The sequence below is a fragment of the Salmo trutta genome, chromosome 21, assembly GCF_901001165.1.
Source record: "Salmo trutta chromosome 21, fSalTru1.1, whole genome shotgun sequence".
NCBI lineage: Eukaryota > Metazoa > Chordata > Actinopteri > Salmoniformes > Salmonidae > Salmo > Salmo trutta.
Window position 1 is genome coordinate 39,662,358 of NC_042977.1, and position 71,276 is coordinate 39,733,633.

The following is a 71,276-nucleotide window of genomic DNA, read 5'->3' on the forward strand; positions in this document are numbered from 1 at the left end:
TGGACAGGCCCCTCAATAGTTTACATTGTCAATTTCATCGACACCCAAGGGGTCTGATAGACTGGAATGAGCTATTGATCACGACAGCTGTGGTGATACACACACACACACACACACACACACACACACACACACACACACACACACACAGGGGGATACTAAGACCCCTGCCAAGGAACTGGGACTGCACACTGAGAAGCACTTACTCCATGCTGACAATGGCAGATTAGGTAGAGCAGAGCTACAGCCATCTTTTATGAGCTAGCCTTTATGAAGTGGGGCTGGTGTCTGAATGCTTCAGTTCAGTGCCTTCAGAAAGTATTCACAACCTTTGTTTTTCCACATTTTGTTGTGTTACAGCTTGAATTTAAAATTGATTTAATTGAGATTTTGTGTCACTGGCCTACACATATATCCCATCATGCCAAAGTGGCATTGTAGGGTCGCCTAAATAGGGGACCTTCAATACATTTGTAATTCAATGTCATATAAAATGATAATGGTAGCCCCAATCCATGATTACAGGGTGTGTCCTGAAAGCTGGGGATCTTGGCTTTCCAGCCATACCATACAATCTTTGGTGCGACTTAGTAACATATATGGGCATCAGGCCATAACAGGGCAGGTCACACCCACAAGCCCATTTCAAGATGACTGCTAGTGTGGAGTGTGGAGCTGCTAGTGTGGAGTGTAGAGTGCGGAGAGTGCGGAGAGTGTGGAGTGTGGAGTGTGAATAAGCTAAAACTATATAAATCTTGAACAATGTTGATATGTGGCGATAGTGTAGACTCCACAGAGGATACGGATATGTTATTTGCCGGCCTGTGATCTACCTAACAGAGGTGAAGTAGGTGATTATCTCACTAAAGAACTCTAAAGCCAAAGACGTGTTTGGGTTGGACTCTACCTTTCTTAAAAACTACAGTCACTCGGTGGCCCCATTACTAAGGTCACCAACACATCTATTGGTCAGGGGGTGTTTCCAAGTGTCTGGAAGTCGGCCATAATAACGGCCATCTTTAAATCAGTGAACCTGCTGACATGAGTAACTACAGGCCCATTAGTATACTACCTGTGGTGTTGAAGGTTGTTGAAAAGTGTGTTACAGAACAACTGATTGCCCACCTCAACAACAGCCCCTTCACACTTAAGAGCAAAACACTCCACAGAAACGGCCGACTGCTTTCTTCTAGAAAAGTCCAAGATGGACAAAGGGGGCGTTGTTGGGGCTGTATTTCTAGACCTAAAGAAAGCTTTTGATACTGTTAACCATGAGGTTCTCATCACAAAACTGTCCAAGTTCAACTTTTCCCCTGATGCCTTGAGATGGATGAAATCATACCTTTGAATGCAGAACCCAGTCTGTCAAAGTGAGCAATGAGCTGTCGCCCACTCTCAGCTATGATGTGGGCGTGCCCCAAGGGTCAATACTGGGGCCCCTGAAGTTTAAATGTATGCAGATGATACGGTGATATATGTGCATGCAAAGAGCAAACAACAAGCTGCACAATAACTCACTACTGTAATGGTCCAGGTTACAAAGTGGCTCAGTGACTCATGTTTGAATCTCAATGTGGAAAAAACAGTCTGCATGTTCTTCTGATGCTACTGAGCCAGATGTCTATGTGCCAGGGGAGAAGCTTCATGTGGTATCCGATTTTAACCTCTCTAGGGTACGTGGGACGAAATCGTCCCACACTATTCAACAGCCAGTGACAAATCAGAGCGCCAAATTTAAAACCACAAAATGTCATAATTCAAAGTTCTCAAACATAGGACTATTTTACACCATTTGAAAGATACGTCTCTCGTTAATCTAACCACATTGTCCGATTTCAAAAAGGCTTTACAGCGAAAGCAAACATTAGATTATGTCAGGAGAGTACCATGCCAAAAATAATCACACAGCCATTTTCAAAGCAAGCATATATGTCACAAAAACCAAAACCACAGTTAAATGCAGCACTAACCTTTGATGATCTTCATCAGATGACACTCCTAGGACATTATGTTATACAATACATGCATGTTTTGTTCAATCAAGTTCATATTTATATCAAAAACCAGCTTTTTACATTAGCATGTGATGTTCAGAACTAGCATACCCACCGCAAACTTCCGGTGAATTTACTAAATTACTCACGATTAACGTTCACAAAATACATAACAATTATTTTAAGAATTATAGATACAGAACTCCTTTATGCAATCGCGGTGTCAGATTTTAAAATAGCTTTTCAGCGAAAGCACATTTTGCAATATTCTGAGTACGTAGCCCGGCCATCACGGCTAGCTAATTTGACACCCACCAAGTTTGGCCCTCACCAAACTCAGATTTACTATAAGAAAAATTGGATTACCTTTGCTGTTCTTCGTCAGAATGCACTCCCAGGACTTCTACTTCAACAACAAATGTTGTTTTGGTTCCAAATAATCCATAGTTATATTGAAATAGCTCTGTTTTATTTGTGCGTTCAGGTCAGTATCCGAAGGGTGACGCGCGAGCGCATTTCGTGACAAAAAAAATAAATAAATTCCATTACCGTACTTCGAAGCATGTCAAATGCTGTTTAAAATCAATTTTTATGCTATTTTTGTTGTAAAATAGCGATAATATTCCAACCGGGCGTCGTTGTATTCATTCAAAGGCTGAAAGAAAAAAATGGAGAATTCACATGAACGCGCATCTCCAGTGTCACTGTTCACTGCCGGACCACTCACAAAATCTCCTGCTGTTTTTCGCCCAGAGACAGGAGAGACGTCATTCAACTTTCTGGCGCCTTCTGATAGCCAATGGAAGCCTTAGAAAATGTCACGTTACAGCAGAGATGCTGTATTTTCGATAGAGATGCCACAGAAGAAGAACAAATTGACAAACAGGGCACTTCCTGTATGGAATCTTCTCAGGTTTTGGCCTGCCATATGAGTTCTGTTATACTCACAGACACCATTCAAACAGTTTTAGAAACTTTAGAGTGTTTTCTATCCAAATCTACTAATTATATGCATATTCTCATTTCTGGGCAAGAGTAGTAACCAGTTTAAATCAGGTACGTTTTTTATCTGGCCGTGCAAATACTGCCCCCTAGCCCCAACAGGTTTAAGTACCTTGGCATCATACTTGATTCCAACCTCTCTTTTAAAAAGCAGGTGAAAAAGGTAACTAAAATAACCAAATTCAATCTAGCTATTTTTTTAATCATACAAAATTGTTTGACTACAGAGGTAGCAAAGCTTAACATACTGCTTGACTAGTTGGGCCAAGCTTGCAGTACAACATTAAAACCCATTCAGTCTGTCTACAAACAGGCTCTCGAAGTGCTTGATAGAAAGCCCAATAGCCATCATCACTGTTACATCCTCAGAAAGCATGAGCCTCTGAGTTTGGAAAATGTTGTGCAATACACCGACGCATGTCTTATATTCAAGATCCTAAATGGTCTGGCTCCCCTTCCACTCAGTACTTTTGTTAAACAGAAAACCCAGACATATGGCAGCAGATCCACAAGGTCTGCCATGAAAGGTGACTGTATAGTTCCCTGAAGGGAAAGCACCTTTAGTCAAACTGCTTTCTCTGTGAGAGCTTCCATGTCTGGAATACACTGCCATTAGACACACATAACTGCACCACCTATCACACCTTCACAAAAAACATAAAGAAATGGCTAGAGGCCATTCACACTTGTGAACACAATCCCTAGCTGTGTATTGCAGCTTTCCATGTTATCTGTTGTCTGTAGCTTGTGAGGTGTGGAAACACTTTGTTGTTTTTATATATTTTGTTTTGTTGCTTTTTGTGCTGTTTCTCTGTCTGCATGCTACGTGTTGAATGGCCTATGTTTCTCTGTCTGCATGCTACGTGTCACGTCCTGACCAGTAATAGGGGTTATTTGTTATTATAGTTTGGTCAGGACGTGGCAGGGGGTATTTGTTTTATATGGTTTGGGGGTTATGTGTATGTAGAGGGGTATTGTATTTATGTGTTCCGGGATTTTTGGTATATGTTCTGGTGTTGGTGTTCTAGGTTTTTCTAGTTTGTGTATTTCTTTGTTGGCCTGGTGTGGCTCTCAATCAGGAACAGCTGTACATCGTTGTTCCTGATTGAGAGTCATATTTAGGGAGCTTGTTTTCACCTGTCTGTTTGTGGGTAGTTGTTTTTGCATTGCTTATAGTCTAGCATGCAAAACTGTTTACTGTCGTGGTTCTATGTTTTCTTGTTTTTCTGTGTTCACGTTTATAATAAATATAATGATGAGCACGCAACCCGCTGAGCCTTGGTCTAGTCACTACGACAGCCGTGACACTACGTGTGGCTTGGCCTATGTTTCTCTGTCTGCATGCTACGTGTGGCTTGGCCTATGTTTCTCTGTCTGCATGCTACGTGTGGCTTGGCCTATGTTTCTCTGTCTGCATGCTACGTGTGGCTTGGCCTATGTTTCTCTGTCTGCATGCTACGTGTGGCTTGGCCTATGTTTCTCTGTCTGCATGCTACGTGTGGCTTGGCCTATGTTTCTCTGTCTGCATGCTACGTGTGGCTTGGCCTATGTTCCTCTGTCTGCATGCTACGTGTTGTTTGGACTATGTTGCTCTGCATGTGCTCACTGCTCATTGTTTGTCTGTATTGCTATTGTCATTGTTTTTAATAACCTGCCCAAGGACTGCGGTTGAAAATTAGCCGGCTGGCTAAAACCGGCACTTTTACTGAAACGTTGATTAATGTGCACTGTCCCTGTAAAAACAAAAATAAACTCAAACCGTTATCATTTCACATCCCAGAGAGTCATGATGTTCATTTTAGACTTCATTTTCACTAAACAACAAACATATTACAAGGAAAGCTTCCATTTGGTCTGTGCTTGAGCTAGAACTACATGGGAGGCGCTAAATTAATCGCTTGGTTCTTACGAACAGAAGTGGCCAGTTGTCAATGTTCTCTGATAATGTGTGGCTGAATTTGAACATCAAATGTCCACCCAGTGACTACATCTTTGCGTGAAAAACAAAGCAAACTACCCAATGGTAGGGTGAAAAGATGACAAAATCCAGGTGTACCGAGAAAGAGGCTTTGGAGGAAATTCTTAGTGAGTCAGACACAGATGCTGGGAGCAACCTGGACCAAGATGACTTGGGCTGAGAAATGTTTTCTAGAAGGATTGGATTCCATTTTAGATCTGTAAATACATTATTTTGTATAACTTTCTATAGTCTACTATATGTATTTACATTTTTTTTAGTAGCTCAGTTGGTAGAGCATGGTGTTTGCAACGCCAGGGTTGTGGGTTCGATTCCCACGGGGGGCCAAGTACAAAGAAAAAAAAATGTATGAAATGAAAATGAAATGTATGCATTCACTACTGTAAGTCGCTCTGGATAAGAGCGTCTGCTAAATGACTAAAATGTAAAATGTTTTATATAGTTGTGGTCTACCTCTTTTTGTTCAGTATTTACAGTATAGTGGTGTCCTATGTAGCCTATACCCTGTGTATCATTCCACAGTAGTTACATATTGTATATATTTCACATAAGTTTTGCTAGTAAAAGTTGGATATATTCTGTGTATGTCACGACTTCCACCGAAGGTGGCTCCTCTCCCTGTTCGGGCGGTGCTCAGCAGTCGTTGTCGCCGGCCTACTAGCTGCCACCGATCCCATTTTCCTTTTAGTTTGTGTCTGTCTGGTTTTTCACACCTGTGTTCAGTTTAGTTGATTTCGGTGGGTTTATATACACCCCGCTGCAGGCTAGGCCTTGTGCAGGATTATTTGTTGTGTATTTGCATGTAAGGGGTACGTTCCTGCACCACGGGGTTTCGGTAAATGTTTACCGTGTGCTTGCGAGACTTTGTTTGTGGAGTCGAGGTTTCTCCATGTGCGAAGTTTATTTCCTGTGGGTGGCGACTACGTTTGTGCGTGTTTTTCCATTTGTTTGTATTGTGCCTTCGGGACCGCCTGATTAAACGTTGTGTGCCACTGGAACTTCTCTCCTGCTCCTGATTCCTTGGCTGATTCCTTGGCTTGGAAAGTTTTTTTTGGCTAATTATATACAGCTGATGTCTTGTGCATTGAAGTCCAGAAGGGAAGAGGTGAGAGGAGGAGAGCCCATAGGTGCAAGATGGACTACAATATGGCTGCTATGAAAGTGAACTGTTTACTTGTGATCAGAGGTGTATTCATTCCGCCGATTCTGTTGAAAAACGTTTCTTAAACTGAAGCAAACGGAACAAAACGGGGATATCTGAATACCTGAAATTGTTGTACCTGAATTTGTCCAATAGAAACTCTTGTTTGCAACTGTTGGACGAATGATTACTCCCTATCTGTCACGGTTGTCGTCGGTGAAGGAGGACCAATGCGCAGCAGGTATGTGTATGCTCATCTTAAATGATTATTTATTTTCAAAAAATTGAATACAAAAATAACAAAAACCCGAGAACTAACGAACAACAAACAGTCTGGCAAAGCCTAAAGCTCAACACAGAACAATCACCCACAAATACCAAACACAAACACACCCTACTATATGGGACTCTCAATCAAAGGCAGATAGACAACACCTGCCTTCAACTGAGAGTCCCAACCCCAATTAACCAAACATAGACATACACTTACTAGACTCCACATAGAAATACTTAAACATAAACCAAAACCCGGAATTACTAAATCAACCACCCTTTTAACAAAAACACACCACCCTGAACCACATAAAACAAATACCCTCTGCCACGCCCTGACCAAACTACAAAAACAATTAACCTTATACTGGCCAGGACGTGACACTATCACAGCTAAATGCAGGCAAGAGTGTGCAAGGCGGTATTGAATGTCACTGTCTGTCCATGTGTCACTGTCCATCTGTCTCCTCAAATTTGTCTCTCGACCTGTGTGCACCTACGTTGTAAACTGTCATTCATAGGCTAGGTTGTAGCAACCAAAAAATTTGAGTATCATGTAGTAGCCTAAATCAATTGCTGTTACATTGAACTGGGTGAATGGAATATGAATGACAGTCATCCAATATGCTGTAATAGAAACAAGGCCATATTCATGAAAAAAAAATTGTCCTTCCACATCTTAAACGGCACTGACCGCCACTGGTCTCTACCGCTGTCTCTACTGATGGCTCAAGTTCAACCACTCCACAAAGGCCCCACTCTTCTTCCACTTCCCCACTGCAGGCCCTGGCTCCACTCCCCTCTCTCCCAGTTCATCTAGAGGTGGACACCTAAGCCTCAACAGAGTAGAGGGAGGAGCAGAGGTAGGGGCACTGGAATGGAACCAGCACAACAGAGGGAGATGAACCTGAGGACAGATGGCATTATGTGGAGCCAGTACCGCCCAGGTAGAGACCCAAACGACCTGTAGGACCACAGTTGGACAGTACTCAAACATATACTCCCTTCCAGTTGTTTCAGCTCTACTTCACCAGCTCTGTGCTGGGAACACTAGTTTCCAATAGCAACAAGTATGGGGACAAGAGGCAGAAGGAAGCGGGAGAAGATGCACTGGAAACATGTCACCATGGGCGACATGCTCTCCTACATTTCCCTGGTGATATACATGGGACTGGTGAAGGTATCAAGACTAGTTGACCAGTGGAACAAGTTCCCGCTCTACCGACTCAAGTTCCTTGCCTCCATCATGAGTGAAACCATTTATTGGCAATCAACCATAACTCTTGATGAGTGACCCACAAAAGGATGAGGAGAATGACCAGAAGAAGGGGGCTGCAGGGTAAGATCGTATTTTCTTGCAAATGGTTCTTATTAATGTGGAACTAAAACACTTTAGGCTTATTCAATGTGTAATAGCAGTGGAATTACACCATTTACATACTTAGGAGACTTTGGAGCGGTTGAGGGGATACTTGGAGACATCCCTTACTAAAACATCTGTACTAAAATGTTCTAGCTGTTGTGTCTATTGATCACATTTCTTCCAGATGTTTTTCACTTCTTGTGGAAGTTCTCTGATGTGTTTCCAGGTCATTTCATCAATAATTGACTTATAGCTTGTCCATGAAAGATGACTTTCAAAATAAAAAAATGTAAAAGACAAATTGTGTGTGCTTGATCTTGTGTAATCTGAACTGTGCCATTCCTGTCTATGCTCTGACCCTTTCCTTATCTCCCAGGTATTTTCTTTCCAATGATACCAACATCGCAAAGAAGTGGGTCAATATAAAAAAAGCAGACATTGAATATCCCTTTGAGCATGGTGAAGTTATTAATTACACTTTGGATGGTGGAGCAATACACCTAATCACTACAATGATACAGGCGTCTTTCCTAACTCGGTTGCCGGAAAGGAAGGAAACTGCTCAGGGATTTCACCATGAGGCCAATGGTGACTTTAAAACAGTTAGAGTTTAATTGCTGTGATAGGAGAAAACTGAGGAAGGATCAACAACATTGTAGTTACTCCACAATACTAACCTAATTGACAGAATGAAAAGAAGGAAGCCTGTACAGAATACAAATATTTCAAAACATGCATCATGTTTGCAACAAGGCACTAAAATAATACTTCAAAACAATTTGACAAACCAATTAACGTTTTGTCCTGAATTCAAAGTGTTATGTTTGGGGCAAATCCAATACAACACATTACTGAATACCACTCTCCATATTTTCAAGCATAGTGGTGATTGCATCATGTAATGGGTATGTTTGTAATCATTAAGGACTTGGGAGTTTTTCAGGATAAAAAGTAAACTGAATGGAGCTAAGCACAGAAAAAATCCTAGAGGAAAACCTGGTTCAGTCTGCTTTCCAACAGACACTGTGTCACGGTTGTCGTAGGAAGGAGCGGACCAAAGTGCAGCGTGATTATCGTTCCACATTTTTATTGAACTGTGAAACTATGCAATACATATAAATAAACTAAATAACAAAACAACAAACCGTGACGCAGAGGTGAAACATGCACTAACTCAAAGACAATCTCCCACAAACCCAGGTGGGAAAAACACCTACTTATTATGATCTCCAATTAGAGACAACGAGGACCAGCTGCCTCTAATTGGAGATCATCCCAAACAAAACCCAACATAGAAATACAAAACTAGAACATAACAACATAGAAAAATTAAACTAGAAAACCCCCGTCACACCCTGACCTACTCTACCATAGAAAATAACAGCTTTCTATGGTCAGGACGTGACACACTGGGAGATTAATTCACCTTTCAGCAGGACAATAACCTAAAACACAAGGCCAAATATACACTGGAGCTGCTTACCAAGACGACATTGAACGTTCTTGAGTGGCCTAGTTACAGTTTTGACTTAAATCGGTATGAAAATCTACAGCAAAACTTGAAAATGGCTCTCTAGCAATGATCAAAAACCATCTTGACAGAGCTTGAAGAATTTTAAAAGGAATAATGTGCAAATATTGTACAATCCAGGTGTGTAAAGCTCTTAGAGACTTACCCAGAAAGACTCACAGCTGTAATCACTGCCAAAGGTGATTCTAACATGTATTGACTAAGGGGTGTAAATAGTTATGTAAATTAGATATTTCTGTATTTCATTTTTAATACATTTGCTAACATTTCTAAAAACAAGTTTTCAGTTTGTCATGGGGTATTGTGTGTAGATGGGTGAGGGCAAAATGTATTTAATCCAAACAGAATTCAGGTTGTAACACAACAAAATGTGGAATAAGTCAAGGGGTATGCATAATTTCTAAAGACGCTGTATCAGTCCTTTGCAGTCCTTCTGCAGTGATAGTGTAAAATGACGGTGGCAACTTAAATGTTCACATTGACTGTAATGTATTTTAAGTCTTTACATAATCAATCTATCAGTCAGTATGTGATTTCTTCTGGCTATGTGTTATAACCAGAGTAAAAGTAGGGGAGAAATGTATTATCTTAAAGCCATTTCCAAGGCTTATGTGACGACAAATGCAGCTTGGGAAGGTATGAAAGCAATTCCTGTCAAGGCTGATTTCAAAGCTTTGTCCATAGTCTAAATAGCCTCTTAGACAGTGCTGCACTTGTCTTTGATTAAGTGGGATTAGGCTCTGAGTGCTTCAGTTAGTCAGACACACTGTGTGTGTGTGTGTGTGTGTGTGTGTGTGTGTGTGTGTGTGTGTGTGTGTGTGTGTGTGTGTGTGTGTGTGTGTTCTATCTGTCTTAGTAGTGAAGATGTATGGTTTTGTGTGCGGCGCCTGTGTAATCACGGTTATAAGTACTTCTGAATCACATTCAACTCTGATCACACCCTGGGCAATGCACACACACACACACACACACACACACCAGGCAAGCACAAACACAGACACACACACACCTCTCCCTCCTCCCTCCCCTATTCTTCATTGATGGAGTAATTTGTCCTGAGATTGTACTGTGATCTCTGGGGTGCAGTGTGTATTAATGACCATCTATTCATCTATGGCTGTTCAGCCTCTCAGCTTCCCCACCCCACAGCACGGATGCTCTGCCAATGCTTCAGAGTGTCTGTCGCAGCCCTAATGCCTGTAATAGACTTGGGATCAGTGCTTGGCCTCCGCCAAACCAACGGCCTCGGTGTGTGTGCCTGTGTGTGTGTGTGTGTGTGTTGGTGTGTGTGTGTGTGTGTGTTTTGTGTGTGTCAAACAAGTATCAGCAGCCTAATGCTAATAGGCTTTATATGATAAGGGCTCTGAAGCTGAACCCTGCTCTCTGGGACAAAGAGGGCACTGATCAGAGACTGAGCTTAACATTCACACCACAGTCTCTGAGATAAATCCTAACCAAACACTCTCTGAGAGAAATCCTAACCACACAATCTGAGAGAAATCCTAACGTCATCAATAGCTTCTCACTATGAACAACAACAGCTTTCTTCTGGCAGTGGAACCTCGACCTTCTCTATACTGCCTGTGTGGTCCCCCCACACCAGCCCCCCCCCCCCCCTTTTGTCTCTCTCTTTCATATGGCAGTTGAAGAAGAAAATGTAAAATAAGGTATTCCCGAAGAGAGCCTGGGTAGTTCCACCAATTCCCCCCCAAAAAACTGCCACTTGTGCATAATGCCTCGTCAAAACCACTTGAACAGATGAAACCACAAGCAAAGTAAACAAATCAAATCAAAATCAAATCAAATCAAATTTATTCATATAGCCCTTCGTACATCAGCTGAAATCTCAAAGTGCTGTACAGAAACCCAGCCTAAAACCCCAAACAGCAAGCAATGCATGTGAAAGAAGCACGGTGGCTGGGAAAAACTCCCTAGGAAAAACTCCTGAGAAAGGCCAAAAACCTAGGAAGAAACCTAGAGAGGAACCAGGCTATGAGGGGTGGCCAGTCCTCTTCTGGCTGTGCCGGGTGGATATTATAACAGAACATGGTCAAGATGTTAAAATGTTCGTAAATGACCAGCATGGTCAAATAATAATAATCATAGTAGTTGTCGAGGGTGCAACAAGCACGTCCGGTGAACAGGTCAGGGTTCCGTAACAGCAGGCAGAACAGCGGGCAAAGCTTTTTGTTTTTCCATGCACACTGCCTATGCAAACAGACTCAATTGTGCTTGGACTGGCCAACCGTGGGAGTCACATTAAATCAGGTTACAGAACATGTAGCTAGAACTAAGACCCCTAGACATAATGAGACAGGTTACAGAACATGTAGCTAGGACCCCTAGACATAATGAGTCAGGTTACAGAACATGTAGCTAGGACTAAGACCCCTAGACATAATGAGACAGGTTACAGAACATGTAGCTAGGACCCCTAGACATAATGAGACAGGTTACAGAACATGTAGCTAGAACTAAGACCCCTAGACATAATGAGACAGGTTACAGACCAGGTAGCTAGAACTAAGACCCCTAGACATAATGAGTCAGGTTACAGAACATGTAGCTAGGCCTTAGACCCCTAGACATAATGAGACAGGTTACAGAACATGTAGCTAGAACTAAGACCCCTAGACATAATGAGTCAGGTTACAGGCCCTGGTGCTGTAAAGTCTGGTGCTGTAAACTCTACAGCACCAGACTCCACAGCACCAGGGTCTTCTGCCCCAGACTCTACCGCACCAGACTCTACCGCACCAGACTCTACTGCACCAGACTCTACAGCACCAGACTCTACAGCACTGGGGTATTCAGCACCAGACTCTACAGTACCAGACTCTACAGTACCAGACTCTACAGCACCAGACTCTACAGCACTAGACTCTACAGCACTAGACTCTACAGCACTAGGGTCTTCAGCACAGACTCTACAGCACCAGACTCTACAGCACCAGACTCTACAGCACCAGACTCTACAGCACCAGACTCTACAGTACCAGACTCTACAGCACCAGGGTCTTTCAGCACCAGGGTCTTTCAGCACCAGACTCTTCAGCACCAGACTCTTCAGCACCAGACTCTACAGCATCAGGGTCTTCAGCACCAGACGCTACAGCACCATACTCTACAGCACCAGACTCTACAGCACCGGGGTATTCAGCACCAGACTTTACAGCACCAGACTTTACAGCACCAGACTTTACAGCACCAGGGTCTTCAGCACCAGGGTCTTCAGCACCAGACTCTACAGCACCAGATTCTTCAGCACCAAACTCTACAGCATCAGACTGTACAGCACCAGGGTCTTCAGCACCAGACCCTACAGCACCAGACTCTACAGCACTAGACTCTACAGGACTAGACTCTACAACACCAGACTCTACCGCACCAGACTCTACCGCACCAGACTCTACCGCACCAGACTCTACCGCACCAGGGTCTACCGCACCAGACTCTACAGCACCAGGGTCTTTCAGCACCAGGGTCTTTCAGCACCAGGGTCTTTCAGCACCAAACTCTACAGCACCAGACTCTACAGCACCAGACTCTACAGCACCAGACTCTACAGCACCATGGTCTTCAGCACTAGACGCTACAGCACCAGACTCTACAGCACCAGACTCTACAGCACTGGGGTATTCAGCACCAGACTCTACAGCACCAGACTTTACAGCACCAGACTTTACAGCACCAGGGTCTTCAGCACCAGACTCTACAGCACCAGACTCTACAGCACTGGGGTATTTAGCACCAGACTCTACAGCACCAGACTCTACAGCACCATGGTCTTCAGCACTAGACGCTACAGCACCATACTCTACAGCACTGGGGTATTCAGCACCAGACTCTACAGCACCAGACTCTACAGCACTGGGGTATTTAGCACCAGACTCTACAGCACCAGACTCTACAGCACCAGACTCTACAGCACCATGGTCTTCAGCACTAGACGCTACAGCACCATACTCTACAGCACTGGGGTATTCAGCACCAGACTCTACAGCACCAGACTCTACAGCACCAGGGTCTTCTGCACCAGACTCTACAGCACCAGACTCTACAGCACCAGACTCTACAGCACTGGGGGATTCAGCACCAGACTCTACAGCACCAGACTCTACAGCACCATACTCTACAGCACCATACTCTACAGCACCAGGGTCTTCAGCCAGGGTTTACAGCAGAACCTCCTACTTTCCTCCTCTCTTCTCTCCTTCTCTTATTCATCCTCTCTACTCTCCTTCTCTTGTTCCTCCTCTCTTCTCTCCTTCTCTTATTCATCCTCTCTACTCTCCTTCTCTTGTTCCTCCTCTCTTCTCTCCTTCTCTTGTTCTTCCTCTCTTCTCCTCTCCTGTCACTGCAGATGTCCACTTAGCATGGGGCATATTATGTGGTTTTCAGCCACCCTACTAACACCTGTGTCTGCTACTCCAGTATCAAGTATGCCAGTTCTCATGACTGGGACTGTGATTCCTGAGGGACATCAATTGTCTAGCCAGTGACCCCCACCTCATCATCACCAGAGAGAGAAACATGCATACTGTCACGGCCGTCGTAGTGAGGAGACCAAAATGCAGCGGGTACGTGAATGCTCATAATACTTTTATTAGAACATTTACACAAAACAAGAAAAAAAACGAACGACAGCTAAACAGTATTGCAGGCTAACCCTAGCAGTGCAAAAACAACTTCCCACAAAAGACAGGTGAAAAAAGGGCTACCTAAGTATGACTCCCAATCAGCAACAACGATGTACAGCTGTTCCTGATTGAGAGCCATACCAGGCCAACACAAAGAAATACACAACATAGAAAACCCATAGAAATACAAAACATAGAACAATACCCAAAAACCCTGACAACACAAAACAAACACACCCCTGTCATGCCCTGACCAAACTACAATAACAAATAACCCCTTATACTGGTTTGGACGTGACAGTACCCCCCCAAAGGTGCAAACCCCGGATGCACCTGAAACAAAAACTAACAAAACCATAACCCACAACAAAAAATATATATTTTTTTTTAAATCCCAAAACTACAGGGGAGGGAAGGGAGGGTGGCCACCGTCACCGACGGTTCTTGTGCAACACCCCCCCCTCCCCAATCCTCCTACCGCAGAGGTGGCTCAGGCTCCGGCCTTAGTCCCCAACCTAACCTGTCCACCCCCGCTGAAGGCTCAGGGCTAAGGCGCGTCGCTGGAGACCTCGGGGTAAGGCGCGTCGCTGGAGACCTCGGGCTGATGCGCGTCGCTGGAGACCTCGGGCTGATGCGCGTCGCTGGAGACCTCGGGCTGATGCGTGTCGCTGGAGACCTCGAGCTGAAGCTCGACTCTGGCTGCGGCGGTTCCGGACTGAAGGGCGACTCTGGCTGCGCCGACTCCGGACTGAAGGGCGACTCTGGCTGCGCCGACTCCGGACTGAAGGGCGACTCTGGCTGCGCCGACTCCGGACTGAAGGGCGACTCTGGCTGCGCCGACTCCGGACTGAAGGGCGACTCTGGCTGCGCCGACTCCGGACTGAAGGGCGACTCTGGCTGCGCCGACTCCGGACTGAAGGGCGACTCTGGCTGCGCCGACTCCGGACTGTAGGGCGACTCTGGCTGCGCCGACTCCGGACTGTAGGGCGACTCTGGCTGCGCCGACTCCGGACTGTAGTCCGTCTCTCTCGGTTCCGGACTGTAGTCCGTCTCTCTCGGTTCCGTACTGTAGTCCGTCTCTCTCGGTTCCGGACTGTAGGCCGTCTCTCTCGGTTCCGGACTGTAGGCCGTCTCTCTCGGTTCCGGACTGTAGGACGTCGCCGGCAGCACTGGACGGGGAACTGTCGCCGGAAGCTCTGGACGGGGTACTGTCGCCGGAATCTCTGGACGGGGTACTGTCGCCGGAATCTCTGGACGGGGACTGCGCACTGAAAGCCTGATGCGTGGGGCTGGAGACCTCGAGCTGAAGCACTCGGTTCCGGACTGTAGGCCGTCTCTCTCGGTTCCGGACTGTAGGCCGTCTCTCTCGGTTCCGGACTGTAGGCCGTCTCTCCCGGTTCCGGACTGTAGGCCGTCACTCTCGGTTCCGGACTGTAGGCCGTCTCTCTCGGTTCCGGACTGTAGGACGTCACCGGAAGCACTGGACGTGGAACTGTCGCCGGAAGCTCTGGACGGGGCACTGTCGCCGGAAGCTCTGGACGGGGCACTGTCGCCGGAAGCTCTGGACGGGGACTGCGCACTGAAAGCCTGATGTGTGGGGCTGGCATTGGAGATGCCAGACTATTTACACACACCACAGGGCTAGTGCGAGGAGCAGGAGCAGGACGTACTGGACTGGGCTGACGTACTAGACGCCTGGTGCGTGGGGCTGGTACTGGAGGTACCAGACTCGAGACACGCACCTCAGGGCTAGTGCGGGGAGCGGGAGCAGGATACACTGGGCCGTAGAGGCGCACTGACGGTCTCAAGCGTAGGACTGGCACCACCCGTACTGGCTGGGTGCCCGCTTCCCCCCGGCAAATGCGGGACGCCGGTACCGAGCACTCCGGCCTGTGGATGCTCGGCCTCGACGCCGTGCGCATCATCCCATAGCACGGGCCTGACCAGTACCACGCTGCCTCCGGTAAGCACGGGGAGTTGGCTTCGGGCTCAACCCTGGCCCAGCCAAACTACCCGTGTGCCCCCCCCAAAAAGTTTTTGGGGCTGCCTCTCAGGCTCCCTTAACTCCTCCATAGCCCTGGATATGCTCATCCTCATCTCTGCCCATGTCCATCCTTCTTCACCGTATTCCTTACCCTGCTGCTTGGTCCTTTGTTGGTGTGAAGTTCTGTCACGGCCGTCGTAGTGAGGAGACCAAAATGCAGCGGGTACGTGAATGCTCATAATACTTTTATTAGAACATTTACACAAAACAAGAAAACGAAGAAAAAAAACGAACGACAGCTAAACAGTATTGCAGGCTAACCCTAGCAGTGCAAAAACAACTTCCCACAAAAGACAGGTGAAAAAAGGGCTACCTAAGTATGACTCCCAATCAGCAACAACGATGTACAGCTGTTCCTGATTGAGAGCCATACCAGGCCAACACAAAGAAATACACAACATAGAAAACCCATAGAAATACAAAACATAGAACAATACCCAAAAACCCCGACAACACAAAACAAACACACCCCTGCCACGCCCTGACCAAACTACAATAACAAATTACCTCTTATACTGGTCAGGACGTGACACATACACTGTACACACACACACACCCCTAACTGCCTACTCTATTCAACCTCACATGTACTCCAATAATCACCTTCATCCTCTGCTGACTCCTCCCATCAGGAACTACACCTTCTACCAGAACACAAAACACAGAAAACGACCCAGAAGATCCTTGAAGATTCTAAATGAGGAAACAGGGGCTCCAGAGGCTGTAATAATACAATCAGTGAGAAGCAATGCAGGGCCTGAACTAGATGGAAAACAATGTAGCTTTAGGCTAATGTAACCAGAGAACAGTATGGTAACATAGTATGACTGTGGATGTGTCAGCCCACCTCTAGGACAGTGGCTCATGCCCACCTCTGGGACAGTGGCTCATTACAGGCCACTGCATGCCAAGCGCAGAACTTTCTTTTCTGCCCTTAATTCTCAATTGTCCCTCCTCTGCTTTCCTCTCCTCCAGTGGTAGAATGATGGACAGATCGCCACGGGATGAGACATCTGAACACTCGTCAAAGTGGGAATTGTAGTCTTTTCCCCCATAACTAGGGAGGGAACTACATGCAGTATGGTACATGAAGGCGGTCTATGGGAGAAAAAAGCATGAAAGCATGGGAAGCATGAAAATACAGAGAGAGAGTGTAATGTTTACAGTTTTTATTTATTTATTTATTTCACCTTCATTTAACCAGGTAGGCCAGTTGAGAACAAGTACTGATTTACAACTGCGACCTGGCCAAGATAAAGCAAAGCAGTGCGACAAAAACAACAACACAGAGTTACACATAAACAAACGTACAGTCAATAACACAATAGAAAAATCTATGTATTGTCACACCCAGGCCATAGAGAGGGTTTTATTCTCTATTTTGGTTATGCCAGGGTGTGACTAGGGTGGGCATTCTATGTCCTTTTTTCTATGTTTTGTATTTCTTTGTTTTGGCCGGGTATGGTTCTCAATCAGGGACAGCTGTATATCGTTGTCTCTGATTGGGAGCCATACTTAGGCAGCCTGTTTTCCTTTGGGTTTTGTGGGTGGTTACTTTCTGTTTAGTTGATGTTCCTGACAGAACTGTTTGGCTGTCGTTCGTTTTCTTGTTTTGTTTAAAGTGTTCTATTAAAATTATATGATGAGCACTCAACACGCTACGCCTTGGTCTACTCCTTTCGATGGCCGTTACATGTATAGTGTGTGCAAATGTAGAAGAGTAGGGAGGTAAGGAATTAAATAGGCCATAGAGGCAAAATAATTACAATTAGCATTAACCCTGGAGTGATAGATGTGCAGATGATGATGTGCAAGTAGAGATACTGGGGTGCAAAAGAGCAAGAGGATAAGTAACAATATGGGGATGAGGTAGTTGGGTGTTCTATTTACAGATTGGCTGTGTACAGGTACAGTGATCGGTAAGCTGCTCTGACAGCTGATGCTTAAAGTTAGAGAGGGAGATATAAGACTCCAGCTTCAGTGATTTTTGCAATTCGTTCCAGTCATTGGCAGCAGACACCTGGAAGGAAATGCAGTCAAAAGAAGTGTTGGCTTTGGGGATGACCAGTGAAATATACCTGCTGGAGCGCGTGCTACAGGTGGGTGTTGCTATGGTGACCAGTGAGCTGAGATAAGGCGGGGCTTTACCTAGCATATACTTATTGATGACCTGGAGCCAGTGGGTTTGTCGACGAATATGTAGTGAGGGCCAGCCAACAAGAGCATACAGGTCGCATTGGTGGGTAGTATATGGGGCTTTGGTGACAAAACGGATGGCACTGTGATAGACTACATCCAGTTTGTTGAGTAGAGTGTTGGAGGCTATTTTGTAAATGACATCGCCGAAGTCAAGAATCGGTAGGATAGTCAGTTTTACGAGGGTATGTTTGGCAGCATGAGTGAAGTAGGCTTTGTTGCGAATTCTAGATTTAATTTTGGATTGGAGATGCTTAATGTGAGTCTGGAAGGAGAGTTTCCAGTCTAACCAGACACCTAGGTATTTGAAGTTGTCCACATATTCTAAGTCAGGACCGTTCAGAGAAGTGATGCTAGTCGGGCGGGAGGGTGCGGGCAGCAATCGGTTGAAGAGCATGCGTTTAGTTTTACTTGTATTTAAGAGCAGTTGGAGGCCATGGAAGGGGAGTTGTATGGCATTGAAGCTCGTCTGGAGGGTTGTTAACAGTGTCCAAAGAAGGGCCAGAAGTATACAGAATGGTGTCCTCTGCATAGAGGTGGATCAGAGACTCACCAGCAGCAAGAGCGACATCATTGATGTAAACAGAGAAAAGAGTTGACCCAAGAATTGAACCCTGTGGCACCCCCATAGAGACTGCCAGAGGCCCGAACAACAGGCCATCCGATTTGACACATTGAACTCTATCAGAGAAGTAGTTGGTGAACCAGGTGAGGCAATCATTTGAGAAACCAAGGCTATTGAGTCTGCCGATGAGGATGTGGTGATTGACAGAGTCGAAAGCCAGGTCAATGAATACAGCAGCACAGTGTTGTTTCTTATTGATGGCGGTTACGATATCGTTTAGGACCTTGAGCTTGGCTGAGGTGCACCCATGACCAGCTCTGAAACCAGATTGCATAGCGGAGAAGGTGCGGTGGGATTCGAAATGGTCAGTAATCTGTTTGTTGACTTGGCTTTCGAAGACCTTAGAATGGCAGGGTAGGATAGATATAGGTCTGTAGCAGGTCAAGAGTGTCCCCCCCTTTGAAGAGGGGGATGACCGCAGCTGCTTTCCAATCTTTGGGAATCTCAGACAACACGAAAGAGAGGTTGAACAGGCTAGTAATAGGGGTTGCAACAATTTTGGCAGATCATTTTAGAAAGAAAGGGTCCAGATTGTCTAGCCCGGCTGATTTGTAGGGGTCCAGATTTTGCAGCTCTTTCAGAACATCAGCTGACTGGATTTAGGAGAAGGAAAAATGGGGAAGGCTTGGGCGAGTAGCTGTGTGGGGTGCAGTGCTGTTGACCGCGGTATGGGTAGCCAGGTGGAAAGCAAGGCCAGCCGTAGAAAAATGCTTATTGAAATTCTCAATTATAGTGGATTTATCGGTGGTGACAGAGTTTCCTATCCTCAGTGCAGTGGGCAGCTGTGAGGTGTTCTTATTCTCCTTGGACTTTACAGTGTCCCAGAACTTTTTTGAGTTTGTGTTGCAGGAAGTCATTTTCTGCTTGAAAAAGCTAGCCTTGGCTTTTCTAACTGCCTGTGTATATTGGTTTCTAACTTCCCTGAAAAGTTGCATATCACGGGGGCTGTTCGATGCTAATGCAGAACGCCACAGGATGTTTTTGTGTTGGTTAAGGGCAGTCAGGTCTGGAGAGAACCAAGGGCTATATCTGTTCCTGGTTCTAAATTTCTTGAATGGGGCATGCTTATTTAAGATGGTGAGGAAGGCATTTAAAAAAAAATAACCAGGCATCGTCTACTGACGGGATGAGGTCAATATACTTCCAGGATACCCGTGCCAGGTCGATTAGAAAGGCTTGCTCGCTGAAGTGTTTTAGGGAGCGTTTGACAGTGATGAGTGGAGGTCGTTTGACCGCTGACCCATTACGGATGCAGGCAATGAGGCAGTGATCGCTAAGATCTTGGTTGAAAACAGCAGAGGTGTATTTAGAGGGCAAGTTGGTTAGAATGATATCTATGAGGGTGCCCGTGTTTACGGCTTTGGGGTGGTACCTGGTAGGTTCATTGATCATTTGTGTGAGATTGAGGGCATCAAGCTTAGATTGTAGGATGGCTGGGGTGTTAAGCATGTCCCAGTTTAGGTCACCTAGCAGCACGAGCTCTGAAGATAGATGGGGGGCAATCAGTTCACATATGGTGTCCAGAGCACAGCTGGGGGCAGAGGGTGGTCTATAGCATGTGGCAACGGTGAGAGACTTGTTTTTAGAGAGGTGGATTTTTAAAAGTAGAAGTTCAAATTGTTTGGGTACAGACTTGGATAGTAGGACAGAACTCTGCAGGCTATCTCTGCAGTAGATTGCAACACCACCCCCTTTGGCCATTCTATCTTGTCTATCAGAATTTTTGCTGGTCTTCCTAAGCCAGGATTCAGACACGGCTAGGACATCCGAGTTGGCAGAGTGTGCTAAAGCAGTGAATAAAACAAACTTAGGGAGGAGGCTTCTAATGTTAACATGCATGAAACCAAGGCTTTTACGGTTACAGAAGTCAACAAATGAGAGCGCCTGGGGAATGGGAGTGGAGCTAGGGGCTGCAGTGCCTGGGTTAACCTCTACATCACCAGAGGAACATAGGAGGAGTAGGATAAGGGTACGGCTAAAGGCTATAAGAACTGGTCGTCTAGTGCGTTCGGAACAAAGAGTAAAAGGAGTAGATTTCTGGGTGTGGAAGAATAGATTCGAGGCATTATGTACAGACAAGGGTATGGTAGGTTGTGAATACAGTGGAGGTAAACCTAGGCATTGAGTGACGATGAGAGAGGTTTTGTCTCTAGAGTCACCATTTAAGCCAGGTGAGGTCACCGCATGTGTGTGGGGTGGAACAAAAGGGCTCGCTAAGACCTATTGAGCAGGGCTGGAGGCTTTACAGTGAAATAAGACAATAATCACTAACCAAAACAGCAATAGACAGGCATATTGACATTAGGGAGAGGCATGTGTAGCCGAGTGATCATAGGGTCCAGTGAGTAGCTAGGCGAGCAGGAGACACGACGATTCAGACAGCTAGCGGGCCGGCGCTAGCAGGCTAGCAGGTGGGCCTCCGGGGGACGTCGCAACGGAAGAGGCTGTTGAAACCCCCTCGGACGGTTACGTCGGCAGACCAGTCGTGATGGATCGGCGGGGCTCCGTGTCGGCAGTAAAAGGGTCCAGGCCAATTGGCAAAATAGGTATTGTGGTCCAAGAATTGGCTGATGGACCTCTTCGGCTAGCCGGCAGATGGGCCTAGCTCCAGGCTAGCTCCAGTCTAGCTCCAGACTAACTGGTGCTTGTTTCGGGGCAGAAACATTTGCCAGGAGTAGCCACTCAGATAGCAGCTAGCTAGCTGTGAATATCCGGTGTAAAGGTTCAGAGCTTGCGGTAGGAATCCGGAGATGTGGTAGAGAAAAAGCAGTCCGATATGCTCTGGGTTGATATCACGCTGTGCAGACTGGCAGGAATTGACCGGGCTGAGGCTGGCTGATGTCCGAGTTAACGGTGATGACCGCTAGCAGTGGCTAACTGACTACTAGCTAGTAGCTAGTTAGCTGGCTAGCTTCTGATAGGGGTTCCGGTTCTAAAGTGTAAAAAATAGCAGATCCGTACCACATCGGGTGAGGCAGGTTGCAGGAGAGTATATTCAGTCCGTAGATGAAAATTGAGAGTAAAAATACAAAAAATATATACAAACTATATATGAAGAAAACGATATATACATCGGACGGGACGGGACAAGACAAACAGATGTCTGACTGCTACGCCATCTTGGAATCAAGAATAAGTTCATTTCTGATTGTTTTTTTCACTAGTTTATTATCTATTTTACTTGATTTGGCAATGTAACATACACACTGAGTACACCAAACATTAAGAATACGTTCCTAATATTGAGTTCAACCCCACTCCCCTTTTGCCCTCAGAACAGCCTCAATTCATCGGGCCTGGTCTCTACAAGGTGTGGAAAGTATTCCACAGGGATGCTGGCCCATGTTGACTCCAATGCTTCCCACAGTTGTGTCAAGTTGGCTGAATGTCCTTTGGGTGGTGGACCATTCTTGATGCACACGGGAAACTGTTGAGCATGAAAAACCCAGCAGCGTTACAGTTCTTGACACAAACTGGTGCGCCTGGCACCTACTACCATACCCTGTTCAAAGGCACTTAAATATTTTTTCTTGCCCATTCACCCTCTGAATGGCACACATACACAATCCATGTCTCAACTGTCCCAAGGATTAAAAATGATTCTTTACCTGTCTTCACCCCTTCATCTACACTGATTGAAGTGAATTTAACAAGTGACATCAATAAGGGATCATAGCTTTCACCTGGATTCACCTGTCATGGAATGAAATCTTGATCAAAGGGAACAGAAATGCTGTGGTTCCCACCTATATCGAAAAGGCCTGAAGTTAGAGTTGCTGTACATTCTATCTACCCCAACATGTTCTGGGGTTCCCTTTGCAATAGATCTTAATCAACATCAACAGTCTGCCTCTTCCACTCCAGCGTCGCTCATTCTCTCAGTCAGCCTCTCAACTCACTTTAATCTATGCAGTATTTTAATGTCAACTCATCTGAATTGCAAACGAGGGAGTGAGAGTCAGACGGCAGATGCCAGACTCATTGCCAGGCCTGGAGAGGAGCAGTCTGTCAAAGTCGCTGTGATCAAATGGACCAGTGCCACTACTACTGGGATAAGGAGCACACTGTTGTGGCCCTAGCTGGACACTACTGCTGAATAATATCAATCAGATGATAGTCAAGTCTCAATATCTATTATTCAGGATAATGCTTATCTATAACCATCCTTACAGGTCTGTAGTAGTTTCATTTCAGAGCCAAGGTGGTAAGTTGTTTGTATATACATTACTTCTTCACTTTCGTTTTGTTCGATCAACCAATTCTGACGAACTCCCACAAAAACTACTGAACTTCCTTTCACTCCTTTCCCCTAGGTCTGAACATTCTAGTCACATTCTCCTCAATATTCTAACATTTGAACGTTCTAATTCTGGAACACTACCCCACTCTGAGTGTTCTGTTACTCCGTATGTGGAATCCTCAATGCCCGCCTGTTCTACATTAGAACAGTTTATCCCACTCTGCTGGAGGCAGATTCTTGATTTTTCACCACTGAAACACACAGCATTCTAAAGAGATTTGCATGGAATGGCTTTACCCTCACTCTCCCTCCCAATAAAACACACCGACAGTGGTGCTGGGCAAATCCAGTATCCGGAAGCAATGATTCATTCTCCTCTTTTGTTAATGGATTTGCCTGCCTGCTCGTCAGGTTTCATGACGACTGTATCTCTCCTCTGTTTTTTCCTCCCTTCATCATCCTCGTCCTTTCGTCTGCCTATAACGCAGTTCCAGTTAATGCTGCTTCTGACTTCCTCCTTTTCCTAAAAAGTTTTAGAAGTATGTACAGTAGAAGTCAGAGGTTTACATACACCTTAGCCAAATACATTTAAACTCAGTTTTTCACAATTCCTGACATTTAATCCTAGTAAAAATTCCCTGTTTTAGGTCAGTTAGGATCACCACTTTATTTTAAGAAAGTGAAATGTCAGAATAATAGTAGAGATGTCATGACTTCCGCCGAAGTCGGTTCCTCTCCTTGTTCGGGCGGGGCTCGGCGGTCGACGTCACCAGGCTTCTAGCCATCGCCGATCCACTTTTCATTTTCCATTGGTTTTGTCTTTGTTTCCCACACACCTGGTTTTCATTTCCCAATAACTGGTCATGTTTTAAATCCTCTGTTTCCCCCATGTCTTTGTGTGTGATTGTTTATTGTTCAGGTCGGTACATTTCCGGCTGTTCTTTTCCGGGTGCTGTTTTCACCCGTGCTTTGTGGCAACCGTTATTGTTCGCACATTGGTTTTGTTACTTGTGATATTTCTTAAGTAAAGTGCGTTGTTCACTCATCTCTGCTCTCCTGCGCCTGACTTCATGCACCAGCTACACCCACCGCCTGACAAGAGACTGATTTATTTCAGCTTTTATTCCTTCATCACATTCTCAGTGGGTCAGAAGTTTACATACACTCAATTAGTATTTGGTAGCATTGCCTTCAAATTGTTTAACTTGGGTCAAACGCTTCGGGTAGCCTTCCACAAGCTTCCCACAATAAGTTGGGTGAATTTTGGCCCATTCCTCCTGACAGAGATGGTGTAACGGAGTCAGGTTTGTAGACCTCCTTGCTCGCACACGCTTTTTCAGTTCTGCCCACAAATTTTCTATGGGATTGAGGTCAGGGATTTGTGATGGCCACTCCAACACCTTGACTTTGTTGTCCTTAAGCCATTTTGCCACAACTTTGGAAGTATGCTTGGGGCCATTGTCCATTTGGAAGACCCATTTGCGACCAATCTTTAACTTCCTGACTGATGTCTTGAGATGTTGCTTCAATATATCCACATAATTTTCCTGCCTCATGATGCCATCTATTTTGTGAAGTGCACCAGTCCCTCCTACAGCAAAGCACCCCTGAAATCCTTGCCTGTTACTGAGACTGAGACTGCATGAGAATAAAATACCAAAATAAACAATTTATTCATACTTCTTTTTTGGGAAAAGGCTTCATTTTTCTCGCTATTTTCTGTTTTATTCCCTCTTGAAAATCACATGTACAAACTTTGTACAGCACTGGTAAAAATTGTAAACGGAGCACATCTGGCCCTTATGCACTGCCGCACTGCAAATTGTTGTAGCAGCCATTATCATTGCAATCTGGGGCCACGTTCATCATCGGCAGACTGTCGCTGACTATTCGACAATAGAGTTAACAGTCACGCTTACTTACTCTGTGAGGTCATCATACCCTCTAACTGGCAGCCAGGAAATAAGAGCTAATATGATTTTACGCTTCATAATGTCGCGTTGTGAGGCAGGGCATAGAGAGTGTCCCACACGGTGGTGGACAGACACACAGTCTCTCTGCCCTCTGAACTATTTCCTCATTACATAAGGACAAAAGGGGCAGATTCAAAAGCGCCACAGCCAGCCATAGGCCTCCCTTGTGAGATAATGTGGGGCATAGGGAGTCCGGAGGCTTTGTTAGCCCACTTTACCCCGCACTGTATTCGGGGCTTCCGTAGACCTTGAAACAATCCCCAAAACTTTGGGACAAACTTGGCCGAGTTTGACTTCTCCCTATTGTACCAACAGCAATGACAAGAGGACGAGAGAAAGTCACTGTGAATCCTCTGGTTATTTTAATCAGATGAGGCGTGAGATCATTTTGTTTGGAAATGGGGCGGAAAAGGCACAGTCTTGACGATCAAACAGATAACGCCTTCGGCTCGCCAATTCTTACGAGGTCATGTCCTGAGCACTAATCAACGATGACAAATCAACTCAGCAAAACATTTTCACTTGGTTAATTAAGTCAGTTAAGACTTAAGACTTCCCATTTATGAGCAACAATAACTTCCAATGCAAACATGTCCAGAAATGCGACTGACATGTCCTGCAGCATATACAGTAGACAATGTATACTATACATACAGTGCATTCGGAAAGTATTCAGACCCCTTGACTTTTTCCACATTTTATTACGTTACAGCCTTATTCTAAAATGAATAAAATAATCATAATTCCTCATCAATGTACACAAAATACCCCATAATGACTAAGCAAAAACAGGTTTTAAAAATGTTGTGCAAATGTATAAAAAATACAAAACTGAAATATCACATTTACATAAGTATTCAGACCCTTTACTCAGTACTTTTTTGAAGCACCTTTGGCAGCGATTAGGGCCTATAAGCTTGGTACACCTGTATTTGCGGAGTTTCTCCCATTATTTTATGCAGATCATATCAAGCTCTGTCAGGTTGGATGATGAGCGTTGCTGCATAGCTATTTTCAGGTCTCTCCAGATATGTTAGATCGGGTTCAAGTCCGGGCTCTGGCTGGGCCACTCAAGGACAATCAGAGAGTTGTCCTGAAGTCACTCCTGTGTTGTCTTGGCTGTGTGCTTAGGGTCATTGTCCTGTTGCAAAGTGAACCTTCGCCCCAGTCTGAGGTCCTGAGTGCTCTGGAGCAGGTTTTCATCAAGGATCTCTCTGTACTTTTCTCCGTTCATCATTCCCTTGATCCTGACTAGTCTCCCAGTCCCTGCCACTGAAAAACCTTTATATAGACAGTTGTGTGCCTTTCCAAATCATGTCCAAGTAATTTAATTTACCACAGTTGGACTCCAATCAACTTGTAGAAACATCTCAAGGATGATCAATGGAATCAGGATGCACCTGAGCTCAATTTTGAGTCTCATAGCAAAGGGTCTGAAAAAATATGTAAATAAGGTATTTCTGTTTTATGCAAACATTTCTAAAAACCTGTTTTTGTCCTTGTTATTATGGGATATTGTGTGTAGACTGATGCGGAAATGTTTTTATTTAATCCATTTTAGAATATGGCAGTAATGTAGCAAAATGCAGAAAAGGGTCTGTATAATTTCTGAATGCACTGTATATGGTAGACAATGTATACTATACATATACAGTAGATAATGTATACCATACATATATGGTAGATAATGTATACCAAAAATATTGTAGATAATACATACTATAGAAATATGGTAGATAATGTATATTATACATATATGGTAGATAATGTATACAATACATAAACAGTAGATAATGTATACTATACATATATGGTAGATGATGTATACTATACATATACCGTAGGTCATGTACATGTATACTGTACATGTATAGCAGATAATATATACCACACCTATATGGTAGACAATGTATATTATACATATACAGTAGATAATGTATACTATACATATATGGAACAAAATGTATACTATACATATACGGTAGATATTGTATACTATTACATATATGGTAGATAATGTATACTATTACATATACGGTAGATTATGTATACTGTACATATACGGTAGATAATGTATACCATACATATATGGTAGGTAATGTATACTATACATGTATGGTAGATAATGTATACTATACATAATTGGTAGATAATGTATACTATACATATATGGTAGATAATGTATACTATACAGTTGAAACCGGAAGTTTACAAACACCTTAGCCAAATAAATTTAACTCAGTTTTTCACAATTCCTGACATTTAATCCTAGTAAAAATTCCCTGTCTTAGGTTATTTAGGATCACCACTTTATTTTAAGAATGTGAAATGTCAGAATAATAGTTGAGAGAATGTCAAGGGCGTCGTAACAATTGGACCAAGGCGCAGCGGGTAAAGTGCTCATCTTCTTAATTTATTTAAAGAAACACTTAAACAAAATAAACAAACGACAAAAAACAGTTCCATAAGGCTCCCAGGCTATACAGAAAATAACCACCCACAAAACACAAGTGAAACAAACTTAGGTTGGAGTCATTTTTCTGTATTCTGAAAGCTCTTTTCTCTATTTCGTTTTTCTGTATTTTCAAGGCCAAACTCAGTGCCTCTTTGCTTGACATCATGGGAAAATCAAAAGAAATCAGCCAAGACCTTAGAAAAAAATTGTGGACCTCCACAAGTCTGGTTCATCCTTGGGAGCAATTCCCAAACGCCAGAAGGTACCAAGTTCATCTGTACAAAGAATAGTACGTAAGTATAAACACCATGGGACCACACAGCCGTCATACTGCTCAGGAAGGAGATGCGTTCTGTCTCCTAGAGATGAATGTACTTTGGTGTGAAAAGTGAAAATCAATCCCAGAACAACAACAAAGGACGTTGTGAAGATGCTGGAGGAAATATGCACAAAAGTATCCATATTCACAGTAAAACGAGTCATATATCGACATAACCCGAAAGACCGCTCAGCAAGGAAGAAGTCACTGCTCCAAAACGGCCATAAAAAAGCCAGACTACGGTTTACAACTGCACATGGGGACAAAGATCGTACTTTTTGGAGAAATGTCCTCTGGTCTGATAAAACAAAAATAGAATTGTTTGGCCATAATGACCATCCTTATGTTTGGAGGAGGAAGGGGGAGGCTTGCAAGCCGAAGAACACCATCCCAACCATGAAGCACGGGGGTGGCAGCATCAAGTTGTGGGGGTGCTTTGCTGCAGGAGGGACTGGTGCACTTCACAAAATAGATGGCATCATAAGGCAGGAAAATTATGTGGATATATTGAAGCAACATCTCAAGACATCAGTCAGGAAGTTAAAGCTTGGTCGCAAATGGGTCTTCCAAATGGACAATGACCCCAAGCATACTTCCAAAGTTGTGGCAAAATAGCTTAAGGACAACAAAGTCAAAGTATTGGAGTGGCCACCACAAAGCCCTGACCTCAATCCCATAGAAAATTTGTGGGCAGAACTGAAAAAGCGTGTGCGAGCAAGGAGGCCTACAAACCTGACTCCGTTACACCATCTCTGTCAAGAGGAATGGGCCAAAATTCACCCAACTTATTGTGGGAAGCTTGTGGAAGGCTAAACAAGTTAAACAATTTAAAGGCAGTGCTACCAAATACTAATTGAGTGTATGTAAACTTCTGACCCACTTGGAATGTGATGAAAGAAATAAGAACTGAAATAAATTATTCTCTCTACTATGATTCTGACATTTCACATTCTTAAAATAACATGGTGATTCTAACTGACCTAAGACAGGGAATTTTTACTTAGATTAAAAAAACTGAGTTGAAATGTATTTGGCTAAGGTGTATGTGAACTTCCGACTTCAACTGTATATGGTAGATAATGTATTTTATACATATATGGTAGGTAATGTATACTATACATATACGGATAGCGCCTAGAATCGCAGGGTTATTTAACCAGTCTTACTGTAAAATATCCTTCCCAGGGGGTCAAATAGCCAGCTCTGACAGTGACTCCCATTGTACTGCACTACTATGCAGACTCTGATCAATAGTCAACAGTAGTAGTGCACTGTATGAGGAATAGGATGTTAAAGGTCGATGTTAAAGTAGTACCCTTTCTGGGGAATATGGTGTCATTTGTGCCACAGATCCTGTATCCATGGGCGAGGTCGATAGCGGGTGACCACTGACGGGCACCGTCCGGATCGCGTGCAGTACCAGGAAGGCTAACCCTGGCACTAACAATGACATGATGACTCATCTTTCCTCCCCACTAGCTAATCCTGCTTCCCAGCTATTTGCTCCCTGCACACCCAGCCCCTCCAACACTGTCTCCAACCCTAACCCATTCTTCTTCATTATTCTGCATTTTCCCATTTCTCTTGAGTTGGTATTCTATCTGCTACCACAAAAGGACACACAATAGTATACGTAATCATATTGAAATGTCTGTTGAAAGGACCCTATTCTCTCTCTTAGGTAACACCGATGAATGAAACGCACAGAATACTTCAACCACATGTCCCAGCCCCAGCCATGACCTGGTTTGGCCTCTACTTTTTGCCTTATACCGCACCCTGGTGGTCAATTCTGTAAAGTACATCCTCATATGGTATTGAAACAATGAACAGTACAGTTGTCGCCCATAAAGCATAATGGGAAAAACAATACACGTCGGTGTTTCATATTGACCCAAAATATCAAAGTCAAATTCTAAGCAGCCATGGGTAATTTCATTGACAAATAATTGAATAATTGACAATAATTGAACATGGGTTCATGCTGGTCTAGAACACACCTGTATACAAAGCAGCTCTGCAGCATCAGGAGTGGCCATTCCTGATTTAGCATAACCCTTGCTCTCCCCCCATCCCTCTTTCTCCCTCCCCCATACCTCTATCTCTGGATCTGGAAGCTGGCATGTAGTCCACCCAGCATCGTTCAACCCCTCTGGCTGACACTCAATGCTTTTTGTTTTTTCATTCTCCATGCTGCAGCTGTGCTTGGCTGTCACCCTCCACACAGAGGGTGTCACTGCCACCACCCCGGCCCCGCTCCAGGACAACTGCTCAGTGACAAAAGTCCTTGATGTTTTCTGAGGCACCCCTCATGTCGAACCAGGTAAGACGCACTCCGTCTGAGGTCAAGGGTTAGGGGTCAGGCCATACGGTTGGGGAGACAAGCTGCTATCCCAGCTGGAACATCATAGTAGCCTCTCTCTGCAACTATCCATGCCTGTTTGTGTGTCTGTTTCTCTATAGTGTCGACTCATCACTATTTTTAGGACTGTTATAAGATCAGTTCAAGGTTCAAACAGAAATGTAATGTCCTCAACTATGGCTTCAGTGGATTAGAATGTAATCATTTCGGTTAGTAGACTGGGCCTGAAGTTACTCAAGTGCTGGAGAGGTTGCCTTGACGCCTAACGCCTTTGTTGTTTGTTGTTGTTGCTTTATTAAGGTCTGTTACATATGTGTTGGTTATAATTACACAGTATATTTTATTGTAATGACTGATTATACACTGAGTATACTTATGCAATAAGGCACGCGGGGGTGTGTATATGGCCAATATACCACGGCTAAGGGCTGTTCTTAGGCACGACGCATCGCGGAGTGTCTGGACACAGACCTTAGCCGTGGTATATTGGCCATATACCACAAACCCCAGAGGTTCCTTATTGCTATTATAAACTGATTACCAATGTAATTAGGGCAGTAAAAAGACATGTTTTGTCATACCCCTGGTATACCTGATATACCACGGCTGTCAGCCAATCTGCATTCAGGGCTCGAACCACCCAATTTATAAAAAACATTAAGAAGACCTGTTAGTTCCATGACATAGACTGACCAGGTGAATCCAGGTGAAAGCTATGATCCCTTACTGATGTCACTTGTTAAATCCACTTCAATCAGTGTAGATGAAAGGGAGGAGACAGGTTAAAGATGGATTTTTAAGCCTTGAAACAATTGAGACATGGATTGTGTATATGTGGGATTCAAAGGGTAAATGGGCAAGACAAAAGATTTAACTGCCTTTGAACAGGGTATGCTAGTAGGTGCCAGGTGCACCGATTTGTGTCAAGAACTGCAACGCTGTTGGGTTTTTCACACTCAACAGTTTCCTGTGTGTATCAAGAACGGTCCACCACCCAAAGGACATCCAGCCAACTTGACACAACTGTGGGAAGCATTGGAATCAACATGGGCCATCATCCCTGTGGAACGCTTTCGACACCTTGTAGAGTCCATGCCCTGACGAATTGAAGCTGTTCTGAGGGAAAAAGGGGGGGGGGGGGGGGGTTGCAACTCAATATTAGGAAGGTGTTCTTAATGTTTGGTATACTCAGTGTATAATTATCCAGTCATCATTCATTTCATTTACACGTCTATATCGACAGCAAGCAAAAAAACATCTAAAAATAGCCACTAATCCATAGGTATGCTCTGACCAAATGCATTGACAATATGAAGGCTGTGTCTTGTTTCTACCCCCTATATACTGTAGGTGTCTCAGGAAAAAGAATTGTAACATAATTAACTGTGACAATCCTATAAATCTCTTTCTCGCCTCTTACCCTCTCCTTCCTTTCTCCCCCTCTCTTTCCTCTCTCTCTCTCTCAGGGCAGGGATGGAGAAGAGTTTTGAGAAATTTGAGGAGTTAGCCAGACCAGAACCTCCACCACAGAAGCCTGTCCGCAGACCAGGTCCAGGTCCAGGTAAGGAAGGAAGGAAGGAACACACACACACTCACAGTGACCACTGACTCAACTAAAGCTCACTGACCACAACAAAGAGCGTGAGTCAGACACTGTTTCAGTCTCTGTGGCAGACAATCAATCACAGACTGAAGTAAATATAGACCTTATTCCAAGTACCACTGGACCAGGAAACACAACCAAGCCTGGTCTCTTTTACCAGCTGTGTGACCTAAACTCAGTTTATTAGGTACCCCCGTTCACGTAAATGGTTTGGTGCTACAGACAGTGAGTCACGTGGCTTGCTATGTAAAGCAGGCAGACGGGCATCAAGGCATTCAGTTACTGTTCTATTGAACGTTAGAATATGCAAAACGAGTGACCTAAGCGACTTTGAGCAGGGTATGATCATCAGTGCCAAGCGTGCCGGTTCCAGTATCTCGGAACGCACAACTCCTCGGTCCTTGTCACGGACAGGCTATTGCGGCAGACGATCACACCAGGTTCCCATCCTATCAGCTAAAAACAAGAAGAAGCGGCTCCACTGGGAACGCCATCACCAACACTGGACAATTGAGAAGTGGAAAAACATTGTCTGGTCCGACAATTCCCAGTTCCTGTTGCGTCATGCTGATGGCAGAGTCAGGATTTGGAGTAATAAGCAACATGAGTCCATGGCCCCATCCTGCCTGGTGTCAACGGCACAGGCTGGTGGTGTAATGGTGTAGGGAATGGGGGGGGGGCCTGGTTCTAGATGGGTGTATCTAATAAACTGAGTGTATATACCATTATCTTATCTTGTAAGGTTATCCTTGGGGTCAAGAAGTCTTTACACCAAGTATACTAAAACCGTTAGGGTCCCTATTTCAGAACACTGCGGTCTAATAACATGTGAGTGGTGCAGGCTGGTGGTAGCAGCATTCCTCTGCATAGTTACCACGCCATTGAAATATGATCTCTGGTCCTATGAGCACCACAGCGTGAATTCACCTCACACAGCCTTACTGGGGAGCTTTAACTAGCAAAGCTCCTATCCTCTAGTTACAACCGAGTATATATTTTCTCTCTCCCTCATCTCATTTCTCTCACACTCTACTCACCCGTTCTGCACCACCAACACCACGTCCTTGCCTGCTCCCAATGGTGAGTATTCCCCTGGCTAACTCTGATCTGTTTCTCTGCAGAAATGTACGCTCAGGAGAGGAGGAGGACCCTCCAGGAGAGGACCATGCCTTCTCAACAGGAACCTCCAGTCATGCAGCAAGTCCCCAAGATGATGCCCAGAGAACCCAGTCTCCCTGCCAGAAGCAGTGAGCCCACCTCTCTTTCTCTCTCTCGATCTTTCAAAAACATGTCAGTCAAAGACACCTGATTTATGCTTTTATAACCCCTGTCTTTGTTTCTCTTCTTCTCTGTGTATCTCAGTGTCTCTGCGTAAAGCTATGTCTCTCCAGAACTTGAGCCAGATAGAGACACCCTGGGAAGGGGTCACCCTCAACCGCTGTCTGTTCATAGCCATCACCATCCTGCTGTTCAGCACTGGCTTTCAGAAACTACATGGCAAGTAGACAAGTGTAACCCACACCCCACTACATACAGTATACTGTATACAGTAAATCATCTCTTTTCCATAGGAGAACTGGCACACCTCTGAGGTGCTGGGAATAAAAAAAACTACTTTGTCATTAATGATTAAAGTGATTTCCATGACGGATGTGATTGTACTGTCGTCCTATAGAAACCATAAAAGGTGGACGGGGTGTGGAGGAAGAGGAGTATGACATTGCACTGACTGTGAGGCGCTCTGCGCTGAGACACAAAGTCCAACCACAGGAGGTAGTGGTACAGACATACAAAATACTCTCCCGTCTCTCTGGGCTCAGAAACCTCATTCCCGACATGGTATGGATTACAGGAGATTTGATGCCAAGCAGCACTCATAAAAGCCTGCAGTGTGCGCTGGTTTTCATCTGCACTTTCCAGATCAGCTACTACCGTCACTGACGGTTAGCTGGACAATCCATTCAAATATGGATAATTATATAGATTTTAGCTGCATGTGTGTGTATGGAACCTCACACTTCCATACAACAGGCTTAATTAGTATGGTTGAATCGTGCTTGAAATACTCGGACGTCTTACAACATTCACTGAAAACGTGTATGGGACCACAACAATTCCACCATTTATACAATTGCATCCATTTATACCCCAGAATGCATAGCTGGCGGAAAGGTACACCAGATAGTGCTCTACGCATGTCTCTGATTTGATTGACCACTTTACCAGGACAATTTTCCCAAATCGGATTCTGAAGTTTGATAACGAGCAAGATATTAACACAAACACCACAGCATTTTCAAATAGTACGTTGTTTTATGAGTATGAAGTACATACTCATGCAGTGTTAAAAGTTAGCATGCAGTACCTTTTCCAAAGATGTTCTGCACTTCTGTGTTTGCTTATAACCATTCACTGTTTCTGCAGCCTGAGACGTCTCTGTATGAGGTGCTCTTCTGGTGGTTACCTGAGTTTGATGACGATGATAATGAAGAAGAAGCTGATGAAGGGGAAACCAAACAAGGTCGTGTGAAGAAAAGGGTTCGAGAGAGGTCGCTGAAGGGCCTGAGAAGCAACACAACACCAGAGAGAAAACTTGTCAAAGGCAGAGAGGGGAAGACAAAAGATAAGAGGGCCAAGAGAGAGAGGGATGAAGAAACTAAGGGAAAGAAAAAGGGAAAACAGGCCAAGTTGAGAGATGTGGAAAAAATGTATGAGGAAGAGGAGATAAATGAAGAGGAAGATGAGGTAAAACCCAAGAAGCTACAAAAGGTTCTGAAATCAAAAGCCAGCTAATCTTAAGGCAAACACCACGCTATCTGTTGAAGCATTTTGTAAAGGAGTACAACGATAGATCTAGTTCTCCATTTGTAATTGTAAAATGAGCCCACATCACTTACAACTAATACATGCTGTTGGCTCATTGGCAGCCATTACAAGTGCCAGTCAGAAGAGAAAACAAGTTCTTAGTCTGCCATGTAATTTTTGCTTAGAATATTGAATGATTTGTGGTTTGTATTGTAAAGATGAGACTTATGATTAATTGTACGGGTGCCATTGTAAAATGACTGCTCAACTGGGGCCTCTTTATAGGAATGCTGGATGTTTCAGACTGCCTGGGCAATTTATGTAATTTTTTTGATAACACTATAAATACTGTACTTGAAGAAAAAAAACATACTTTTATGTAACATCTCATTTCTGCTACCCTAACTCCGTCACAAAGCACTGGACACATCAATAAAGCTTTCCCTGTGTAATCTTTGAGAAACAAATAAGTATTGTATTATTCCACAAGCATATGTCTTTGTAGCTAAACACATTTTCTTTACAGCCAAGCACAGAGTAATGTTATAAGATTACAACTCACTTTTCCACATTCTTTATTATTATTAAAAAAAAAGTATATTTAAAGATGAGTTGTGGATTGTCAAAGATGTTGTTTAATTCAGAGGGCTCAACATCTACAGGGGAGTCTATTCATACTGGTGCTATTACAGAGCTCACAAAACAATGACTACCTTACAATATCCACACCATCAGAACACTTAGAATGCATGAGCATTACATGTACACTGCTTCATTCTGAGTAGTACCCTAGTGTAGATGCTGCCAGAGACAATATATCAGTATGACAAAATTCCCTTGGCAACTGTGTACAAAACCTACTGAATATGGTCCGTCGGTAGAAAAGCATGTGGATAGACGTGTCATCCAGTTTAGAAAGTGTATATTGAAACAGTACACTTGACACAGTCCAATGAAGGGGCACTGTAGTGTAATAGCAACCAAACGATAGGCAAACACAATCAGTTGTTTTGATGGGGCATTCCTCCATGACTGTCAGAAGGGAGCGGGGGTCTCATCAGGGGTGGCATGCCCATTCCGGGGCCACCGTGTTGCATCTGATGGTGGTGGTGCATCTGAGGAGGGCCAGGGGCACCAGGGGGCAAGGGGGGCATATGCATCCCCCCTGGGGGTGGAGGGGGCATGGCCTCATTGGGGGGCCGAGGCCCTATCCCACTCATCAGCGGAGGGGGGCGCTTTACACCCATCGGGGGTACGGGTCCGCTGGGTGGAGCGAGGGATTTCTCCATCTTGAAGTGGAATTGGAGGAAAAACTGGAAAGATATTGGGGGGGGGATTACATGTGTATATTCAGTTCAGGATTCTATTAATACCCAAATATCCTCCAAAGGATACGACCATCCGTGGGACTGTCAGCACCAGTACCATACCTGTTTTGTATCTTTGTTCCAGTGGGTCCAGAAGCGACTCTCGGCTTTATCAATCTCTCTGCTTGGCACCTGCAGAAATACAGAACATACAAAACAGGTATGATTTGTCATTCACAGGAAAACAGTACGAGGCAAAGACAAATTGGAGTAATTGGGGATTCCCTTAGGTCCAAATGAAGACACACACCTTGAAGGCGATGGTCTCATACGGTTCTGCAGCCAGTAGAAGGTACTGCCAACGACGGTCTGGGGGCTCGATGCGCTGCTCGTATGCAGACATGAAGCGATGCCTGGGCCCTATGCCCTCCGCTATCTCTGGGTAATCAATCTGATAAGGGAGGAGGACAACAGTTACTCAAGGTAACCAGTGTGTCCCAAGACTCAGAACAGTAGAAATTGCTTCCCCGCCATTGATCTGACCTTGTCGTGTCTCACTACAACAAGCATTTCGCTACACCCGCAATAACATCTGCTAAACACATGTATGTGACCAATAACATTTGATTTGACCCATGTTAATTATGTCCATGTCTCATTCAGACTCACCTGGAAAAGTAAAGACTGTTGCCCACTCTCTGGATCTCTCTGCTTGGTTACTGTTGACAAGGGAAATAATCAGTTCAGCTCCACGATTCTCCCCAAAGAATGCAAGAGGGACGCTGCGCCACCTTGTGGACTACCCCACTATTTTGTTTAACTATATCATCATTTAAAGAAATGTTTTTCTCTAGATTGCAAAAAATTGCATTTACAGCTATTCAAAAATGCTAAACTTGGGGCCACTGCACACCCACCTGTACTCAGCAGCACCACCTTGTTAGAAAATCCTGGGGAGAACCCTGACAGTACATAACAGATTGTTCTGGAGTCATTGAATCCTTGATGACTAACTAACATCAAAACACATAACCTACCTTTGTACCCTGGTCGACCAATCTTCACAAATTTCTTGACCTCAACCTTCACCTTTTCGGGGGCTGGCTGGGCAGGGGCTTCTTTTGCCTCTTTGGCTGCTCTTCTCGCTCTGCATTCAACAAAACAGGGAAGTGAGCAACACCAAATATACAAAGTTCTTAAATTAAATTTTTTTTAAGTAGTAATAGATATGTACTTACAAATTGGTCTGATGCTTCTTTCCCTGTGTATGGGCCAGATAGCTGCCCTGTAATGAGAAAACGGTTAAGATCATGAATTCAAATCAACCTTTTGAACTAGGGCTGACCACATTTTGTCGACTGGTCAATTGTTTGGTCGAAAGTCTGTAGGTCGACCAAGTTTTTTTTAGTTGAGCAGTTGCAAATATATGCAGCACCAGTGAAAAGTTTGAACACTTATTTCTTTAAGAATTTTTCTTTATTTGTACAATTTTCTACATTGTAAAATAATAATAAAGACATCAAAACACATACGGAATCATGTAGTGACCAAAACAAAGTGTTAAACAAATCAAAATATATTTTATATTTGAGATTCTTCAAAGTAGCCACCTCCTTTGCCTTGACGACAGCTTTGCTAACTCTTGCCATTCTCTCAACCAGCTTCATGAGGTAGTCACCTGGAAGGCATTTCAATTAACAGGTGTGCCTTGTTAAAAGTTACTTTGTGAAATGTCTTTCCTTCTTAATGCATTTGAGCCAATCAGTTGTGTTGTGACAAGGTAGGCGTGGTATACAGAGGACAGACCAAGTCCATATTATGGCAAGAACAGCTCAAATAAGCAAAGAGAAACGACGGTCCACCATTACTTTAAGACATGAAGGTCAGTCATTTCGGAAAAATAAGAACTTTGAAAGTTTCTTCCAAGTAGAATCGCAAAAACTATCAAGCGCTATGATGAAACTGGCTCTCGTGAAGACTGCCACAGGAAAGGAAGACCCAGAGTTACCTCTGCTGCAGTTCATTAGAGTTACCAGCCTCAGAAATTGCAGCCCAAATAAATGCTTCACAGAGTTCAAGTAACAGACACTTCAAACGCAACTGTTCACTCTCGCTCTCTCTCTCTCTCCTGCTACTCTCTCCTCTTCCATCCTATCATCTCTTCCCTCTACTCAATCCTTCTCCAACCAATCTCCTGATTCTGCCTCATCAACCCTCCTCTCCTCCCTTTCTGCATCCTTTGACTCTCTATATCCCCTATCCTCCCGGCCGGCTCGGTCCTCCCCTCCTGCTCCGTGGCTTGACGACTCATTGCGAGCTCACAGAACAGGGCTCCGGGCAGCCGAGCGGAAATGTAGGAAAACTAGCCTCCCTGCGGACCTGGCATCTTTTCACTCCCTCCTCTCCACATTTTCTTCCTCTGTTTCTGCTGCTAAAGCCACTTTCTACCACTCTAAATTCCAAGCATCTGCCTCTAACCCTAGGAAGCTCTTTGCCACCTTCTCCTCCCTCCTGAATCCTCCTCCCCCTCCCCATCCCTCTCTGCGGATGACTTCGTCAACCATTTTGAAAAGAAGGTTGACGACATCCGATCCTCGTTTGTTAAGTCAAACGACACCGCTGGTCCTGCTCACATTGCCCTACCCTATGCTTTGACCGCTTTCTCCCCAGATGAAATCTTGCGACTTGTGACGGCCGGCCGCCCAACAACCTGCCTGCTTGACCCTATCCCCTCCTCTCTTCTCCAGACCATTTCCGGAGACCTTCTCCCTTACCTCACCTCACTCATCAACTCATCCTTGACCGCTGGCTAAGTCCCTTCCGTCTTCAAGAGAGCGAGAGTTGCACCCCTTCTCAAAAAACCTACACTCGATCCCTCCGATGTCAACAACTACAGACCAGTATCCCTTCTTTCTTTTCTCTCCAAAACTCTTGAGCGTGCCGTCCTTGGCCAGCTCTCTTGCTATCTTTCTCAGAATGACCTTCTTGATCCAAATCAGTCAGGTTTCAAGACTGGTCATTCAACTGAGACTGCTCTTCTGTGTCACGGAGGCTCTCCGCACTGCTAAAGCTAACGCTCTCTCTCTCCTCCTTCTAGACCTATCTGCTGCCTTTGATACTGTGAACCATCACATCCTCCTCTCCACCCTCTCCGAGTTGGGCATCTCCGGCGCGGCTCACTCTTGGATTGCGTCCTACCTGACAGGTCGCTCCTACCAGGTGGCGTGGCGAGAATCCGTCTCCGCACCACGTGCTCTCACCACTGGTGTCCCCCAGGGCTCAGTTCTAGGCCCTCTCCTATTCTCGCTTTTCACCAAGTCACATGGCTCTGTCATATCCTCACATGGTCTCTCCTATCATTGCTACGCAGACGACACACAATTAATCTTCTCCTTTCCCCCTTCTGATAACCAGGTGGCGAATCGCATCTCTGCATGTCTGGCAGACATATCAGTGTGGATGACGGATCACCACCTCAAGCTGAACCTCGGCAAGAGGGAGCTGCTCTTCCTCCCGGGGAAGGACTGCCCGTTCCATGATCTCGCCATCACGGTTGACAACTCCATTGTGTCCTCCTCCCAGAGTGCTAAGAGCCTTGGCGTGACCCTGGACAACACCCTGTCGTTCTCCGCTAACATCAAGGATTAAGTAATCCTAACCCCACCCCAAAAAATATATATAGATGTACTATTGTAAAGTGGTTGTTCCACTGGATATCATAAGGTGAATGCACCAATTTGTAAGTTGCTCTGGATAAGAGCGTCTGCTAAATGACGTAAATGTTCAGAAGAGACTGCATCAATCAGGCCTTCATCGTTGAATTGCTACAAAGAAAGCACTACTAAAGAACACCAATAAGGAGGAGACTTGCTTGGGCCAAGAAACACGGCCAATGGACATTAGACCGGTGGATATCTGTCCTTTGGTCTGATCAGTCCAAATTTGAGATTTTGGTTCCAACCGCCGTGTCTTTGTGAGACGCAGTATTTAGGCAAGAGGTCTGCGGGCATACATAACCCGTACTATTTACTCTGTCTATGCACACTAGGTAAGACGTGGGCAGACCACCACCTGTATTTTGGTTAGCGCGCCAGTTGGTGCTAAAGGTTATGTAAGCTGTGGGAAGGCAGGTAAGGTAGGAAAGGGGACTAACTCTTACTTTCTTTGCTTTGGTTCCGTCCAGCGCCTTTTCCCCACCTTACCGTGTTTAGGAATAATAAATTCCCTGTAAACTGTCTCTCTCTGCCTCTGTCGTCCTTCCCCGCACCAACAATCACATACTTTTTCACTCCAAGGGGAGTTGCGTTCCCTCCTCCAAGAGGCGCACGTAACAGTAGGTGAACAGATGATCTGCACATGTGTGGTTCCCACCGTGAAGCATAGAGGAGGTGTGATGGTGTGGTGCTGCTTTGCTGGTAACACTGTCTGTGATTTATTTAGAATTCAAGGCACACTTAACTAGCATGGCCACCACAGCATTCTGCAGCGATACACCATCACATCTGGTTTGCGCTTAGTGGGACTATCATTTGTTTTTCAACAGGACAATGACCCAGAACACCTCCAGGCTGTGTAAGAGATATTTAACCAAGAAGGAGAGTGAGTGGAGTGCTGCATCAGATGACATGGCCTCCACAATCACCCAACCTGAACCCAATTGAGACAGTTGGGATAAGTTGGACTGCAGAGTGAAGGAAAATAAGCCATCAAGTGCTCAGCATATGTAGCAACTCCTTCAAGACTATTGGAAAAGCATTCCAGGTGAAGCTGGTTGAGAGAATACCAAAAGTGTGCAAAGCTGTCCTCAATGCAAAGAGTGGCTACTTTGATGAATCTAAAATATATTTTGATTTGTTTAACACTTTTTTGGTTACTATATGATTACATGTTTTATTTCATAGTTTTGATGTTTTCACTATTATTCTACAATGTAGAAAATAGTAAAAATAAACAAAAACCATTGAATGAGTAGGTGTGTCCAAACTTTTGACTGGTACTGTATATATATTTTCTATGGCACATGAGACACCGGTCATACATGCCTGTCTCAGTGGACTAATCCATTGCGGAGGCCGCGGGGATGGCACAACAGTATCACCAGTAGTAAATGTACCATTAATTCCCATAATTCCTAGTCCACAATGTTTGTTTGGATAGGTTAATTTATGATAATGCCCTCAATATATTATTACAGTCTTTTAGCGTTCTCATGGTCGGAGTGGACACATTGTTTGCAGACTGCACAACCTAGGCCAAAACAAGTTTTGGCTCCTGTCAATGTTGAGTAAGGACACAAATCTGATTATGCAAAGAAGTAGGCCTATGCTACCTGGTCTGCGTGCAAAAGTAGGCCTATGCTACCTGGTCTGCGTGCAAAAGTAGGCCTATAAATGTGTCCATTTAGGGATCTGACAGTACTTCAGATTTTTTTAACTCCCCACCACTGGAACTTCTCAAAGTACTTTTTTCTTCACCTCAAACAGCAAAGTAAACGAAGTCTGTTTTTACATCCATTGACAAATAAAAAAAATAAAAAAACATCCTCTCACTGTCAACTGCGTTTATTTTCAGCAAACTTAACATGTGTAAATATTTGTATGAACATAAGATTCAACAACTGAGACAAACTGAACAAGTTCCACAGAGATGTGACTAACAGAAATTGAATAATGTGTCCCTGAACAAAGGGGGGGTCATAATTAAAAGTAACAGTCAGTATCTGGTGTGGCCACCAGCTGCATTAAGTACTGCAGTGCATCTCCTCCTCATGGATTGCACCAGAATTGCCAGTTATTCCTGTGAGATGTTACACCCCTCTTCCACCAAGGCATCTGCAAGTTCCTGGACAGTTCTGGGAGGAATGGTCCTAGCCCTCACCCTCTGATCCAACAGGTCCCAGACGTGCTTAATAGGATTGAGATCCGGGATTTTGCTGCCCCTGGCAGAACACTGACATTCCTGTCTTGCAGGAAATCACGCACAGAACGAGCAGTATGGCTGGTGGCATTGTCGTGCTGGAGGGTCATGTCAGGATGAGCCTGCAGGAAGGGTACCACATGAGGGAGGAGGATGTCATCCCTGCAACTCACAGCATTGAGATTGCCTGCAATGACAACAAGCTCAGTCCGATGATGCTGTGACACACCGCCCCAAACCATGACGGACCCTCCACCTTCAAATCGATCCCGCTCCAGAGTACAGGCCTCGGTGTAATGCTCATTCCTTCGACGATAAACGTGAATCCAAACATCACCCCTGGTGAGACAAAACCGCGACTCGTCAGTGAAGAGCACTTCTTGCCAGTCCTGTCTGATCCAGTGACGGTGGGTTTGTGCCCATAGGCGACATTGTTGCTGGTGATGTCTGGTGAGGACCTGCCTTACAAGAGGCCTACAAGCCCTCAGTCCATCCTCTCTCAGCCTATTGCAGACAGTCTGAGCACGGATGGAGGGATTTTGCATTCCTTGTGTAACTCGGGCAGTTGTTGTTGCCATCCTGTACCTGTCCCGCAGGTGTGATGTTCGGATGTACTGATCCTGTGCAGGTGTTGTTAGACGGTCTGCCACTGCGAGGACGATCAGCTGTCCGTCCTGTCTCCCTGTAGCTCTGTCTTAGGCATCTCACTGTACGGACATTGGAATCTATTGCCCTGGCCAAATCTGCAATCCTGATGCCTCCTTGCAGCATGCCTAAGGCACGTTCACGCAGATGAGCAGGGAACCCTGGGCATCTTTCTTTTGGTGTTTTTCAGAGTCAGTTGAAAGGCCTCTTCAGTGTCCTAAGTTTCCATAACTGTGATCTTATGTTAATTGCCTACCGTCTGTAAGCTGTTAGTGTCTTAACGACCGTTCCACAGGTGCATGTTCATTAATTGTTTATGGCTCATTTAACAAGCAAGAGAACCAGTGCTTAAACCCTTTACAGTGAAGATCTGTGCTGTTATTTGGATTTTTACAAATTATCTTTGAAAGACAGGGTCCTGAAAAAGGGACGTTTCTTTTTTTGCTGAGTTTAGTTCCTCGAAGTAGCCTATTTTAAAAAATCTTTCCAGCTTTCTTTCAATAATCACTCAGCTTGAAAGAAGGGGATAAAATGTCATGCTCTAATCCGGTGGAAATATATAAAAAAAAATAGGCCTACCTGATTACTTCTTATCCCGTGCGGAAATAGGCTACAGCTATGTCTGTCCGAAACTCACTGGAGCTGGAAACTGAAGGCCAGAATATTTGATACAATGTTGCAAGTTTGCTAGAGTGAGCTTCAGGCCAGACCCAAGTTAATAGTTGATACAATGTTTCAAGTTCCTTGCAGACAGGCCATGCATAGTCAATGTGATTTATAGGATATTTATAAGGATTTGTTCTACCTGCAGGCTGCAATGTTTTTATTTGTAGGCATTTTTTTTACATAGTTGGCAATGGGACTTACTTTTAGAATTTTGATTAACCACATTATAATCAATTTGAGATACGAAGACTTATTATAAATTAAACTGTTCCACGAAAATCATAACTGGCACGCGGATCGGTAGAAATGGTAAGATAAATTGGCACTCCAAATGGAAATGATTGCCACCTCCTGGTGTTGCCTCTTAGGAGCATAAGAGCAGAATCTGCTTAGGCCAGCAGCAGTGGAGGAAGAGGGTCAGGAACAGTTTGTCTTCTGGTTAGGCTATCTTGATCTCTTGCTCCCTTAAATCATTGTGTGTCTTAATTATTTAAATCGCAGTGTGTTTAAAGCATCAGACAAGCTCAGTAGCCTACATATAGTTGATTTTATTAAAACACATAGGGTGTGTCTATATTGGGAACAATACATGTTTTAAAATTTTGACCAATCGATTGGACGATTGAACAGAAGACTCTAGGTCAACCAAGATTTTTCTTCTTGGGGACCGCCCTAAATGTAATATCATATAAAGAGAAGAGTTATGGTGTGTTAAAATGAGCACTTTCTTACCTCATTGTTGTGGAGTGTCAGACACAGCTTACACTCATAAGAGCCCAGATGGTTCTTCATGAAATAGGGGTCCTTGTTGATGTCGATGGTTTCCAGGGCCAGCTGGCGGAGCCGCTCTCGCCTATCCCGGTTGCTCTCCGAGGAGGACGCCACGCCACCACTCCCAGTCTTGCCCCCAGCTCTGTGTTGGAAATCCATCTTTGCGGGGCGATGGATTCACTCACCCTCAAACACAAACCTCCTCCTGCTGCTAGACAGCTGGTCAAATAGTCTCAAAATATGTGTTCAGACTGTGGAGAAACATACAGGAAGAATATTGTCAATGTTATGTTTGTAACAAATACTAGCAAAATAACTAAGACTAATTAGATCAATTCCACAACTAATCTGCACTGTGGCATAGAAAGTGGAAACTACTTGACTAGCTAGCCATCTCTGTGGCTGTGATTGGCTATTGCAAATCTAACTTCACCATTGGAGAACAACACGTAAAATAACTTCATATGGTGCATTTGCAGAACAACTGAAACCACAACGTTACCTAGCTAATAAATTAGCGTGCGACTAATTAACGAGCTAGCTATTTATCCAACGCTAACTAGTTACATTATCCATTTGCAAACATAACTACGTCATTGGCTAACTTAACGTTACTACATCAAAAGCACTGCATGTATTAACTAAGTCAAATTAGTTACATCTAATCTACGTTACTGGGTTTTGGTGCGCATGTTAGCTAAAGTAGCTTTGTTGAGCTAACCGGCAAGGTAGCACAACATAATGACGATTTTAACTTTCAACGAACAAAACGGGGCACCTTTTCATATCTGGTTGCCGTATATGTAGATGCCTCTATTAAAATAAATACAATACCCTAGCTAATACCATATTTACCAGATAATTACTAGTTTAAAAACTCACCAATTCATTTACGTTTCGATCACGTTGTCCACAATTGAAACATTCATGCGCACGCGCGAACATGAGTTTTGTACGTTTGTATATCTTTATTGACAAACGTACACAAAACACAAATCGACGATGTCAAATGCGGTCTTTCTTTAACTTTACTGTACGAACTAGATTAACAAAAATATCAATATCTTAATTACTTCCCTCTCTAAAATTTGAGACATCCCTTTGGCCATAATTTATAGCCTATAATGTTCAAATGCGTATCAGTCCAACCACAGAATGTCCTCACACGGTCACCATACTACGAAAGCAAGTGTCACATATAAAGGAGTGTCCACTTTTCTTTTTTCTAGGGACATAGCTAGGCTAGTATAGAACACTTCAACCTAAGTGTGGTTAACCAACCACTAGTCAACACATTTCATAACGCTTTGTTAGTTAGGCAGCGAGTAGTTGAAAGTAAGTGCACTTCTTCTGACAGCAGCAGCAGCAGGAGGCGGCGGCTTGAGGAACTAGCTGAAACGAGTTTACCCGCATGAAACTACCGCAGTGAGACGTGTAACGATGGATATTACTAACACTGACATTTTGACAGAATAGCAAGCTAGGCTAGTTTGCCCTCAGCCATAAGGACATGGCTCTTTTTAGCTGAGAGTGTTGCATACCAAAGATTTGTATAATTAACGGTCAACCCTGTGCTGCATTTGTGAACCGCCTCAGGATGCGTTTCAATGAGAAGGAACTCATTTCGTTGAGTCGCCAACCATCTGAGAGGGCGGCGGAACTTGGCATGCGAGGACCGAAGAAAGGAGATGGTATTACTAATCCGAGTGGGATCACTATCTTAGTCATTATCACTGATGTCCATAACACCTAGTCTAGATCTTAGCTACTCTAACTTGCCGATTAGCAATTGTTACTCATTCATTGGAAGGCTACTGTAATGTCAAATTGATGGCATGATCAGGAAGACGTTTGCTCATTCATTTGTTCTCATCTGTTATGACAGTTGTAAAGAAGAGGTTGGTGAAGCTGGTGGTTAATTTCCTGTTCTACTTCCGAACTGATGAGGAGGAGGTAGGAAGAGTCACCATCTTATGTCTGTTCTGACTGTATGGGGATTGGGCAAGTGACAGTGGGTGTTTTTTCTCTCCTTGACAGCCTCAGGGTGCCTTGTTGCTAGAGCAGTGTCGGGTAGAAAGAGAGGACAGCCAAGCCTTCTCTATCAGTGAGTCCAAAACTGATCTCTTCGCATTCATTGTTGAGTTTGGTTGGCTGTGACCCACTTTTTTTTTTTTATAATTTTTTTTTTTGACATTTTTTGATAATTTAGCAGATGCTCTTATCCAGAAGAAACATTGCTAGAGTGCCCAACAAGAAAATAAAAACAGTCCTTTTTAAGCTTTAGTCACCATACAAAAACATTGTGGGAACTGCTGTCCTAAGGAACCAGTCTTCTCTCAGCTTTCCTAGATGAGGCAGAGAGGAAGTACCTGTTTGAGTGTGACTCCCAGGAGCAGTGTCAGGAGTGGATTGACTCCATCATCAAGGCCAGGTAATATAGGACTGCCCCATTTCACTTGCCTATTAGTGCACAGCTACAGAAGCTCTTCAGGACCAGGGTGGGTGACTATTTTGCATGACTCATCCTAGTTGCCACTCTTCCTCATCTGTCCTACAGTTATGAGTTCATGAGGAAGAACTTGATCTTCTATCGCACAGAAATCCACCGGCTGACCGGCAAGGTAAGACAGACAGACCTGTTATCTGGATGGTCTCTTCTAACCATAGACTTTACAAAGTAACTCTACACAACCTGAATACATACTGATTACCTTCTCCTAGGACCCTCTGGAGCAGTATGGTATTGAAGATGAGACACGCTTCCAGGTCACTAGTGGCCTACAGCTCATGCCTAAAGACATTTAAGATGTACTGTAGCCCCCGCCTACCTACGATGGACTTCTCATCACACCAACCACATCCCTTAGCATCTCAATATTATAGTGGTCTTTTCTTGCTCAAGAGTCCAACCTAGGTAAATGGGGAAAGCCTTTTATGTTTTAGATGAATTGTTTGTCTGTTTTTATGTTTGTTGTAATGATATGGCCTCCTATATCCACGTACTGTACAACTGTTTCACGAGCTACTGCAGTGATATTCAAACTTTTTACTCAATTTCTTTCCTGACAGAATTTCTGGGGCCCACATTTTTTTTCCCTACAATATTAACTTTGACCCTTCTGTCACCTGCTGTACATTTAGTCATTTCACTCATTGAGTTGGCTGGCTGTGTGATTCTCATTTCCTATATGTGTAGATATGTTTTTTTTACTATGGTTTTCTAGTGTCAGAAGCTGTATTCTTAGTACAATGTGAAGACGGTAAAGCTGTCAGCCATTGAATGTACAGAGTGCAGAGGTTTTTGACTTCTTGAACCCCCCTACCCAGTGAATGAGACTGAAATGATGTATAGGCTGCACTTTTATCCAACCCACTTCGTTTTTCACTTCATGTTCTTATATGTCATGTGTTTAGCCAGATTGGCAATACCTTTTTTTATTTTTTTTAGCTTGACTAATATTCCACGACAGTTGATCTTATTGGTGTTAGTTATGATTACTGATCTTATTTGTACTTTAGACCAATGTTTTTAGTTTTCATGATACTTTTGCACATGTTTGTCTAGACAATTGATTTGACTTGTGTACAGTCTCTCTGTAACAAATACTTGTCATGACTAGTTTAAGAATTGCACTCATCTACCTTCTTACCTACCTACTTTTAATGCTATTTTACATCAGTTAATCTGTTTGTCTAACACTTTAATTCAAATTGAGGACTACTGTTCATTTAAATGTGAAACTGACAATGTCATCCTCTAAAACTGTTTTATCCACAATCAAAGTCTGACTTGGAATAGAGCAGCAGTGATCCTACAATGGTAACAATGCATGTTACTTTTCTCCAGACTACAATTTCCTCATCACTGTTCTAGGACACTGTATCAATGGATTTGCAGAATGTCCTTCCAATAATGACAATGCTTTGATAAAGTCTGGGTATGTTAAATGTTTTTGTTGCGTTACTTTGGCACATTGAGTGTGTGCCGTGTGGTTAAACCTAAAGCCTGATTATGCTTTTACTTCAAGTAATACAATGTAAATTTCACTGTCATACTTCAATACCACCAAGTATGAGTTCTATAATTTTTCTATTTGAATAAAGTCCGATTTTAAAGACATCACCTTTTGAGAGTGAGTGAACATGTTTATTCCAAGCTTAGTCAATGTATAAGTCAATGTAGTGTAAAAATGGTCTCCCTGTCACCAGTTGATCTATTGCTCACGCTGTGTCAATCAAACAACTTCTATCTAGTGCACAGAGACCGGACGCTGCTGATTTCCAGCGACAGTCCCTGACTAAAGCTGTCTCAAATGTTCTTGATTATTCTTCAAATAAAAAAGCAAAGATTTAGGCTGATATTTCAATAATCAAATGCTGCATCGCTGGTGACACCTTTAATTGGGGAAGACTGGCTGGAACGGGATAAATGGAATGCAGCACTCCACCATTCAGGCCATTATGGTAGAGTGGCCAGACGGAAGCCACTCTTCAGTAAAAGGCACATGACAGCCCGCTTGGAGTTTGCTAAAGGACTCTGACCATGAGAAATGAGCTTCTCTGGTCTGATGAAACCAAGATTGAACTCTGGCCTGAATGCCAAGCGTCACGTCTGGAGGAAACCTGGCACCATCCCGCTGGTGAAGCATGGTAATGGCAGCACCATGCTGTGGGGATGTTTTCCAGTGACTGGGAGACTAGTCAGGATTGAGGGAAAGATGAACGGAGCAAAGTACAGAGAGCTCCTTAATGAAAACCTGCACAGGACCTCAGACGGGCAAAGGTTCACCTTCCAACAGGACAACAGCACGAAGCCAAATCAACACAGGAGTGGCTTCGGGACAAGTCTCTGAATGTCCTTGAGGTTCCCATCCAGAGCCCGGACTTGAACCAGATTGAACATATCTGGAGAGGCCTGAAAATAGCTGTGCAGCAATGCTCCCCTTCCAACCTGACAGAGCTTGAGAAGTTCTGCAGAGAAGAATGGGAGAAACTCCTCAAGTACAGGTGTGCCAAGCTTGTAGCATCATACCCAAGAAGACTCAAGGCTGTAAACGCTGCCAAAGGTGCTTCAACAAAGTACTGAGTGAAGTGTCTGAATACTTCTCTAAATGTGATCATTCAGGGTATTTGTTTTTATACATTTGCAAACATTTCTACAAACCTGGTTTTTCTCTGTCATTATGGGGTGTTGTGTGTAGATTGATGAGGAAAAAAACTATTAAATCAATTTTAGAATAAGGCTGTAAAGCAACAAAATGAAAGTATTCACACCCTTTCTCCCCCAAAAATATTCTTACAGCCTGAATTTTAAATGGATTAAATTTGTTTTTTTTTGTCACTGGCCTACACACAATAACCAATAATGTCAAAGTGGAATTATGTTTTTTGAAGTTTTAACTAAATATTTTTAAAAAAAATGAAAAGCTGAAATGTCTTGCGTCAATAAGTATTCAACCCCTTTGTTATGACAAGCCTAAAGTTCAGGAGTAAAGATTTGCATAAGTTGCATGGACTCACTCTGTGTCAATAATAGTGTTTAACATGATTTTTGAATGACTACCTCCTCTCTGTACCCCACACCCACAATTATCTGTAAAGTCCCTCAGTCGAGCAGTGAATTTCAAACACAGATTCAACCACCAAAAGCAGGCATTGAATATCCCTTTCAGCATGGTTAAGTTATTAATTACACTTCGGATGGTGTATCAATAAACCCAGTCACTAACTCAGTAGCCGGGGAGAAAGGAAACTGCTCAGGCATTTAACAATAAGGCCAATGGTGACTTTAAAACAGTCACATAGTTGAATGGCTCTGATAGGAGAACACTGAGGATGGATCAACAACATTGTAGTTACTCCATAATACTAACCTAATTGACAGAGTGAAAAGAAGGAAGCCTGTACAGAATAAAAATATTCAAAAACATGCATCCTGTTAGCAACAAGGCACTAAAGTAATAATGCAAAAAATGTGGCAAAGCGATTCCCTTTTTGTTCTGAATACAAAGTGTAATGTTTGGGGCAAATCCAGTACAACACATTATTGACTCAAGACATTTCAGCTTTTCATTTTTAATTAATTTGTATACAGTGATAAAAACATAATTCCACTTTGACATTATGGAGTATTGTGTGCAGGCCAGTGACACAAAATCTACATGTAATACATTTGAAATTCCGGCAGTAACGCAACAAAATGTGAAAAAAGTAAAGGGGTATGAATACTTTCTGAAGGCACTGTATCACTGGGTCCTACATTTCAGCACTACAAGACAGGGCTCATTCGTTACTGTATTACAAGAAAGCAGCTACCAGAATGACCACTAGCGACAAAGCTTGCATTAGCGACAAAGCCTGTTTTTTGGTGAATTCACTCACCTGTTCACAAATTCGGACTCCATTTTCCATGCACAACATGTAATGGATATAATGAAAAATGTGCATTTGTCTTTTTCTCTCACTTTGTGACATCAGGGCTGGCAACATTGCAGAATGTGAAACTGAAAGAGACTCTGTTTCCATTTAGCCTACTGCCAGTTAAATCCTGCCTGAAAAATAATTGTGTCTTTTGCGTGTGTCTTCTAACAGAGGTATTTTTCCACCAAACAAACAGGGTTTCCAGTGACACATTGTTGACAGAGTAACTGCTCCTTTCTGCTGTTCCTCTACCGTGCTCTGTAACCCACACCCTACTCAATTATTGACACAAGCAATCTCATTAGATTTAATAGAGTGCACTCATCAGAGCACCAGAGAGAGGGATGGATAGTGACAGAGAGAGAACATGTAATTTTTTCCCTGTCCTGATGTGTGCCATTGTGTTTTTTTGTTGTTGTTGCATACTTGCAGTTGTCTATGTGTCTGTCTTTGTGTGAAATAGAGAATTTGGCAGGGCGGTACATGTAGTATGAATACAGACAGAGACAGTACCAGCTAGGCTATTGCCCACACAATTGGCAAACAGTTGGTGTTAAAAGTTCACAGGCTGGTCCTAGAAGATGAGACACCTCATGATAACAACAGCGTCAGCCAGGGCATTGAATCGTAGCCCAGGGCGCGACCAGAAATAACTCTGTTAAGACACTGTGCCCTACAGTTGAGGTTTAGACTCTGTGGTTGGTCTCTCTGTCTTGTTACCTTTGAGGAAGGGACTTTCCCAGAGGACAGTTGTTGAATTCCTTCCTTGAGGGTATCCCAATGGGCACAGATGTCAGTTCAACGTCTAGTTTTGATTTACGTTTGATTGAGTAGTCAACTAACGTGATTTCAAAGTGAAATCAACGAAAAATGTTAACCATGTCATTGGGTTTAGGTAAAAGATTTGGTCAAAATAATCATAATAATCCTGAAATTCCTTTACATTGATGACTTTTTTAAAATCCAATCCGTTTTTGCACTTTAATTCAACGTCATCATGGCCAGCACAAAGACTGAAATATGACATGTTGTTATTCCACATTTTATAATCTATGGGAGTTATTGGAGGAACGACTTGGGAGCATTCACTAGGTTTGAACTAGTTGAGAACGCCAATTGGCTAACAGCTAACTAAACTCATCAAAAAAAGAAACGTCCTCTCACTGGCAACTGCGTTTATTTTCAGCAAACTTAACGTGTAAATATTTGTATGAACATAACAAGATTCAACAACTGAGACATAAACTGAACAAGTTCCACAGACATGTGACTAACAGAAATGGAATAATGTGTCCCTGAACAAAGGGGGGTCAAAATCAAAGTAACAGTCAGTATCTGGTGTGGCCACCAGCTGCATCAAGTACTGCAGTGCATCTCCTCCTCATGGACTGCACCAGATTTGCCAGTTGTTACTGTGAGATGTAAGGCACCTGCAAGTTCCTGGACATTTCTGGGGGGGAATGGCCCTAGCCCTCACCCTCCGATCCAACAGGTCTCAGGCGTGCTCAATGGGATTGAGATCCGGGCTCTTCACTGGCCATGGCATAACACTGACATTCCCGTCTTACAGGAAATCACGCACAGAACGAGCAGTATGGCTGGTGGCATTGTCATGCCGGAGGATCATGTCAGGATGAGCCTGCAGGAAGGGTACCACATGAGGGAGGAGGATATCTTCCCTGTAACGCACAGCGTTGAGATTGCCTGCAATGACAACAAGTTCAGTCCGATGATGCTGTGACACACCGCCCCAGACCATGACGGACCCTCCACCTCCAAATCGATCCCGCTCCAGAGTACAGGCCTCGGTGTAACGCTCATTAGTCGGCGATAAACGCGAATCCGACCATCACCCCTGGTGAGACAAAACCGTGACTCGTCAGTGAAGAGCACTTTTTGCAAGTCCTGTCTGGTCCAACAACAGTGGGTTTGTGCCCATAGGTGACGTTGTTGCCGGTGATGTCTGGTGAGGACCTGCCTTACAACAGGCCTACAAGCCCTCAGTCCAGCCTCTCTCAGCCTATTTCGGACAGTCTGAGCACTGATGGAGGGATTGTGCGTTCCTGGTGTAACTCGGGCAGTTGTTGTTGCCATCCTGTAGCTGTCCCGCAGGTGTGATGTTCGGATGTACCGATCCTGTGCAGGTGTTGCGAGGACAATCAGCTGTCCGTCCTGTCTCCCTGTAGCGCTGTCTTAGGCGCCTCACAGGACGGACATTGCAATTTATTGCCCTGGCCACATCTGCAGTCCCCATGCCCCCTTGCAGCATGCCTAAGGCACATTCACGCAGATGAGCAGGGACCCTGGGCATCTTTCTTTTGGTGTTTTTCAGAGTCAGTAGAAAGGCCTCTTTAGTGTCCTAAGTTTTCATAACTGTGACCTCAATTGCCTACCATCTATCTGTAAGCTGTTAGTGTCTTAACGACCGTTCCACAGGTGCATGTTCATTAATTCATTGAACAAGCAGGGGAAACAGTGTTTAAACCCATTACAATGAAGATCTGTGAAGTTATTTGGATTTTTACGAATTATCATTTGAAGACAGGGTCCTGAGTTTAGCTACATCACCAGCTAACTTACTACAAAAATCCCCTTTTCCACATTTTGTTATGTCACAGCCTTATTCTAAAATGGATGAAATATTTTTTTTCCTCATCAATCTACACACAATACCCTATAATGACAAAGCAAAAACAGGTATGTATACATTTTTGTATTCAGACCCTTTGCTATGAGACTCAAAATTGAGCTCAGGTGCATCCTGTTTCCATTGATCATCCTTGAGATGTTTCTACAACTTGGTTGGAGTCCACCTGTGGTAAATTCAATTGATTGGACATGATTTGGAAAGAAACACACTTGTCTATATAAGGTCTCACAGTTGACAGTGCATGTCAGAGCCAAAACCAAGCTAGGAGGTTGAAGGAACTGTCCGTAGAGCTCTGAGACAGGATTGTGTTGGGCACAGATCTGTGGCCAGACGGAAGCCGCTCCTCAGTAAAAGGCACATGACTGCTCGCTTGGAGTTTGCAAAAGGCTCTCAGACCATGAGAAACAAGATTCTCTGGTCTGATGAAACCAAGATTGAACTCGTTGGCCTGAATGCCAAGAGTCACATCTGGAGGAAACCTGGCACCATCCCTATGGTGAAGCATGGTGGTGGCAGCATCATGCTGTGGGGATGTTTTTCAGTGGCAGAGATTGGGAGACTAGTCACGATTGAGCGAAAGATGAACGGAGCAAAGTACAGAGAGATCCTTGATGAAAACCTGCTCCAGAGCGCTCAGGACCTCAGACTGGGTCAAGGTTCACCTTCCAACAGGACAATGATCCTAAGCACACAGCTAAGACAACGCAGGAGTGGCTTCAGGACAAGTCTCGGAATGTCCTTGAGTGGCCAAGCCAGAGCCCGGACTTGAACACGATCAAACATCTCTGGAAGGACCTGAAAATAGCTGTGCAGCGACGCTCCCCATCCAACCTGACAGCTTGAGAGGATCTGCACAGAACAATGGGAGAAACTCCCCAAATACAGGTGTGCCAAGCTTGTAGCATCATACCCAAGGAGACTCGAGGCTGTAATCGCTGCCAAAGGTACTTCAACAGAGTACTGAGTAAAGGGTCTGAATACTTATGTAAATGAGATATTTCCAGGGTTTTTTTCAAACATTTGCAAAAATATCTAAACCTGTTTTTGCTTTTTTCATTAAAGAATTGAATCCATTTTAGAATAAGGCTGTAGCGTAACAAAATGTTGAAAAATTCAAGGGGAATACTTTCTGACTGCATTGTATGTAAATGAGAGATTTCTGTGTTTCATTTTCAATAAAGTTTCCTAACATATACACAAACATGTTTTCCCTTTGTCATTATGGGGTATTGTGTGAGAAAGAACACTCAAATTGTATCCATTTTGATTTCAGGCTGGAAAACAACAAAATGTGGAATAAGTCAAGGGGTATGAATACTTTAAAGGCACTGTAGCTCAGGTGAAGACAGGGCTCAGTGGGCTCATAAGTGATCGTAGTGAACTCCCATGAGGGGTACTGAAGGAGCCTTGGGGTGCACCTTTTAACTAACTATGATACTAGAGGGTGTGCCCTGATGTTGCACCTGCAATCTGGTCATGACCCATAGAGCTGGCTGCCATATACACGTTCAATGTAGATGTGGCCTTTCCTGCAGCCATGAGGTCCTGGAGGAAAGTAAAAATGACAGAAATTGGGCAGGAAGGTGACATTTCTGCATGGTCGACACAACACTTCCTGAACACATTTCACTTGTAGGAATACAGGGTTCGCATAGAGCAGGCATCATCAACTAGATTTAGCTACGGGCCGTTTCATTCATGAGTGGATGGTCAGGGGGCCGAAACATAATTACAAATCATGTGTAGACTGCAAATTGACCGCAAGAATCCCAAACAGATATGTGACTAAAACAGAATCGTTTCAAACCTTGCTTACCTTTGTATATACTGAACAAAAATATATTTAAATGGTTTTACTGAGTTACAGTTCATATAAGGAAATCAGTCAATATAAATAAATTAGGTCCTAATCTATGGGTTTCGCAGGGGTGCAGCCATGGGTGGGCCTGGCTCCCCAGTGGGTGGGCCTATGCCCACCCATGGCTGCACCCCTGCGAAATCCATAGATTAGGACCTAATTTATTTAAATTGACTGATTTCCTTATATAAACTGTAAGAATGAGTTTTTCCCCACAAAAGGGATTTATTACAGACAGAAATACTCAGTTTCATCTGTCCAGGTTGCTGGTCTCAGATGATCCTGCAGGTAAAGAAGCCGGATGTGGAGTTCCTGGGCTGGCGTGGTTACACGTGGTCTGCTGTTGTGAGGCCAGTTGGACGTACTGCCAAATTCTCTAAAACGACTTTGGAGGTGGCTTATGGTAGAGAAATTAACATTAAGTTATCTGGCAACAGCTTTGGTGGACATTCCCGGAGTCAGCATGCCAATTGCACGTTCCCTCAAAACTTGAGACATCTGTGGCATTGTGTTGTGTAACAAAACTACACATTTTAGAGTGACCTTTTATTGTCCCCAGCACAAGGTGCACCTGTGTGTTGATCATGCTGTTTAATCAGCTTCTTGATATGCCACACCTGTCAGGTTGATGGATTATCTTGGCAAATGAGAAATGCTCACTAACAGGGATGTAAACAAATTTGTGCACAAAATTTGAGCGAAATAAGCTTTTTGTTCTTATGAAACATTTCTGGGATCTTTTATTCCAGCTCATGAAACATGGGACCAAGACTTTATATGTCATTTATATTTTTGTTCAGTATATATGATCACATCTCTATTTTGCTTGGGAATACTTGGGAACAGATTACAAAATTCAAATCAATTGGAGCAGATTTCCTGGTGTTTTTAGAGTATTTTATGTCCAACAATGAATTTATTTTTGCCCAGGGGGTGTCACGGTTGTTGTAGGAATGAGCGGACCAAAGTGCAGCGTGTGTGTCGTTCCACATTTAATTTATACTGTGAAACTATGCAATACATAAATGAACTGAATGACAAAAAAAATAAAAAATCGGGACGCAGAGGTGAAGCATACACAACTCAAAATGAATCTCCCACAAACCCAGGTGGAAAAAAAAACCTTGCTTAAGTATGATCTCCAATTAGAGACAACGAGGACCAGCTGCCTCTAATTGGAGATCATCCCAAACAAACCCAACATAGAAATACAAAACTAGAACCTGAACATAGAAATACAAAACATAGAAAAACACCCCCTCTCACACCCTGACCTACTCTACCAAAGAAAATAACATCTTACTATGGTCAGGACGTGACAGGGGGGCCAAATAAAACCATCCGAGGGCCAAATTTGGAGGGCAATCCTGGAGCTACAAGGCAGCCACATTCAGGGGCCACACCCACAACTTCAGTATGCTGGGTTTGGGGTGCCAAAGCTTGCCATTCACTTGTGACAGGTCCGCTCGAAGAGGGAGTTCCCATGGTTGAGAGCTGTACAAGGTCTGAAAACCAGTGATGTTGTGGGTGTGACGCGCTCTCGAGACTAATCTTCCTCAATACTTGAGGGAGCAAGGGAATTGGTGGAAGCGCATACAGCAGCCATCTGTGTGATAGGGCATCGACCCTGAGTGGGCCTGCTGGACCCTTTATTGAGAATCACATAGGACAATGGGTTGAGTCTTGTGATGCGAGCAGACGGCGATGGCCCTTCTGAATCGAGCCTAGATCATCTCCATTACTGTGGGATGTGTCCTCCAGTCTGAAGGAAGAGGGCCTCCTCTGGAGAGAAGGTCTGCTGGCTGATTCTCCAACCACGGTGGGTGTATTGCTCTGAGGGATGTAAGGTGTCTGCTTGCCCAAAGCAGTAGCTCACTTTCTACCTGGTGCAGTGAAATTATTTATATTAGGGATGCAGCAATATGACATTTTTGGCCGATACCGATATCTGATATTTTCCTTGCCCCCCAAAAAACTATACCGCTAACCGATATTTAACATTTTTGCGGCCTTAGAAGCATTCTAGTACAGTTAAATAGTTAACACACACATACATGGAACGCAGCGGTCTAAGGCACTGCATCTCAGTGCAAGAGGTGTCACTACAATCCCTGGTTCGAATCCAGGCTGTATCACATCCGGCCGTGATTGTCCCATAGGGCGGAGCACAATTGGCCAGGGCGTCGTCCGGGTTTGGCCAGGGTAGGCCGTCATTGTAAATAAGAATTTGTTCTTAACTGACTTGCCTAGTTAAATAAAGGTTACACACACCACACCACACTGACCAAAAAGTTATTTTGTTGGCATTTACTTATGTCCCCATTACCAGTAAAACATAATCTAAACCTATTTCTTTCACTTACTTGCTGTGCTGTTTCGTTGTTCATTTGTTCAGTCGTTTCATTCTCAACCAGGATTTCATCATACATGTCAAGCAGTGAAATTTCAGCTCTGTCTGTCCGTGGCCTCTTCTGTCATTGGTCCGCTTCCTCGGTGCGCACTGTCACTGTGTCCGTTTCCATCTTGTCCAGCTGTGTCTGTAAGATTTCACGTAAACCCTGTTTCTTGTCTGCATCGAAGTAGTGGTCCTTGTACCTAGCATTGAGCATGGTGGCGACACAGTAAAGAGGCTCAGAGAGAATGACACCGAATCGCATGTTCACAGCCTGTGTCAGCAGTTTTGTTTAGCAGGCATTTCAATGCTATGACAGAGGGTATCACGTCTGCTGCAGGTGCAGTTGATTAGCTTATTTCCCGAGTCAGTTGTTCGAATGGAGCTAGTGTGTTCATGTTTCACACATGTTCTCAAATGCAATTGAAATGGCAGCAGTGGTATGACAAACAGCACATTCTTGAACATACAATACGGCTTTCCTCAGTTGGAAATCCACGACGACCCATTGTGCTGTCAGACTCAGCATGCTCATGGGGCTGACATCGCTGATCCAAATGTCAGTCGTGAAGCTAATAGCAGTGACGCTAATAGTAATACTGTGTAACTCCGGTACGGCAACATCTGAAAAATAGCACCAACTTGGTAGTGTGTACCGGTGCTTGACCAGTCGGCGAAAGTCAACATCACCCACGACAGAGAACGGTTGATTGTCAAGGACAATGAATTCCATTATCTTGGCGTTTATGAATGTTGCCTTTGAGTTGTCTCACTGAAATGTTCTTACTCTTTCAAATGACTGCTCGACTTGTTGAATGCTCGATCCACACAACAGACATTGTGCTCTAGGTTAGGAATGCTGTGTTGCACGTGTAGCGCAAAATTTGACCTGGTGTCATTACATCATGTACCAACATTATATAGGTATGCACGTCAACTTTGACATCGGTTTTGCACATTGGCGTTAAACTAGACATTGGGCCGTTGCCGATGTTGGCATTTTTACCTAATATCGTCCGATTCTGATATGTTTACCAGTATATCGTGCATCCCTAATTTATATATGCACTAGATAACTTGTAGGGGGCGCTGTGTTGAATCTACCGCGTCTCCATCTTGGCACTCCCCCAAGATTATAAAAAAATTGGGAAGCTTTAGAAATGCATTTATTAATGTATACATTACATGTGTTATATTACAGACGTCTTAATGCATATTACTTTTAAATGATATTATGTGCGCTAAACATAAACATTTCAAATGAAAGATTATATAAAAACATTTTTGTTAAACTACCATTTTTAGAGATTATTAAAATCACTGTTCCCACTACAACAACAAAAATACTTAAATTAATGTAATTTTGGCCTTGAAACGTTTAATTGAAATAGTGTAGAATTCCATTAATTCCTATGGAGGACTGCTCCTACTGAGGAGTGCCAATATGGCCGACCGGCGGCTTCAAAGCCTCTCAATGGCCAATACATAGCATCAGTAATCCAGGGTTTTGTCACGTCCTGACCAGCAGAGGGCGTAATTGTGTTAGTCTTGGTCAGGATGTGGCAGGGGGTTTGTGTTTGTTAAATGTTGTGTGGGTGATTGGACTCCCAATTGAAGGCAGGTGTGTTGAGTTGCCTTTGATTGGGAGTCCTATATAGGAGTGTGTGTTTTTCTTTGGGGTTGTGGGTAGTTGTCCTTGCACTGCGTTGTATGTGCCTGCAAGACTGTTGCTGTCGTCGTCGTTATTGTTTTTTTGTCCAGTGGATACTTTACTCCTTTTTTTTAAATTAAAAAACATGAGTATCCACATACCTGCTGCGCCTAGGTCCATTCTTGAAGACAGCTGTGACAGGTTTATATACATCATTGGTGCAGGGCCATTGACCTCAGTCCACTATGGCGGTTGATGTGTGCAACCACGATTGTCTTGTCTGTCAGTATGAGAACATGTTGTCCTCGCAGTACTGGGAGGAAGTACCGGAGTGCAAGGTGAACCACCTTGAGCTCCGGTATGTTGATGTAGGTCATTATCCATGGTGCTGACCATACACCATGGAACAATGACTGGTTCAAGACTGCTCCCCATCCCTGTAGGGAGGCGTATGTGGTCAAAGTCACCCGGTTGTGAACTGTGCCTAGGAGAGCTCCACTGGAAGTTTGAAGTGCTAAGCGCCACCATTGTATTGCTCTCTAGCAGCTAATTAAAATTGTCAGCTTTTTGTGTTTGTCCCTTCTGGGACATAGATTGTGTCTGTTGTACCAGCGCTGTATTGGCAGCATGTGGAGCACGCCCAATGGTACAACATGGACTGCAGCAGCAAGGAGGCCAAGGAGCCTCTGACTCTCTAGAACTGTCACCTATTTTCTTAGATTGAATGGTGAAAGACATTTGTCAAAGATACCACTCTTTCTGGTGAGACTGTTGCTTGCATTATTTGGGTTTCCAGTGTCAAGCCCAAAGTGCACACACTGAGTGGGGACTAGATTACTCTTTTCTATGTTAATTTGTAATCCCAAGTCGGAGAGGTGATGTGAGGCCATGGATGTGTGTGCCAAGGCTTTGTGACTCTGCACATATTAATCAGTCATCTAAGTAGTTCAGGACCCTGACTCCTGCTTGGAGAAGGGGGGCTAGTCCTGGGCTTATGCACTTTGTGAAAGTGCGAGGGGCGAGCAAAAGGCTGAAGGGTACAACGCAAAACTGAAAAACACATTTTTCGATGGAAAATCTCAGGTATTTTCTGTGTGCTGGTAGTATGGGGATATGAAAGTATGCATCTTTCAGGTCCACTGTGGTGAACCAATCACCTGATTGTACTGACTTAAGGATGGTTTTGATCGGCAGCATTTTGAAGGGAAGTGCTGAAAGATGACGATTCAGGCACCTTAGGTCCAGGATCGGACAGAGGCATCCACCATTTTTTGTTGTTGCGCTGGAACTACCTCTTGTTGTTTTCAAGACACCCCTGAAGCGTGGGTGTCGCTGACAAAATTGTATTGCGCAGCCTTGTGTTAGAGTGCGTAACACCCATTTGTTGGCCATTGACCTTTTCCAGCTGGAAAGGTGGTGCTCGAGGAAACGGTGATGCGCTAGATAGTCGGTCTCATCAGGATCGAGGCTCTGCATGCTGTGGTGCAGAGGGGATGTGGCCTGCACATGGAGCACTTCTGCCTCTTGGGCGATGCTGCGCTCTACATCTTCGGTAGGGCTGAGGGTGTCTCTTCCTCCAGTCCTGAGCAGCATTAGTCTGAGCCTGGTTTCTTGGCATCCCGGTTGGGACCCTGGGACGGGAGAAAAGGTTTCCCTGGCTGATGCATTGTAGGCTTTGGAATGAGGTGCTGAAGCTTCATCTGTGCTTCTGTCTTCCTTAGACACTTGGAGGAGTTGGGCCACTGCTGGGCCAAATGTCTGGCCAGGTGTTATGGGTACACCTACCAGTGGAACCGTCTCTGTCAGGGAGCTTAGACTGAACTAACCATAGGTGGCGCCGTGCCACACACTGTGTTGCCAAATATTTCCCAACCATCTGAGCAGGTCTGTAACTGTATACAATTCATTCAAGGTCTCAGTATCATAGTTTGCAGAGGGGGGTTCATGCAGCTCCTTCTGTTTAAAGGCCAGTACTGCTGCTGAGTTGCTAAGCCTAGCGGCTGAAGCAGTGCTGTCATGTGTCCTGCATAGGAAGCGATCAGATGTCCTGCATCGTTTGTTAGGCAGCTCTTGGTCTGAACTGTGATGGACAGAATCAGGCAGAACAAGCGAAGCAAATTATTTGTCCATACGATGTCTCAGTCTTTGAAGAACTGAATAAAACAGGGTTGTGGACACCATGGCAGTAGGTGCATGTTCCACATTGAGGTTCCTGCTTGCCCTCTCAAATATTTCAGACAAGGATATTTTCCAGTTGACCGTCACTGCCAGGCCAGCAGACTGGGACTGGACGATGTTAGAGCTGTGGTACGTAGCATCATCCTCAGAGTGTTCATAAGAGTGGGAGGCTCTTGTGTGTCATGTGATTCAACAACCATGCTGCATTCAGAGGTAGGGGTTGGTACCAGCAAAGGAAGCCTGGCCAGGATGTGCTCAAGGGAAGACTCATGGTTGTCATACATTACATTTAAGTCACTTAGCAGACACGCTTATCCAGAGTGACTTACAGTAGTGAATGCATACATTTCATTTCATGCATTTGTTTTTTGTACTGGTCCCCCATGGGAATCAAACCCACAACCCTGGCATTGCACACACCATGCTGGCATTGCAAACACCATGCTCTACCAACTGAGCCACAGGGAAGGCTGTCTGGTGACTTAATCTCCTTGCACATCTCAGTGTTTTGAGATTTGTGACAAGGTGAGGATGAGCAATAGCGTTTATTGGGCGGTGGATCACGAAGGGAGCGAAACACGTTTTTAGACCTGGAGCGTTTGGAATGATCATTGATCTGTGTGGCAGACTCATCTGATGAGAATCCGGAGGCTCGCCCCCGAAGCCCGCAAGTTGAGATTTCAATGCTCTTGGTTTGAATTTCTGACAGTGAGTGCAAGAGCTGCTACCCTGTGCAGCCACTTGAGCATGTTCAACAAAAAGTTTTTTGTTTTGGTTTGTTTCTGTGTATGCTTCAATTGCCTCTGTATTGGCTTCAGATGCTTCGAGAGAAAGTTATACTTATTATACTTATAAAGTTATACCGTCATGCTTTGGGTTCGAGACTCCCGCCTAAATATTTATCAAGGTCCGGGCTTTAAACTCCTGCCCATATGAAGCTATCTGACTGGCATTGTCAAGCGTGGACTGTCTGTCTCGGTGTTGTGAGGTAGCCTACAGGACCGCTGAGCTCCGTGATCACTCCAAGCTAGGGAGTGGTAATGCTGGATCAACAGGCTGGTAATGGCAGTGAAGCGGGGACTGGCACGACACCACGAGTCAACAAGTGCCAACACCAGGTACAACAAGCTAACTAGCAACGGTAGCATTGTGTGGCTAACTTAGCTAGCTAGCTATGAGCTAACTTCTGAGGTAACTGACTTCTCTATGTGGCCGTGTATGGAAATTGTCTTTCTGGGCCGGGAAACAGTTAAATTGTAGTACCAAAGCAAAACTGTAGGAGCAGTCAACCAAACATTAGGGTGTTTTTGTTTGACCCACTCAAACATGACCAAAGACATGACTGAAACAGAAACTAGTGATGGGCATTCCAGCTCTTTTCAGTGAGCCGGCTCGTTCGGCTCAGCTCACCATAAAGAGCCGGCTCGTTCGGCTCAGCTCACCAAAAAGAGACGGCTCTTTTGGCTCCCAAACGGCTCTTTAAAAAAACATATGTTTGTATTTTTTCAAATCAAACAGTTTGCGATAGTTTGACTATGATTGGTGTTAAAACAATTCTAATTAAATTATTAAATGAAATCATACTCTACCTTAACCACAATGTATTTAAAAATGCATTGGTTTGTTATGAAAAGGAATGCTATTAAACATTTGCATTTAAAGTATAACTTTTTAATGTATATAAACGAAGTGCATATATATCTAACCATTCAAAACTAATACAATCTGAACAGCATAATATAATATTGCACCATATCAAAGAAAAATAAATAACAATTTGCAAAACTGCAACATCCCACAAATTGAAATAAATGTAAAGAAGTAGGATGCTATTACACATGTGCATTTAAATTATAACTTTTTTAATGTATATAAACAAAGTGCATATAAATGTAACAATTCAAAACAAATAAAATCTGAACAGCATAATAGAATATTATTACTACAGACCAGTATCCCTTCTTTCTTTTCTCTCCAAAACTCTTGAACGTGCCGTCCTTGGCCAGCTCTCCTGCTATCTCTCTCAGAATGACCTTCTTGATCCTAATCAGTCAGGTTTCAAGACTGGGCATTCAACTGAGACTGCTCTTCTCTGTGTCACGGAGGCTCTCCGCACTGCTAAAGCTAACTCTCTCTCCTCTGCTCTCATCCTTCTAGACCTATCTGCTGCCTTTGATACTGTGAACCATCAGATCCTCCTCTCCACCCTCTCCGAGTTGGGCATCTCCGGCGCGGCCCACGCTTGGATTGTGTCCTACCTGACAGGTCGCTCCTACCAGGTGGCGTGGCGAGAATCTGTCTCCGCACCACGCGCTCTCACCACTGGTGTCCCCCAGGGCTCTGTTCTAGGCCCTCTCCTATTCTCGCTATACACCAAGTCACTTTGCTCTGTCATATCCTCACATGGTCTCTCCTATCATTGCTATGCAGACGACACACAATTAATCTTCTCCTTTCCCCCTTCTGATAACCAGGCGGCGAATCGCATCTCTGCATGTCTGGCAGACATATCAGTGTGGATGACGGATCACCACCTCAAGCTGAACCTCGGCAAGACGGAGCTGCTCTTCCTCCCGGGGAAGGACTGCCCGTTCCATGATCTCGCCATCACGGTTGACAACTCCCTTGTGTCCTCCTCCCAGAGTACTAAGAACCTTGGCGTGATCCTGGACAACACCCTGTCGTTCTCCACTAACATCAAGGCGGTGACCCGATCCTGTAGGTTCATGCTCTACAACATTCGCAGAGTACGACCCTGCCTCACACAGGAAGCGACGCAGGTCCTAATCCAGGCACTTGTCATCTCCCGTCTGGATTACTGCAACTCGCTGTTGGCTGGGCTCCCTGCCTGTGCCATTAAACCCCTACAACTCATCCAGAACGCCGCAGCCCGTCTGGTGTTCAACCTTCCCAAGTTCTCTCACGTCACCCCGCTCCTCCGCTCTCTCCACTGGCTTCCAGTTGAAGCTCGCATCCGCTACAAGACCATGGTGCTTGCCTACGGAGCTGTGAGGGGAACGGCACCTCCATACCTTCAGGCTCTGATCAGGCCCCACACCCAAACAAGGGCACTGCGTTCATCCACCTCTGGCCTGCTGGCCCCCCTACCTCTGAGGAAGCACGGTTCCCGCTCAGCCCAGTCCAAACTGTTCGCTGCTCTGGCACCCCAATGGTGGAACAAGCTCCCTCACGACGCCAGGACAGCGGAGTCAATCACCACCTTCCGGAGACACCTGAAACCCCACTTCTTTCAGGAATACCTGGGATAGGATAAAGTAATCCTTCTAACCCCCCCCCCCCTTAAAAGATTTAGATGCACTATTGTAAAGTGGTTGTTCCACTGGTTATCATAAGGTGAATGCACCAATTTGTAAGTCGCTCTGGATAAGAGCGTCTGCTAAATGACTTAAATGTAAATGTAAATGTAATATTGCACCATATCAAAGAAAAATAAATAACAATGTGCAAAACTGCAGCATCCCACTTAAAACATTAAACTGGTCCCTTTATTCTCTCTCTTCTTTATTGCCATGGTATAACCAGCAGCACACAGCAATGCTGACCATATTTAGCTTTTATGAGAGATTTGCATTCAGAAATGCAAGCTGCCTCACTTTCGAGGGGCTGATGCAGTTTCTTCTCTCAGTAATTAGTTGTCCCGTTTTCGAGAAGACTCTCTCAGAGGGAAAGGATGTGGCCACTATGCAGAGTCTCCCTGTCATGACTTTAGTAAGCCGTGGGCAGACAGAGGCCTTGTTCCTCCACCAGTTCACAGGATCTGCAGATCTTTAGAGGAGGGGCTCCTCCAAATAGGATCGGACCTCCATTATGGCATCTGCTGAAGGATTCCTTCGTGCTGCATCCCCAGTTGCAGTCTCGTCAAACAGCATCCAAACAGCAGATGTTTGTGGCACTACTGCTGGTGCTTCTGCTCCATCTGATCCCTCTTCTTCCTGTTGCCCTGGTGCCTGAGCCAGCTGACTGCTGGGGCTGTCCCTCCCTGCTGCTGAGGTTATTCTTTGAAGAGCCTCATCAATCGCTCTGGCATTACTGAAGGCTAACTTCTTAAACCTGGGGTCAAGTGCAGCGGTTTCTAATAGCACGTGATTATATTCCATTCTGTGGAACTTTCTGTCCATTGATGAACATAGGGTGTCCATCAACTCTGCTACATGTCCTGTTTGCTTCTCTCTGGCAGCTGGCTGTGATTCGCTGCAGACCCTTACACAGGAGTATCACTTTTGAGACTGTCACATAGCTGAAAAGAGAGAACAGTAACTTATTAGTTCAGGTTCATGTTTTGTCTACTGATTCGACATTCTCATCTACTGCTCATATACATATATATAATACTGGATTAAATAATGATGTAGTAATAACTGCTTACTGTACCTCTCTCCACTGATCTCCACAGTGACCTGCTCAAAGGGTTCCAGGACTCTGCACACCTCCTCCACCACCTCCCAATCCTCTTGGGTCAGAGCATCAACAGGTGCATTGACAATGGCCAGGGTAGAGATGATGGCATCCTTTGACTCAAGAAACTGCTTCAACATATAAAATGTTGAATTCCACAGTGCAGTCTTGTTGAGGCCTCAGCTCAGGCATCCCCATCTGACGTTGTGTAGACTTTAGTTTTTCAGCACCTACTGTGCTCCTGTAGAGCTTTGTCCACAGTGTGCTTCATCGCCTTCAGAGCATCTCTTACAGTCAGGTTGATTGTGTGGTCAAGACATGGATGATGGGTACATTTTAAGATTTTCATGGCTTTGGTTAAGTTAGCTGCATTGTCGCCAACACAACAGACCACTTTTCCATCTACTTGCCATTCTCTGGCCACTCCCAACAGTTCCTCTGCCAAGTTCTCAGAGGTGTCTGTCGCAGAACTCAAAGCAGTTCCAGAAGACAGCTAGACATCGAAAAATCTTCAAAGAAGTGATATCTGGTCCATAGAAGACTGCTTTGCTGTGGGTCACGGAGTAGGCCTACTTGACTGAGTGGATACCGACTCCACCACTATCTCTAGCAGGCCCGCTAGTTGCTCGAAGCTCCGCTACAGCTAGCTTCACAGTTGGGTGCACAGTTCGCATAAGCCGGTGTAGGTTGTGCGTAGAACCGGCTTTATATGAGATTTTGTTTTGGCAAATTCTACACTGTGCTCTTACATTGTCTTTTTTATTAAAATGCATCCAAATGCTACTGTGCTTCAGACTCATTTTCCAGCTGTTGTTTTCACAGCTGTCCTTCCTCTCTCTCCTCGTCTGCTAAGTGTGTGACTGTGAGTCGTCTCGGCTCTCCCTCACGCATCTTTGGTTCATTGGTTGACACTGCGTGTCTGACTGACAGGAACAACAGGTGAGGCTGTTAGTCTGAACAGACGGTCAGAACGAATGTGTGTGCGCTTGAGCATTAAGGCCTATATATTTTGTTCGTTCTTTTAATTAGTTAATTCTATTCATTTAAGTATTTTGATTATTTGTATCTTAATTTTTTTATAAATATATTTTGCTCTTCTGATATGTGAGCCGGCTCCCAACGTTCACCTACAAGAGCAAACGACCCATCACTAACAGAAACCAATTTACCTGGGATATATACAAATTGGTGTGATATTTGTGGCTCTCTCTCAATTGATTATATAATGAACACACATATGATTTCAGTTTATGAGTGTGTGATATGGGGGTTGAAGACATGTTTATTTCGACATTATAAAGAAAACGTTTTATGTTGCAGATCACCTCCCGTCGACTTCACTCCTCGACTTTCGGCTACGGTCGGTTGCTTTAGCCTTACCACTCAAACGAGCCCATTATTAGCTTTCAATGGAATGTCTCAACTGTTATTTATTTATTTAGTTCACCTTTATTTAACCAGGTAGGCTAGTTGAGAACAAGTTCCCATTTGCAACTGCGACCTGGCCAAGATAAAGCATAGCAATTCGACACATACAACAACACAGAGTTATACATGGAATAAACAAAACATACAGTCAATAATACAACTGTACCTATCCCATAATGGTGCTTCTTCCTTCTTCTTAGTTTCACTTCAAAGTAATTACATTTTTTATGATTGGGTTATCAATGGTAAATATCTTTAGCACAGTACTGTCCTCTTAAAGATGTTTCATCAAAGATGGTTTAGAAACTGTGGTCAATGGTTTTACCTCCCTGCCTGCCCTTCTGCCTGGTAGTCAGTCTTCGTTACCACAAACACAAAGTAAAAAAAACTAATTTTTCTACCATTTCTCTTCATAAAATCTGATTTTACATCTAACCCCAACCTTAACCATACTTCTAACGTTATGCGGCCTTCCCTGTAGCTCAGTTGGTAGCGCATGGTGTTTGCAACGCCAGGGTTGTGGGTTCGATTCCCACGGGGGGGCCAGTACAGAAATAAATAAATAAATAAATAAATAAATGTATGAAATGTATGCATTCACTACTGTAAGTCGCTCTGGATAAAAGCGTCTGCTAAATGACTAAAAAGTAAATGTAATGCTTAACCCTATCCGGACCGAAAAGCTAAGCGGTGACTTTGTGGCTGTGCTAACTAGTGGAAACCCTCTGTTCCCTTGACGACGTAAAATGTGTGATTCAAAAACAGTGACGTCACCGCGCCATTCCCATGTTGCTTTGCGAATCGCGTCGAGCGTTTGTTCGATTTGTTGGTCTAAAATTTTGTCTCTGTCTGGGCTAGAGAATAAATAAAATTGATTTATTTTTCAAAAAATCTCGCCAAACAAACAGTCTCAAACTTGGTGTATAACTGAGAGTATTTGACGACGCTGCACGGTAGGTCAATCTGAAAAATAATTGTGTGAGAAACAAGTTCGAACGTTTGGAGATAAACAATCACAATAGCTAGCGTTAGCTAGATAGTGCTAACTTTTAGCCTATTCAGCGTGCTAATGGTAGTCTAGCTACTATCAGTGGCCTTATCTAATGGTGTTTAAAAGTGGCGCTCACGTTTGCTCTCTTGTCTTGTACTACGTTAGCTAGCTATTAATGCCTAACTAGCTAACGTTAGCTTTGTAGCTAGCTAGTGCAACGAGCACTCAGGTTTGTCGACTAATTAGCTAACGTTAGCTGTCTACAACATCGATTAGTATTTATTGAGCAGACTAGTAGAGCTCTAATACGAAATTCCAAGAAATCTGCATATTTCCATTCCTTCATCGAGATACATGAACGTGACAAGCGTAGTGTTAGTTATGGGATGGAAGTGATGTTCACCCGTTCTGAGGCCTTCTGTCAATGGGCTAAGTTTACAGGTCATGACATCAATAAGCAATGTCAACAGGTTTCTGATGATACTATATACACAACAAGCACGACAGAAGATAAATCGAGATTAGTGAACCAGCTGGTCAAGTCTCCACACAAAACGACCCCAATAGTTAGGTACAGTTTCCATAAGTCAAAGCAGTGCCATGAATCTGAGGTGTTGAGTTTATATACACCACGCAGTATCATATAGTAGTGGTTCCCAACCTTTTTGGGCTACTGTACCACCAAGTTATTTTTTCTCTGCCAGGAGTACTGCTGAATTCAAGTCAATTTTACCAGTAGGCCAAGTACCCCCTGTGGATACAGGCAAAGTACCCCTGGTTGGGAACCACTGTCATAGAGGCAGCAGGTAGCCTAGTGGTTAGAGCTTTGGGCATGTAACCGAAAGGTTGCTGGATCGAATCCCTGAGTTGGCAAGGTGAAAATGTGTTGTTATTCCCCTGAACGAGGCGGTTATCAAGGCTGTCATTATAAATAAGAATTTGTTCTTAACTGACTTGCCTAGTTAAATAAAAAACAATATATTTTTGAGGATCTGTGTAGATGACAATGTTTGTGAAGTTATATCCATGCTGTATCTTTTCTGGGGTGAATTTATAGAGGGAAACGGAACAAAATGAGGAGCGACCTACCTGCATTTGTCCAATAGAAGCTCAAATTTTGTAGCAACATGTTTGCTACAGTGTCCAAATAATGAGTTGGCCTACTACATCCCTGTTGTAGGGTGGCAGGTAGCCTAGCAGTTAAGAGCATTGTGCCAGTAACCAGAAGGTTGCTGGTTCAAATCCGCGTGCAGACTAGGTGAAAAATCTGTAGATGTGCCCTTAAGCAAGGTACTTAACCCTAGTTGCTCTGGATAAGAGTGTTCACTAAATGACTGAAATGTAAATGTGCTCCTTTACAGACATGGACCAGGACTATGAGTGTCGGCTGCTCAGGCAGATCAACATCCAGAACGAGAACGCCAGCCCTTTAGTAAGTGCATAGACTCAATAAAAGTTGTGTATTATTCTGGATTGGCTTGTGTTGCACAATATCATTCAGTATTGAGATGGCATATGATGTTCATAGATGCCAACATCTAGATGTATTTGTCTGAATTGGTTGGCACACTCAGCTCACAGCATAATGTTCAGGGATTTCAAGAGTAAGTTGATGGGATGTAGCGTATGGTCATCTATCCAGAGATACAAATCCCCTGAAAGTAGGTCAGGTGTACCAGTAGGCTGTCCTAGAGAACCAGTCTGTGTATTATTTTCTTGCTAAACTATATCATACATACATTTAGCCTAAGCAGAACACACTGTCAGTGTTTGAAGTTGATAGCTACTGAACAAAGACTATATAGATTTTTTCAGATTAGTTTGACAATAATCTGATACTGGCTCCTCCCTTACATGTTTAATAACAAAACTGCTTTGTGAAGACTAAAGAGGGTGTCTAATGTGTGACACGAGAGCTTTGTTGTCCAACAGTGTGTGAAGTCTAAAAGTTACGGTTTTATTCAATTAGTCGCTCTGTCAGGTCCCCTGATGTTTTGTCTGCATTAAAACCACCTCTCTGATTGACCCTTCCTGTTTACTTTACGTCAAGTTTCACCCCTCCTCTCTCCCTGTGGAAACCCATTAGAAAATAGGCATAGGCTACATCTTAGAGTATTCCTTTTAATTGTATCTCTATTGAACACCTCATCCATGAATCACGAAATCCCCTTAGTTAATTGTTTATCTCGCTTGGGCTCTGCGGATCTCATGAGATATTAATGTGCAATGATTGTCATTTTCTAATCTCTCGTGGTTACATTTTCCTCTCTGTGGACGAGTCCCTCTCTGACCCTGTATCCCCCTCTCTCTCCCCATGAAGAAGGCCATAGATACAGTACGAGCCCTGACACCCACCAACTCCCCCCTGTCGTCACCAAGCAAACATGGCGACCGCTTCATCCCCTCCCGCGCCGGCGCCAACTGGAGCGTCAACTTCCACCGCATCAACGTGAGTCCCCCCGCAATGCACTTTGGGATTTTGTTTTGTGTCTCAAGTTTTATATCTGTGTTGATCGTGTCACTTGCTGGGTTTCTGTTTTCTGTCACCCTAATGAAGGGTGTTGTAGCTGCACCATGTCGGTGCATTTAACATTTTTTGCTATGCATTAAACGATAAAGGCTTTTAAAATTGTTCCACTACATGAGAGTGCCTTGATTACTTCTGGAAGTTTGGTTGCAAAGGCTTTTCCGGCATTGTTTACTATCCAGCATCAAATCATCTATAGTATTTCACCCCATGATCAAAGAGCACCTCATGGATTAACTATAAACCAATAAAGCGCTCCTCTCCTGTCTCTACATATTAGTCACTGTTAATGTTGTTGTGTAGGAGAATGAGAAGTCTCACAATCAGAACAGGAAGACAAAGGATGGCACAACAGACACTAGCAAAGGTAAGCCTCTTGACTCTGTTGAATTTTTTGTGTTTCTGTAGTGTGCATTCATTCTGTTTTACTCATTCATTCTGTTTTACTCATTCATTCATTCATACCCATTAAAATTGAGATGAACATATCCCTCCCTCCTTCTAGCGGACGGCCTGGCGTACTCTGCCCTACTGAAGAACGAGCTGCTGGGGGCAGGCATAGAGAAGGTCCAGGACCCCCAGTCAGAGGACCGCCGCCTCCAGCCCTCCACCCCCGCCAAGAGGAGCCTCTTCAGTGTACTTAACATAGGCCCTTATACATTCTGTTGGAATAGCGTCTTTTTCAAAGCTACCAGGGGTAGTGTATTGTGTGTGCTGCAGTTTTAATTTGTGTTAGTCGTACAACATGTTTACCTTTGATACTAAATATGCCAGTTGTTTGTGTTTACAGTATTCTGTCAGTGCCAAACGATCTCTACCCGAGGATGGCAACACAGTGTCTCCATACTCCTTGTCTCCTGTTAGCAGCAACAGGTATCCACCACTTTCACTTATGCATTGGTTTTATATTATATGG

The 71,276-nt window shown here is 44.1% G+C and overlaps 4 protein-coding genes across 6 annotated transcripts in view; 3 read left to right on the forward strand and 1 right to left on the reverse strand.

Annotated features, from left to right (window-relative positions):
* Positions 1-29,898: 29,898 nt before the first annotated feature.
* LOC115157412 (uncharacterized) lies at positions 29,899-34,996 on the forward strand. Of its 2 annotated transcripts, none has more exons than XM_029705636.1 (6): positions 29,899-30,097; positions 31,603-31,697; positions 32,861-32,986; positions 33,102-33,236; positions 33,415-33,578; positions 34,164-34,996. In XM_029705636.1, the coding sequence occupies exons 2-6, from the start codon at positions 31,610-31,612 to the stop codon at positions 34,530-34,532; spliced, it is 882 nt and encodes a 293-aa protein (XP_029561496.1). In that variant the 5' UTR covers positions 29,899-30,097; positions 31,603-31,609; the 3' UTR covers positions 34,533-34,996. The 2 variants fall into 2 exon arrangements, with proteins under 2 accessions (XP_029561496.1, XP_029561497.1); XM_029705637.1 differs by having other exon boundaries at positions 29,902-30,097; positions 33,415-33,512.
* A 106-nt stretch (positions 34,997-35,102) lies between these two features.
* On the reverse strand, positions 35,103-44,839 carry sf3a2 (splicing factor 3a, subunit 2). Of its 2 annotated transcripts, none has more exons than XM_029705634.1 (8): positions 44,732-44,839; positions 43,811-44,100; positions 37,090-37,136; positions 36,889-36,998; positions 36,521-36,570; positions 36,162-36,302; positions 35,975-36,043; positions 35,103-35,857 (listed from the first exon to the last, which is right to left on the reverse strand). In XM_029705634.1, exons 2-8 carry the CDS (start codon positions 44,006-44,008, stop codon positions 35,546-35,548), a joined length of 927 nt encoding a protein of 308 aa, XP_029561494.1. In that variant the 5' UTR covers positions 44,009-44,100; positions 44,732-44,839; the 3' UTR covers positions 35,103-35,545. The 2 variants fall into 2 exon arrangements, with proteins under 2 accessions (XP_029561494.1, XP_029561495.1); XM_029705635.1 differs by having other exon boundaries at positions 44,744-44,795.
* Positions 44,840-45,022: 183 nt separating this feature from the next.
* plekhj1 (pleckstrin homology domain containing, family J member 1) lies at positions 45,023-47,972 on the forward strand. The gene is made up of 6 exons (XM_029705638.1): positions 45,023-45,540; positions 45,735-45,802; positions 45,887-45,953; positions 46,190-46,280; positions 46,407-46,470; positions 46,571-47,972. The coding sequence occupies exons 1-6, from the start codon at positions 45,447-45,449 to the stop codon at positions 46,652-46,654; spliced, it is 468 nt and encodes a 155-aa protein (XP_029561498.1). The 5' UTR covers positions 45,023-45,446; the 3' UTR covers positions 46,655-47,972.
* A 19,646-nt stretch (positions 47,973-67,618) lies between these two features.
* LOC115157414 (fizzy-related protein homolog) overlaps positions 67,619-71,276 on the forward strand; it is an 11,828-nt gene continuing 8,170 nt past the window's right edge. The window contains exons 1-6 of the mRNA XM_029705640.1: positions 67,619-67,795; positions 69,195-69,265; positions 70,154-70,282; positions 70,664-70,727; positions 70,866-70,996; positions 71,151-71,233. Coding sequence (XP_029561500.1) covers positions 69,197-69,265; positions 70,154-70,282; positions 70,664-70,727; positions 70,866-70,996; positions 71,151-71,233 — 476 coding nt within the window. The 5' untranslated portion in view covers positions 67,619-67,795; positions 69,195-69,196. The remainder of the gene's footprint in view (positions 67,796-69,194; positions 69,266-70,153; positions 70,283-70,663; positions 70,728-70,865; positions 70,997-71,150; positions 71,234-71,276) is intronic.

Coding starts and splice junctions, on each gene's coding strand:
- LOC115157412 (XM_029705636.1), top strand. CDS start 31,610: ATGGAGAAGAGTTTTGAGAAATTTGAGGAGTTAGCCAGACCAGAACCT. Junction 33,237..33,414: donor TGGCTTTCAGAAACTACATG/GCAAGTAGACAA, acceptor GTCGTCCTATAG/AAACCATAAAAGGTGGACGG. Junction 33,579..34,163: donor GAAACCTCATTCCCGACATG/GTATGGATTACA, acceptor CTGTTTCTGCAG/CCTGAGACGTCTCTGTATGA.
- sf3a2 (XM_029705634.1), bottom strand. CDS start 44,008: ATGGATTTCCAACACAGAGCTGGGGGCAAGACTGGGAGTGGTGGCGTG. Junction 36,303..36,520: donor AACAGTCTTTACTTTTCCAG/GTGAGTCTGAAT, acceptor CTCCCTTATCAG/ATTGATTACCCAGAGATAGC. Junction 36,044..36,161: donor ATGAGACCATCGCCTTCAAG/GTGTGTGTCTTC, acceptor GTATTTCTGCAG/GTGCCAAGCAGAGAGATTGA.
- plekhj1 (XM_029705638.1), top strand. CDS start 45,447: ATGCGTTTCAATGAGAAGGAACTCATTTCGTTGAGTCGCCAACCATCT. Junction 45,803..45,886: donor TCCGAACTGATGAGGAGGAG/GTAGGAAGAGTC, acceptor TCTCCTTGACAG/CCTCAGGGTGCCTTGTTGCT. Junction 46,471..46,570: donor TCCACCGGCTGACCGGCAAG/GTAAGACAGACA, acceptor ACCTTCTCCTAG/GACCCTCTGGAGCAGTATGG.